Source organism: Bos mutus, unplaced genomic scaffold (genome assembly GCF_027580195.1).
Source record: "Bos mutus isolate GX-2022 unplaced genomic scaffold, NWIPB_WYAK_1.1 CTG216, whole genome shotgun sequence".
Lineage (NCBI taxonomy): Eukaryota > Metazoa > Chordata > Mammalia > Artiodactyla > Bovidae > Bos > Bos mutus.
In genome coordinates, this window is record NW_027219617.1 from 49,569 (window position 1) to 110,516 (window position 60,948).

At 37.0% G+C, this 60,948-nt stretch overlaps 4 pseudogenes; all 4 read left to right on the forward strand.

The window, feature by feature from the left end:
* Positions 1 to 1,895: 1,895 nt before the first annotated feature.
* LOC102284283 (olfactory receptor 4A47-like) lies at positions 1,896 to 3,105 on the forward strand (annotated as a pseudogene).
* A 7,422-nt stretch (positions 3,106 to 10,527) lies between these two features.
* Positions 10,528 to 11,441, forward strand: LOC102284003 (olfactory receptor 4A47-like; annotated as a pseudogene).
* A 34,902-nt stretch (positions 11,442 to 46,343) lies between these two features.
* LOC102283728 (olfactory receptor 4A47-like) lies at positions 46,344 to 47,275 on the forward strand (annotated as a pseudogene).
* Positions 47,276 to 53,584: 6,309 nt separating this feature from the next.
* Positions 53,585 to 54,488, forward strand: LOC102283442 (olfactory receptor 4A47-like; annotated as a pseudogene).
* Positions 54,489 to 60,948: the final 6,460 nt, after the last annotated feature.

A 60,948-nucleotide genomic window follows, 5' to 3' on the forward strand; every position in this document is an offset into this window, starting at 1 on the left:
TCTCAAGTCAACTGGTCTGGCCATACAGACATACCAAAATGAGAAAGGCTAAATAACTGGATGGTATTTTTCTATTTGACATTGATATAAAAAAAAAGGTTACATTAGATAAAGTTCCCTGGGAAAAGTTTAGTTGCTATATTCCTATGTAAACATAAAGATCACATGTCTTTTTGATAAATTATCCTAACCTGGTAAACTGTGTTTTTTGTGTGCACTTTAGAGTTTATTTTAAAACTCTATAATGCAAATAAAAACAGTCACCTGAAAAATGAGAAGACTTCAAGGATAAAATGGACAGACAACTGAATAAAATAAATGATTTTCTCAAGCAATAATGCAGATTTCACTGTCTGATCTCATACTGGATGAAATCAGAATTCCAGGTCTTTGTGAATAACTTAAAATTTCTTCCTTCAGATTCTAAACAAGCCTCCACAAGTTAAGACTAATAGTAAACAATGGGAACCAGGTTTCACAATTGTGTGACATTCTTTATTATGTAAGACAGTAAATCATATTGAAATAACTCAAAATTACATTCTAGTTCTAGTTTTACCACTAAAACTAAAAATGTGTGATCTTGGGGAAATGAATGAAATGTTCTCAGCCTTAGTATCTTCAAATATAATATGAGGATTCCTGTTCTTGTTACCATAAATATTAGATGTGATCCATTAAACTGTGGTTATGTGATTGGAATCTACTGTGGGAGTTTTGAGCAATGAAGGAATATAATCAGAACAAGATGAAAGAGAATCATATGGGTTAATAACAAGTTGTTATAGGCCAGAATAGAAGTAGGCATACCTGGCAGGAGGCTGCTGCAGTGGTCAGGGAGGAAATGGGGTAGGGATGATTAAACTTGCTGAGCAGATACAAACATTGATCTGGAATTGTTTGATCATTTACCCTGTGTTCAACTTGGTTAACACAAGTAGAGACAGCAGAATTTCTTAAAGGTATGAATAAGTCATAGAAGACTAGTAGAGGAGTGAAGAAGACTGTAAGCTTTATTGTCTGAGCAATGGCATTGAAGGTGGTATGTTGAATGAGATGGGGAACAACTTTTATATTGTGAAAAACTCTTAATTTTGTTTTATAAATACTAAATTGTTATCCAAATTCAAATGTCCAAAACTGGAGGTATTGCATATACAAACGTTAAAATTAGAGTAGGAATAGAGGCTCAAGACAAAATTGGAACTGCTTCAGTATTCATTTGACAGGAAAATGTGGAATATCCAAATAAGACCTTCAGAAAGAAGCCTCAGTGTGTTCTGAGACAGCCCAGGGGAACTTATATTCATAGCTCCATTACTCTTACTGAATGTGGACATTAGTTTAAGTTTGTCTCAAGTATTACACCTTTGTAAGTTTATATATGGTTTACATATTCATGGAATTCCCTTCTCATTTTCCCTTAGGATTCTGTCAATATGCTTATAATGTCACTTTTTACATTTGTCTGGGCTTCCCAGGTGACAGTGGTAAGGAATCCCCCTACCAATTCAGGAGATGCAAGAGACATGAGTTAGATTCCTGGGGCAGGAAGTTCCCCTGGAGTAGGAAATGACACCCCACTCCAATATTCTTGCATGGAAAAATACCATGAACAAGGGAGCCTGGCAGGCTGCAGTCCATGGGGATGCAAACAGTCAGACATGACTGAGCAGATACAAACATTGATCTGGAATTGTTTGATCATTTACCCTGTGTTCAACTTGGTTAACACAATGTCTATGATACACTGGGATCATATAGATACTCCATACTACCAATTTTAAATAAATGGATACATAAAAGATGAAATTTACACTGAATTTAAAAGTTTTCCCCTTTGTGTTTTAGGTAAACTGATTCTAATACATGAACTGAGCTCTTATACAGACTTGATGAAACCAAGGAACACTGTAACAGAATGTGTCCTCTTGGGGCTGAATGAATGTGTCCAGGGTCAGAAAATACTATTTGTAGTCTTCTTGCTCATCTACATTGTGACTATTGTGGACAACCTACTCATTGTCCTGACTGTGGTGTTCAGTTCAATTCTAAATTCCCCTATGTGCTTCTTTCATGGCTACTTATCATTTATGCTGGTGCTACAGCTGCTAAGTAGCTTCAGTAGTGTCCGACTCTGTGTGACCCCATAGACGGCAGCCCACCAGGTCTCCCCATCCCTGGGATTCTCCAGGCAAGAACACTGGAATGGGTTGCCATTTCCTTCTCCAATGCATGAAAGTGAAGAGTGAAAATGAAGTCGCTCAGTTGTGTCTGACTCTTAGCAACCCCATGGACTGCAGCCTACCAGGCTCCTCCATCCATAGGATTTTCCAGGCAAAAGTACTGGAGTGGGGTGCCATTGCCTTCTCCGACTTATCATTTATAGATGATGTTTACTCTACTATTGTCACCCCAAAAATGATTATAAACTTACTTTATGAGAAGAAAACCATTTCCTTCCAAACTTGCATGACCCAGCTTTTTATAGAGTACTTACTTGGTGATATGGAGGTTTTACTCCTGGTGGTCATGGCCTATGACTGCTTTGTGGCCATCTGCAAACCCGTGCATTATTTGACCATCATGAATCAGCAAATGTGTGTTATGCTTCTTCTCCTGGCCTGAGTTGGTGGGTTTTTACATGCTGTAGTTCAACTTCTCTTTGTTTACAGCCTTCCCTTCTGTGGCCCCAATGTCATTGACCACTTCATCTGTGACATGTACCCCTTGTTGAAACTTGCCTTCACTGACCCCTACATTATTGGCCTCACAGTATTTGCCAATGATAGGGTGATCTGTGTGGTTATCTTCATGCTCTTACTCATCTCCTATGGGGTCATTCTGCACTTCCTGAAGAATCTTAGTCAGGAAGGGAGGTGCAAAGCCTTGTCCACTGGTGCTTCCCATATCACTGTGGTGGTCCTCTTTTTTGTGCCCTGCATTTTTCTGTATGTTAGACCTCCTTCCACTTTACCCATTGATAAATTATTGACTGTATTCTGTACCATTATCACTTCTATGCTGAATCCTCTAATCTATAATCTGAGAAATGGAGAGATAAAAAGTGCCATGAAAAAGCAGTGGATCAGAAAAAGACAATGAGGCAGTGCAATATGTATCACCTATTTTCAGTGAAAAATTGCTGTTTCCACATAACATATGTATGCTTATTTAACTATAGTAAATTTCCCTCAGATTTAATGAAGTGGGCAGATTAAAAACATTTATTATATGAATACTTTCAATGATAAAAATATACTTTAAGTTTTTCATATTTTATAAGTATATATATTTAGAAAACTTTTGCAATTTCTTAGGAAAATATACAGAGCTTTTATACCAGGGTCCAGCCCTGGTTGGATCCAGGGATTCCCTCAGGATGATGGCGTTGGCAATTAGAATAGCAAAGCAAAGAGATTTTAGAGGCTCATTATAACTGGTTTACATGGAAAATCAATATAACCCGTGACACCAGATTTGCTCTGACCACGGAGGCCGCAGGTGCTCTCTTGAATCGCTGAAGTTGCCCCACCTTGGGCACCTTCTCGAGTGGGTCTTATAAGCCCAGGCAAGTAAGTGGTCTCAGAGGACCTCCGCACTCCAATTATTTTGGCCTGAAGGAAGATCAGAAGAGAAAAGGAGGAAAAGGAAACAAGAAAGAATGATACGAGGAGACCAAGCTTTGAGAAAGGCCCCTAGTTTTATTTTCAAAGGGAGCTTATATACCTTAAATTGTGCATAGAGGATAATAGGGGGTGGAAAATCATGCAAAGTCAGCAGTCTTTGATCCTTATCAAGACCAGGCTTTCTTTTCTGCAAACTTATCGTATACAAATGGTTTAGGTGATTTACATCATCTTCTGGCCAGAAGGCCTGTTAACATTTTATGACTCTGATAAAGGTTTGTCAACCATAAGACTTATTTTCTATAAGAGTAATTATTTAAAAGTTTGATGCCATCCTCCAAAGGTGTTAGATAAAGTTGCATTCCTATAGGGCATAGGTGCAGTGGGCTTTCAACAAAGGAAAGAATTTATTAGCTTAAGGGTCTAAAGTTGTTAGCACCAAGGCCACCACTTATTTTTTCTATGTACCAACTATATTAATTAATACACTTTCAAGGATACAATACAGGGGATGTGGAAACTTTGCAGCAAGCATTGGCTCAACAATGAAATCTTCTACTAGTTCTATTCTAACAATTTCTAACTCCCAAGAAGCTCTATACTATTTGAATATCTTAAGCTTCCCCTGCCTCTCAGGGTTGGGAGACTGTAAACAATCCTATGGGTAGCTGTAGGAGTCCGGGTAAACCTGTCAGGCAAGTTAGAGAGCCATCTGAGGGGTTTGGATTGAAACACTCCTATTATGCCCAAGAGGCTAATTAGCTAGAGCTCTAAGTTGATTTCCTTCAGAGAAAGGTGGTTGGGGATAGCCCCCCGTTAATGTCAGAGGAGTTGGTGAAAGTCGTAAAATAGTAAAACAGACAGATTCTGGTTTGGGGGTAGATGCTCAGGCAGGTCCAGGGGGTGCCTCTTGAGTTCTGACTTGCCTTTGCATATCAGGCCTCTCCGCATGACCTTTGTCATGGGTGGGAACTCCCATGCTGCCTCCAGGCACTTTTAAATGTGAAATTATCTCTGTTAGACTATATATGTATGGTCTATGTAATGACTTATCCTATGATAATGCAGGGTTTTTCATGTTTCTATCTTAAATAATTCATTTTTTCAGAGTTAATATGACTCATTATAGATTTCAGACAAAGGAAATATGAAATAAGAAGTAGAAAATTGATTCACTCCTCTTTAAACAGGGACAGCCAATATTAATGTTTGAAGTTTAGCTTATTTTTGTATCTATCAGATATTTTATCACATTATTTTGTTCATATTGCTTAGCATATTAATGTAGAAGAATAGTGGTTTTTCAGAGTTACAGTATTAATCATAAAGATACTATGTGAAAATAAATTGTGTGAACAAGGTAGACATGCATAAAATAACTAAATTGTACTTATTTTCCCAAATGGGAAGTCATATTATCTCCAGCTTTGTTAGTGTTATATTTTCATAAAGATAATCACTTCCTCTTCCAGGTAGTTTAGAACATCAGATTGGACCTCTGCTATTTTTCAGTATCCCCTTACTCTTGTTCATTTACAGTGTTTCATAGCCTTCTATAGAGACCAGTCTCTGTCTTTCATGAGTAAATTTAGTGTAATCCATAATCCATGCATTTCACATATGTACTACAGAACTTGAGCATTATCCTTGTTAAAAAAAAAAAAAAAAAAAGATACTGCATGTATGCCATTCTGATCTCTCTTATTGGTGAAATACAGATTATTAAGTAATAAAGAGGCCAGAATATATTGTTTTATTGGGCAAAGATATCATTCATAAAATCCTCTCTCTGTCTCTGTGTCTGAATTAGGCTTGAAACTAAGTATTATCTGCCCTTAATGTGTTTGGAAACATGTGATTGAAGAAACATTATCTTGCTTCCCTTATTTAGTCAAATTCATGAGAGGCATAAGTGTATGTGACAAAGGATGTTTTTTACTAGTAAATCACACTGCATGAGGAAATTTCATCTCTATTTAATACTTCAAGATTTCTTGTTGTTCAGGTGCAAAATTGTGTCTGACTCTTTGCAAGCCCATGGGCTGCAGAACTCTGAACTTCTCTGTCCTTCACTATCTCCCAGAGTTTGCTCAACCTCATGTCTGTTGAATCAGTGATGCCAACCAAATATCTCATCTTCTGGCACCCCCTTCTTCTCCTGGCCTCAGTCTTTCCCAACATCAGGGTCTTTTCCAAAGAGTTGGCTCTTTGCATCAGGTGGCCAAAGTATTGGTGCTTCAGTTTCAGCATCAATACTTCCAATAAATATTCAGGATTACTTTCCTTTAGGATGGACTATTTGGATCTCCTTGCGGTCCAAGGGACTCTAAAGAGTCTTCTCTAACACCACAGTTCAAAAGCATCAGTTCTTCAGTGCTTAGCTTTCTTTATAGTCAAACTCTCACATCCATACATGACTACTGGAAAAACCATAGCTTTGACTAGATGGAACTTTGTTGACAAAGTAATATCTCTGCTTTTTAATATGCTGTCTAGGTTGGTCGTAACTTTTCTTCCAAGGAATAAGCATCTTTTAATTTCATGGTTGCAGTCACCATCTTCAGACCCCATCAAAAAAAGTCTGATTGTTTCCATTGTTTCCTCAACTGTTTGCCATGAATTGATGGGACCAGAAGCCATGATGTTAGGTTTCTGAATGTTAAGTTTTAAGCCAACTTTTTCACTCACATCTTTCACTTTCATTGAGCGATTTCACTTTCACTTTTCACTTTCATGCATTGGAGAAGGAAATGGAAACCCCTCCAGTGTTCTTGCCTGGAGAATCCCAGGGACAGGGGAGCCTGGTGGGCTGCCGTCTATGGGGTTGTAGAGAATCGGACGCGACTGAAGTGACTTAGTGGCAGCAGCAGCAGCAGCAAGAGGCTCTTTAGTTCTTCTTTGCTTTCTGTCATAAGGGTAGTGTCATCTGAATATCTGAGGTTATTGATATTTCTCCAGGCAATCTTGATTCCACTCTCAAAAGTCTTCTCCAGCACCACAATTTGAAAGCATAAATTCTTCAGTTTTCAGCCTTCTTTATGGTCTAACTGTCACATCCATATGTAAGTACTGGAAAAAACATAGCTTTCACTGTAATGAGTTTGTCAGCAAAGTGATGCTTCTGCTTTTTAATATGCTGTCTATGTATGTCATAGCTTTCCTTCCAAGGAGCAAGCATCTTTTAATTTTAGGGCTGCAGTCACAGACCACAGTGATTTTGGAGCCCAAGTAAATAAAGTATCTCTGTTTCTATTGTTACCTCATCTATTTGCCTTGAAGTGATGGGACTGGATGCCCTGATCTTAGTATTTTGAATGTTGAGTTTTAAGCCCACTTTCTCATTCTCCTCTTTCACCTTTATCAAGAGGTGGTTTAGTTCCTCTTCATTTTCTGCCATCATCTTTAAGTCTTCTCAAGCACAATGAAAGTGAAAGTGAAAGTGAAGTCGCTCAGTCCTGTCCGACTCTTTGCGACTCCATGGACTGTAGCCCACCACGCTCCTCCGTCCATGGGATTCTCCAGGCAAGAATACTTGAGTGCGTTGCCATTTCCTTCTCAAGGGGATCTTCCCAACCCAGGGATCGAATCCAGGTCTCCCGCTTGTGGGCAGACGCTTTAACCTCTGAGCCACCAGGGAAGTCAAGCACAATACTACTCACCAAATAACATCAAACATTTGCATTTATCAAAATTTATTAACTTTTCAACTTTTGGTTGTTTTTATAAAATGAAAGTTTGAATCTCCTTCCAAATTTCTAAGTTAACCCTTTATAATGTGTTGTTATTTGGAAGGTAGAGCCCTCAAGGATGGGATTAATGACCTTATGAATGAAATGCTATAGTCAGTTGATGCTTCTGCCATGTGAAGACCATCAACTATAAAACAGACCCTCATCATAAATGGAATCTGTGGACTACTCTCTCTTGAATTTCTGAATATAACTGAAAAACAAATCCTTAATTTTTAAGCCACCTAACTATCCTTAGAATTCTTTAATAGCAGCCCAAACACAGCAAGCAGAAATTTAGTTAATTATAAAATTTTTATAGTATTTTTCAAGTCATGATTTAAGAAACTTTGTTAATTGTCTATGTTCATTGTTCTATGCTCCATGAAATCAGGGGAATTAATTGTATTTGCATTCTCTGTTCCTAGAAACAATGAAAGTACTTTTAGAATGTCTTTTAAGTATTTACTTTGAAGAAGATGGTATGCTTTAATATTTTGTTTTCCAATCTAGGAAAAGATGTGCATTGTGAAGAATTGATTGATGACTCAATAAAAATTTGTCATTGTCTCTGTAGAGTGTACATAAACCTCACTTTTTGTCTTCAAAGAAGATTCTCTTATTTTCATTTGATTCACATTCTGTATGAGCTTCTCAGAGGGTGTTCGGTGTTTTTTGCTGGCATGTTTTACAGCTTAGTCCTCAAAGCCACAAGTATATATCTGTATCCAAATGTGCACAGGTCTGTATCCAACACTATACAAGTTTGTGTTCCACCACAGACTCAGATCTATAGCTAACTTCATTTGAATCTGTGTGACCACATGGGGGGACTCCCTAGTGGCTCAGACAGTAAAGAATTCACTTGCAATGCAGGAGACCTGGTTTCAGTCCCTGGGTCAAGAGGATCCCCTGGAGAAGTGAATGGCAACCCACTCCAGTACTCTTGCCTGGAGAATCCCATGGACAGAGGAGCCTGGCAGGCTACAGTTCAGGGGGTCACCACTTGCACAATTTAGTGGAAAGTCTTAGTGAATTTAATTAAGCAAAAGTCAACCTTGGACACACTCCATTTCTAAGACTCAGTGATAAATAGGGTTTGAAATCATAAAAGTCCTCTTTGCCTCTGTTGAAAAAAATAGGTTATTTCTTTTAAGAGCTGATATAAGTTTCAGGAGATCCTTTGTCAGGCTGAAAGCATTGCATTAAAAAAATGGCAAGGAAAAAACAGAATTTTTCTCAAAATCCAAAGTCAACTAGTCTGGCTGTACTGATATGACAAAGTGAGAAGGGCTAAACAATTCAATAGTATTTTTCTATTTTGAAGTTAAAAAGAAATTACCAGAGACAAATTTTCCTGGAAAATATCTTGTTCTCTTTATATAAATATAAGATTCATGTTAATTACTGCTAAATGTACACTGTGGGATTTCTTTTAAACAATCTATAGTGAAGATCACATTGTTCTAAATAAACAGAAGAATCCATGGAAGAAATGAAGAGACAGCTAAATTAAATCAAACATACCTTCAGATAATATTGCAACCTTTAGGCCTCCATCATCATATTGGATTAAAGCAAAACAAAATCAGGTATTTATAAGTGATTTTAAAACTTTCCTTCTGATTGTGAACATGTTTCCCCCAATGTAAGACTAATATTAAATGGTGGGAATTATGATTCACAATTGCGGACTTAGCAATAAATTAAATCATTTTGAAACACATCAAATTTAGGTTCCAATTATATTACTATTACTTAAAAATTTGGGCCCTTAGAAAATTACAAGCTATTCTTTGCTATAGCATCTTCAACTGGAAAAAGGTGAAGGTGATTACAGTACTTGTTACTATAAATATTAATTGTTATGTATTAAATTATGATAGCATGGTTGGAATAAGTGTTTTGAGCTGTTCAGTGGTAATCAGAACAAGATTTAAAGAGTATAATTTGAGCTGTTTCTGGAGAATAAATTTCTGGTGTCCAAAAGAAAGTTGAGAGACTTGGCAGGAAGCTACTTCCCTGGGCCAGGAAGAAAATGATCAAAAATATGTTATACATTTTGAAAGTAGAGACAACAGTATTCCATACACTTGTATGCATACTCAATCATTTCAGTCATGTTTGACTCTTTGCAACCCTATGGACTATAGCCTGCCAGGCTCTTCTGTTTGTAAGATTCTCCAGGCAAGAATACTAAAGTGGGTTGACATACTCTCCTTCAGGGGATCTTCCTGGCTCAGGGATTGAAGGTGCATCTCCTGTGTTCTGCATTGAAGATAGATTTTTTACTGTTGAGCCAATTGGGGAAGCACAGTATTCCATAGATATCAGGAAATAATATAATAGAAAAAAAGGAATGAATAACAAGATGTATTTTATTTATTTATTTATTTATTTTGGTGAGCAATTACATTGAAGATGGTGCAATTTAACGATATGGGGAACACCTTTTATATTGTGGAAATTTTTATTTTATTTTTTGTTATATGTACTGAATTGATATCCAACTATAGATGTCTAAAAGTGGAGGTGTTGTTTATGTTAAAGTGAGGGTAGAGATAAAATAGACAAAATTGAACTGACTCGCTATTCATTGATCAGGAGAAGGAGGAATCTTTCCCTTGACACTCTAAGAAAGAAATTCCAGGCCGTTCTGAGACAATACAGGGCAGTGACCTTCTATTCTTAGTTTGATTTACTAACAGGGAGTATGTTAGTCTAAGTGGATCTAAAGTGCTACACTTTTATGACATTATAAATGATATGCATTTTCCTGGAATTTCCATCCTATTTTTTCCTGTACTTTCCTTTTTTCTTTAAAATTCAGCTAAATCATTGCTTCTTCTGGGAAGCCTTCTCTGATTTTAGTCTGATTAATATATTCCTACTCTGTGATATTTAGCATTATGTGAATATCCTTCTCATGGCACCTATTTGTTGGTCTGGAATTTTCTGATCCTTCATTTTGTGTGATATCACTGAGGGAAGGGAACTGTGACTTTTGCAACTTGGGTATATTTCTATGAACTACTGGACAAAAATCAATCTGTCTGCACATTTTTTAATTGAATGGACAAATAGAAAACTTATGGTGAATTTAAATGTGTCCCCCTTGTTTTCTAGGTAAGCTGCTTCTAATATGTGAGGTCAGCTATTGTCCAGACTAGATGGAACCAAGGAACAATGTAACTTATTTTACCTCCCGGGCCTCACAAGGAACTCAAAGGAGCAGAAAGTCCTTTTCTGTTATATTCTTGCTGTTCTACATTTTGACTGTGGTGGGCAACCTGTTCATTGTTTTGATATGATGGTCAGTAGGACACTGAATTCTCTGATGTACTTTTTCCTTACTTTCTTATCAATTATGGATGTAGATTATTCCTCTCCTATTGTGCCCAGATTAATTTCAGACTTGTTATTTGCGGAAAATACCATATCTTTTGAATCATGCATGATCCAGCTGTTCATAGAGCACTTTTTTGGTTGATCAGAGGTCTTCCTTCTGTTAACAATGGCCTATGACTGCTATGTGGCCCTCTGTAAGCCCTTGCATTTCTTGGTGATCATGAGGCAAAGGGTGTGTGTTGCGATTCTGGTGGTGTCCTGTGTTGGAGACTTTTTGCACTCAATTATTCAAATTAGCACTATTTCTGGGCTCCCATTCTGTTGCCCCAATATCATTGATCACTTTACGTGTGATAGGTACCCCTTATTGAAACTGGTCTGTACTGACACCTGTGTCATTGGCATCTTAGTTGTGGCTAATGGAGGACTGATCTGCAGTACTGTATTCTTACTCTTACTCATCTCCTATGGAGTCATCCTGCACTCTCTGAAGAACACGAGTCAGGAAGAGAGGCAGAAAGCACTACAGACCTGTGGTTCCCACATTACTGTGGCTGCCTGTTTCTTTGTCCCCTGTATTTTCATATATGTAAGACCTGCCACAACCTTCCATATTGACAAATCATTGACTGTGTTTTATACAATCAAAACCCCCATGTTAAAACCATTAATCCTAAGGAATTCTGAGATGACTAATGCTATGAATCAGCTCTGGAGAAAAACAAAATCAGATTAAGTATTAAATAAGTGCATTATTCATCAGGAAAGTAGTAATTTAGTATTAGGACCAATCTTCCACAATATAAAAATCTTCATAAATCTGATTCAAATTTTCTTTTAATTGCAAGCAATTAAGATAAATATAATTAAAGAATGAACTGCATGTCCATTCTACCAATGACAGTCTTCCCATTAGAATGTAAGCTGTATGATGGGTGGTTCATCATTGCATCTAGAATGGTGGAATTTATTGACAGTATGGAATCAATAAATAATATGGAATGAATAAATAATATGTTTTATAGAGTAAAGCTGCTTTTTAAATAGTTTCTGTGTTTACCTGTATTTTCTTATCATTGTTTTAAGTCAGAGTCTTGTCTTTAATCTTTGTTCTTCTTATTGTTCAATTTAAAATGTTGAAGGCCACAATTATATTATACATACTGTGTATATCATAATATACATATTAAACTATCTATTTATCAATTTTGTTTGCCTTAGTTATGAAATTTTAATGTAATATTTTAATTTTAAAATAAAAATTTGAAGTATGATATATAATAAGTAATATTAAAGTTGAACCCATGCAAAATGGAATAGTGCAGAATAAGGCCCTTATATATGTCATACCACAGCCTTCCAGTCCTTTCAGATGTTGTCACTGTATTCTTTTCTTAAATATCTTTGAGAAATAATATTTAAAATGCAAGCATGTTTTCATATGTGTGTGTGTGTGTCTTTGTGTAGAACTTTCAATTTTACTTAGCCTCCTGAAGATCTTTATATACTAACCTATAAAGATCTAACTCATTCTAGATTCATCATATTGCATAACTTTTATAAAGACTGAAATTTAGGTATCCAGGCCTCTTAAAGTTTTTCCCATATTTTTTATGATGTATAATGCTACAATGAAGTCTTTTTGAAAATTTTTAGGTCAGTCTAAGAAATGGAATTTTTTATTCATTTGGTACATGTATTTAAATGTTGATGTTCATAGTTATTGCCAAAATGCTATCCATGAGCTTGTACCAAATCCACACTCCCCTAGTTCTGAAAAATACATTTGAATACATTCTGAACAATCAGAGTTTGTTTGTGGTATCTGATATCTGAGTAAAGAAATTATATTTGTGGTATCTGATATCTGAGTAAAGAAATTATATTTCACTTATCTACTTTATTTATAAATATTCAAGTTAATTGAATTTGGGTATCTATTTAGGTGTTTAAATTGATCTATATTCCTTTTACATGAATTGCTTATTAGTGAATTTTTCATATTTTGATTGCTGATATTTTCCATATTGATTTTTATGACTTAATTACATATTATAGAAATTATCCCATTTATCATGTATGTAGAATTATTGAATTTCCAGATTGTGATTTGTTTTTGATGTACTTGTTCAGTGCAGAATATTTGGTCATGTAGAAATACTTTTACATTTACATAGATAAATCTATCAGTATTTCCTTTGGATTTTACACCTTGCTTAGAATTTTCCTATTTTGATGATGCTAAAATATTGTTCCTTATTTTTCAACATTTAATTCTTTGTCTTTTTGTTATTTCATATCTTTTAAAATCATCTATTTTGTTGTAAGAAGTAAAGTAGGCATTGAATGTGTGCTCAGTGGTTCACTGAGCACTTTTCATTTCAGACTTTTTGCAATCTCATGGACTGTACCTAGCCAGGATCCTCTGTCCATGGAATTTTCCAGACAAGAATACTAGAGTGGATTGCCATTTCCTACTCCAGGGGGTCTTCCCAGACCAGAGGTCAAACTTGAACCTGAATCTTCTGTGTCTCCTGCATTGGCAGGTGGACTCTTTAACATTGAACCACCTGGGAAGCCCCCTGGTGGATACTACTTTTTTTTTTTTTTTTTTAGGTTCTTTTGAATCTTTTATTTTGTATTGGGGTACAACAAATTAACAATGTTATGATAGTTTCAGCTGAATAGCCAAGATACTCAGCCATACATATACACGTATTATATTTTAACTATTTTTTGATGACCATTTTTGTACATGCATAATTATTTTTCTCCATGGCTTTGATATTCCAGTTTTATATTCCAAAAGATAGCATGTAGTTGAATCCAATTTAGGCCTCTATCATCATCCATTGATCTCTTTATTCTTGTGCCACGTATCATATGATGTAATTGCATTTAATTTAAAATACACTTTGATACCTGATAGGCCTAGGATTCCTTCATTATTATTCCTTATCAAAGTGACATCTACTCTTGCATATTTATATTTTAAAATTAAAATTCAATAAGCGAATCTAAGAAAAACTAAATTTAGTTAGTATTGTCCATGAGATTTGCTTTAAAAATTTTATATCTTTTCTTGGAGAACTGAGAATTCTTATCCACAAACTGGATATGTCTTTCTACTTGTTTTCTATAATGTTCATACAGATCTAGTATGTTTCCTTATAAATTTAGGTTTCTTGCTGATATTATAAATAGCATCTTTAATCATATTTTTGGAGTGTCTGTTATTTCAATACAGGAACTTTTTTGTTTTCCATTTTTACAGAGTATTATTATATAATTTCACAATGCATTGTTTGTCCTTTGAATCTACTTTCTGCAATTTTTTACCAAATGCATTCAGTTCTGTAGTGACTGTCACAATCAACATAGTCACAATCTGGGCATATATACTTTTAAAGTTTTCTGTGCAACAGACTGAAGGTCATAGGCCTTAATCACATACTGCACACTGAGACTGTAACTGTTCTGTGGAAAGATGGCCCCCATACAGTTTATGTTTTCTAAAAGTCCTAATTTATGTCTAACTTTGTTATTAGTCTTCACAGTCCTGTGGGCCGTCACTTCTATTTTACAAATTTTAAACAAAAACAGACTCAGGTAACTTGTCCAAGATGCTCCTAGTGTAACCAGGATTTAAATGTTCAGCCCATTTGATTTTAACCACTCTGTATACTGCCTCAAATCAGACATGAATCAGCCCTAGCACAATTTGGAATTTTCTCTAAAACCAAAATGTTGATTTAATTTTCATTTGTTATCAGGACAAATCCTGTGAACAATGAGTATTTTGGTTTTCTGTTCACAATCAAGATTCAGAGTTCCTTATGTAATACAATATTCATATTCATCTTCAAATTTGCAACAATTTGAAAGGTAATATTTTTCTGAATGACTGAGTTGAATTGGATTTCCTACAAGCATGGAACAAGTTTGCCTAATGGAAACAATCAATGTCCAGTGATGCTGCATTTATCATACTTTCTTTGTTCTTCATGATGGAATCAATGGCTGAAGGACAAGAGAGAAAGCATCAGAGAACAGAACATGAATCAAATGAAGATCTCATGCAGGTAACCCAGGAAGTGTATTTAAGCACTAGTTTCTGAAGTAGGCTTTACACTTTGCAAGAGTTCACTGGCGATGTGAGAATTCGGTCATTTAAAATGTTTTTATGTGGTTGTCTTAATCAGCTATTTTAGGGATCCTTTGCAACTAATAAAATATGTGGAGATTTATTTAATACTGTAAAACTCATTTAGATATTTTCATATCATAAAGATTCAGAATAAATTTACCTTCTCTAAAATCAAATATTCTTATAAATTCATTTTTAGTTTATCTATCTGTGGATATTTCAATGGGCAGTTATTTCTAAGTTTCATGATAGGTTTAACTGTTATGTCCTCTAAGCAGTATTTATTACTCTCTTAAAAATTAGAGGATGATGTAGCATGTTTAGAACTTGAGTGGTCTTCACAACTTCAAGATAATATTGTAGTAAGCACAGTGTTACTTCAATTCCTACATTTTCTGTTCACAAGTGAGTTTCAGCATCCTATCATATATTTGTTGGCCATTTAAATGTATTCTCCAATTGTTTATATTTTTCTTTAATATTCAATTTATATAATTTGTTTGTTTTTTTCTCTTTATTTTATTTTATATTTTTTACTTTACAATATTGTATTGGTTTTGCCATACATCAACATGCATCCGCCACAGGTGTACACATGTTCCCGGTCCTGAACCCCCCTCCCACATCCCTCCTCATACCATCTCTCTGGGTCATCCCAGTGCACCAGCCCCAAGCTTCCTGTATCCTGCATCGAACCTGGACTGGCGATTCATTTCCTATATGATATTATACATGTTTTAATGCTATTCTCCCAAATCATCCCCCTCTCCCTCTCCCACAGAGTCCATAAGACTGTTCTATACATCAGTGTCTCTTTCGCTGTCTTGCATACAGGGTTGTTGTTACCATCTTTCTAAATTCCATATATATGTGTTAGTATACTGTATTGGTATTTTTCTTTCTGGCTTACTTCACTCTGTATAATAGGCTCCAGTTTCATCCACCTCATTAGAACTGATTCAAATGTATTCTTTTTTAATGGCTGAGTAATACTCCATTGTGTATATGTACCACAGCTCTCTTATACATTCATCTGCTGATGCACATCTAGGTTGCTTCCATGTCCTGGCTATTATAGACAGTGCTGTAATAAACATTGGGGTACATGTGTCTCTTTCCCTTCTGGTTTCCTCAGTGTGTATGCCCAGCAGTGGGATTGCTGGGTCGTAGCAGTTCTATTTCTAGTTTTTAAGGAATCTCCACACTGTTCTCCATAGTGGCTGTACTAGTTTGCATTCCCACCAACAGTGTAAGAGGGTTCCGTTTTCTCCACATCCTCTCCAGCATTTATTGCTTGTAGACGTATGGATCTCAGCCATTCTGACTGGCATGAAATGGTACTTCATTGTGGTTTTGATTTGCATTTCTCTGATAATGAGTGATGTTGAGCATCTTTTCATGTGTTTGTTAGCCATCTGTATGTCTTCTTTGGAGAAATGTCTATTTAGTTATTTGGCCCATTTTTTGATTGGGTCATTTATTTTTCTGGAATTGAGCTGCAGGAATTGCTTGTATATTTTTGAGATTATTTGTTTGTCAGTTGCTTCATTTGCTATTATTTTCTCCCATTCTGAAGGCTGTCTTTTCACCTTGCTTATAGTTTCTTTTGTTGTGCAGAAGCTTTTAAGTTTAATTAGGTCCCATTTGTTTATTTTTGCTTTTATTTCCGATATTCTGGGAGGTGGGTCATAGAGGATCCTGTTGTGATGTATGTTGGAGAGTGTTTTGCATATGTTCTCCTCTAGGAGTTTTATAGTTTCTGGTCTTATGTTTAGATCTTTAATCCATTTTGAATTTATTTTTGTGTATGGTGTTAGATAGTGTTCTAGTTTCATTCTTTTACAAGTGGTTGACCAGATTTCCCAGCACCACTTGTTAAAGAGATTGTCTTTAATCCATTGTATATTCTTGCCTCCTTTGTCAAAGATAAGGTGTCCATATGTGCGTGGATTTATCTCTGGGCTTTCTATTTTGTTCCATTGATCTATATTTCTGTCTTTGTGTCAGTACCATACTGTCTTGATGACTGTGGCTTTGTAGTACAGCCTGAAGTCAGGCAGATTGATTCCTCCAGTTCCATTCTTCTTTCTCAAGATCGCTTTGGCTATTTGAGGTTTTTTGTATTTCCATACAAATTATGAAATTATTTGTTCTAGCTCTGTGAAGAATACCGTTGGTAGCTTGATAGGGATTGCATTGAATCTATAAATTGCTTTGGGTAGTATACTCATTTTCACTACATTGATTCTTCCAATCCATGAACATGGTATATTTCTCCATCTATTAGTGTCCTCTTTGATTTCTTTCACCAGTGTTTTACAGTTTTCTAAAATGTAGTGGTTATTTAGAAATAGGCCCTGTGGGAAATGAGTAGATCATGAAGGTGAAGCTATCATGCATGAGATTAAAGTTGTTGAAAAGAGACCAACCCCAGTGAGCTCATGAGACCTTTCTGCCACGTGAGGGCAGAGCAAAAAGATGGCTGTCTATGAACCAGGAAGGGGACTTCACCAGGTATGAAGTCTGCTGCAGCTTAGTCTTGGATCTGGGCCTCTGAAACTGTGAAAAATAAATATTTGTTGTTTAAACTACCCATTTCATGTTATTCTGTAAAAGCAGCAGTTAATTTTCAAATTTGTGTATTTGTTTCAAATGATAAGATCAGAGTCTTTGTTGATTATCCATGTTCACTGATCAATAAGCTCTGTGAACTGAGGAAACATTACTTGTGTTTGTGTTTTCTGTTTTTTGAAATATGTATGGGATGTAGTGTCCACACCTAAACTTTACCAGTTATAAGTACCCTTGAATTTATGACCTACCAGGGTGAGAATTTTTATTGATAAAATTTAATTGATATATATTTATATATATTTGCTACAAATATTAACTCTTTTTTGACATGGGCTACAAAGATTCATTTTGTTATTACAATTTCTTGTTCTTCAAATAAATATGTCATAATTTAATATTCTTTTACCCTTTGATTACTTGTGTATTTTTATTTCCTTTCACTGACTTTCTAAATTTTAACCTATTTTCTAAAAAAATATGTTGTCAAAATACTTTATTTTTTAATCCATCTAGAATTTATTCTTGCTTGTAATGAGGAAATATCTAAGCCTATTTTCCTTAAACAGATAAAATCATCCACCAACATTATTGGAGAAAGAAATGGCAACCCACTTCAGTATTCTTGCCTGGAGAATACCATGAACAAAGGAGCCTAGCAGGCTACAGCTTATAGGGTTGCAAAGTGTTAGACATGACCGAAGCAAATGAGCACACATGCACACACCATTATTATTTAATTCAATAGTAATTTGAAAAATATGTATTTAGTATGTCAGGTCTCACACCAGCCAAAAGGTTCAATTTTGGTGTCGTTTCTCTTTATCTTTCTCCTTTTTTCCTCCTCCTCTCTCTCCTCCTTTTGTGTTGTATTCCCCTAGCACTGACATATTTCAGTGGTCAAAGACTTTTAAGGTATATTTATTCCTGGCAAGGTTAGTGTCTCCTAATTATTTATCTTCTTCAGAAACTTTTGCAGTTCCTAGATATTTCCATTTAATTATAAATTTTAGCATCCTTTGTCAAATTTTAATGCTTCTCATAAAAATATATTTAGAATGTTGTGATTCCACATATTTATCTTGATGAAAATGACGTTTCAAGATCTTGTTTTTCTATTCTGAATAAGACATATATTGCATATTTTCCCATGAATATGCTTGGCATAACATATATGATAAGTAAAGTTTACTGAGCACATAATATATGCTAAACATAAAAAAAAAGAAAAACAAACAAACAAACAAAAAAAACGACAACCTTCCAAACTTTCCCAGTAGAGTCTCCCAGGTGCACTGGAACTTAGTCTTCAGTAGGCAACACCACTATTCTATTCAGCTAATGCTTTTAGGTGATGGATAACATGATCACATCAGTGAATTCTATGGGGGTGAGTGATTTGCTTTATTTATTTACCATAAAAATCTGTGTCCTGGTTGCTTCTGCCAAGTCGCTTTAGTCGTGTCCGATCTGTGCGACCCCATAGATGGCAGCCCACCAGGCTCTCCTGCCCCTGGGATTCTCCAGGCAAGAACAATGGAGTGGGTTGCCATTTCCTTCTCCAATGCGTGGAAGTGAAAAGTGAAAGTGAAGTCGCTCAGTCGTGTTCGACTCTTAGCGACCCCATGGACTGCAGCCTACCAGGCTCCTCTATCCATGGAATTTTCCAGGCAAGAATACTGGAGTGGGGTGCCATTGCCTTAGAGATGATGATTAGTCAAGTACCATGATAAAGGACCACAGATCCTATTCCATGAATAACAAAGTCAACTGATGCATTACAGGTAGAAAAGATGTATATTTACTGCAAGTATATGATGACAAGATGCTTCTTTTCAAGTTGAGGAGTTTCAAAGGAGTAAGCTTCTACAGGATTTTGACTGATTTCTCTAGAGAACTGTGCCCTATGAAGGGGTCAGTGATGGACTTTACTAATGGAATTTTGGACATTCAGCACAGATATAGTGCCAGATCTAGATTGGTGAAAGGTAAATCTTATTACACACTGGGCCTATGTAGAACATTCATCTCTCCTACAAGGACCACAGAAGTGGATAAAAGGACCAACACATATATAAGACAGGTCATCTTGTCAACCAGATTTTTGAAGGTTTTCTCTTGGGTGGATTCTCTCTGATAGAAACTGTGTATGATAAACAGACACCTTTGCTTTTGGTCCATTCTGTGTGACCCATCCACATACTACTTCTCTAGATTGCTCTTTCATCTGTTCTTCCACTTTCCCCTTTCCTTCAATAGTTTATCAAACCTGTTTTCACTGTCCATGAGTCAGTGTAAACCCATAACTTAGGCCATTTCTCTCCCCATGTGAAATGGAAGAGCATAAGTACAGCTCAAAATTAGGTTTACAGGTAGGATTTTTATAGTGGATGATAATATTCAGCTGTCTTTGCAAGGAAATATTTATGTTGCATTTAAGTCTTCAAGTTCTAGCCATCCATGTCAGATACTTACACATTTATATAAAAGACTGAGGTGATGGATAGTCTGTGAGGAAATACAGAAAGTTTGGCCACTTGAAACTATTTCTAGATTTACAGCTGAGCCATGTTTAATTATGTATTCTGTGGTCACACATAGACTCTTGAAGTATCCACAGTTGTTATTGTTGTTCTCTCACAAAGTCATGTCCTACTCTTTGTGAACCCATGGACTGCAGCCCACCATGCTTCCCTATCCCTCATTATATCCCAGAGGAGTTTGCTCAACTTCATGCCCATTGAGTCAGTGATGATATCTAAAGATTTCATCCTCTGCTGCCCTGATCTTTTGCCTTCATCTTTCCCAGCTTCAGGGTGTTTTCCAATGAGTTGGCTCTTTGCATAAGGTAGCCAAAGTACTGGAGCTTCAGTTTCAGCATTAGTCTTTCCAATGAATATTTGGGATTGATTTCCATTAAGATTGACTGATTTGATCTCTTTCTGTCCAGGTGACTCTCATGAGTCTTCTTTAGCACCACAATTCGAAAGCATCAATTCTTTGGGGCTCAGTTTTCTTTATGGACCAGCTCTCACATCTGTACAGTTTTGTCATAGCTTTCCTTCCAAGGAACAAGCGTCTTTAATTTCATGGCTTCTGTCATTGTCCACAGTGATTTTGAGCCTAAGAAAATGAAGTATGTTACTGTTTCCACTGTGAAGGTAATCCTCATTTACCCTCAGTGAAAGAACCAATGCCTTTTAAAGACAAAGGAAAAACCCCAACAGGTAAGTTCTTGAGACATTTGACAAGCGATACTCATTTAAAATTCATGTGGTATATTTAAACATAGTTAAGGTCTAAAATAGCATACATTTTCATTGAAGGAAGTCTGAATTGATAAAATTAAATTAACAGAACACAAAAATTACTAAAATATACAAAATGTATTTGGCTTATGATTAAAACTTGAAAGATGTTCATTGCCCAGTTTGCCAAATAAAAAGGAAAAACATGTAATATATCACAAATAAACTAGTGGACTGATAATCTTGGTTAATGGGCTATTATATTTTAATGGATATGTTAATTTTTACAATCACTTTTGGATCTTTAAATTAGATAATTTAAATTTATGCATCATACCAAGTTGTTTAAAGTAGAAAGAAACATACCTATTCTGTTCTGATAACTTGATATGAATCTTTATCTGTGGCTCTTTTAAAATTATGACAACAACCTTGTTTGTACCTATGTGTTAAGACACCCATGTTCAAGAATGTACCTTGCTTACCATAAAAGTATAATTGCAACCCTGGTGGTTCAGATGGTAAAGAGTCTACCTGCAATGCAGGAGATCTGGGTTCAATCCCTGGGTTAGGAAGATCCCTTGGAGAAAGAAATGGCAACCCCTTCCAGTATTCTTGTCTGGAACATCTCATTTTCTTAAGTGGGGCTTCCCTGGTGTCTCACACAAGTAAATAGTCCACCTGAAATGCAGGAGATGGATTCAATCCCTGAGTTGGGAAGATGCACTGGAGGAGGGCATGGCAACCCACTCTGGTATTCTTTCCTGGGGAATCCATGAACAGAGGAGCCTGGAGGGCCACAGTTTCATAGGGTCGCACATAGTCAGATATGACTGAAGGGACTGAGCACATGCACAGTAAGTAATACTTAAATTATATATATATATATTTATAATAGGGAAATGTTAGCTGACTGGATTAAGTTGAAAATCTAGCTGTACGATCTTTCAACTTTTATAGTATCAAAATTGTGATGCCTTAAAAGATAGAGACTAGATTACATACCTATGGCAAAACCAATACAATATTGTAAAGTAATTAGCCTCCAATTAAAATAAATAAATTTAAATTAAAAATATAAAATATTCAACTAGTAGGTAATTTATTCTGGTATAATCTGACATTGATAATTATTGAGTGGATCTTGCAGAAAATAAGATGTGAATAAAATAGTTGGATTTTGCTGTTGTTCAGTTGCCAAACAATGTCCAACTCTCTGCAACCACATCGACTCCAGCACACCAGGACTCCCTGCTCACCATCTCCTGGAGTTTACTCAAGTTCATGTCCATTGAATTGGTGATACCATCGAACTATCTCAAACTCTGTCATCCTCCTCTCCTTCTGAGATGTTTACTCTTGCCATCTCCAGTAGCTGGATACAGACTACCTAGTGCCCTCATGGTCTTTGACAGATGGGCCTTATCAATCTATAGCTTCAACAGTGATTGGATCTTTAATCAAACAGTAGCAATAATGTGAATACAGTATACAGAATGTTCATTACATCTGACTTCTAAACAAGTGCAAATTTTCTGGTACCTGTCTTTCCAACCCCCATCTCTCACCAAAATTATGTGGATGGAATCATCTTGGCTACATGTGAGGTTTAATGATTCTTTAATTCCACAGCAATGAATGGTTAGAAAGTTTGGGTCTATATCTATCACAATATGATTATTTTCTTTTGTTTATCATCATTCTTACCATCAGACAAAGGATCTCTGAGGAAACAATTGCTATTTTTTTTTCTTTCTGAATTCTGTTTTCTTTGCTTTATTAGAATGTACTCTGTTTTCCTTCTTTTCTTTCATTTTGTACTTTTTAAATCTTTCATTCTGCTTGCTATAGGTCAAAATACATTCTATCACAGATAAATATTATACTCATATATAATAAAATAATTCCTAAGGCAGACAATCTTATCCTATGCCCAAATAGGGATCCATGAGTTATAGGCATAATATTCTTTTCTATCCTTGACTAGATGTATAACAATTATCAAAATGACAAAATTTGTTGCAGTGTTCATGTGAAGCATCCCAAAACGTTAATTATCAACATTATTTATTGACCTTTAAGAGATGCCAATGAGAATTTTAGGTAATGTACTTGCAATACTGAAAAAAACTCCAAGAAGCAAGCACTATCCATTTCCCCATTTTAATAATGAAGAAACTGAGAAAATTTATTTAGTTGCCCAAGGTCCCCTAGAAAGCAAGTGGTGATGTTGGGATTCCAACACAGACAGTACAGCTCTGGAGCAACCATTATTTGACACTGTGCTCTGCTCTCTCTGAGGAAGTTTTGGATTTTAAATAGGAACACACTGAATGAGAAACTTGTAGATATTATTTAATCTATGTAGCTCATCTTGTTCCTTTATTCTTTGTTTACTTTCTTCCCTTATGATTTGATAGCTGTCTTTTTAAAAAAGAAATTATTGATTTATTTGTGTTGGGTCTTAGTTGTGGCACATGGGATCTCCTTCACCTCATGCAATATCTTTTATTGTGAGGTGCATAGCTCTCTTAGTTGTGGCTCACTTGCTCCATGGCATGTGGGATTTAGTTTCCAGACCAGGGGTCAAAACCATGTCTCCTACATTATAAGGCAGATTCTTAACCACTGGACCACCAGGGAAGTCCCTGATGACAATCTTTTTGGGTGACTTTGTCTTTCCTTTTATGAGTGTATATACCTATTGAGATTTTTTTGGTGTGGTTACCATGAAGTTTATATGTGGTACCATATATACACCTGATTACTTTAAATTGCTGATCTCTTAAGTTGAAACACATTTTAATAAGCCTAAATTTTTCATCCTCTTTCTCCATGTTTACTTTTCCTTTTGACTTCATATTTGTATCTTTTATTTTGCATTTCCTTCAACTAAGGAGCCTTTTGATAAGGGTAAGAGAAGAGAGTGAAAAGCCTTGCTTTAAATTCAACATAAAAAACAAACAAACAAACAAAAAACTAAGATCATGGCATCTAGTCCCATCACTTCATGGCAAACAGGGAAAACGGGAAAGCATGACAGATAATTTCATTTCATTCATTCCTGGACTCCAAAATCACTGCAGATGGTGACTGCAGCCATGAAACTAGAAGAAGCTTGCTCCTTGGAAGGAAAGCTGTGACAAACCTAGAAAGTGTATGAAAAAGCAGAGCCATCACTTTTCTAACAAAGGTTCTTTTTTTATTATTTATTTTATTTCTTAACTTTAGAATATTGTATTGGTTTTCCGTATATCAACATGAATCCGCCACAGGTATACACGTGTTCCCCATCCAGTCCAGGTTCAATGCATGATACTAACAAAGGTTCTTAAGAATCAAAGCTATGTTTGTTTGTTTTTTTCCCAAAAGTCACGTATGGATGTGAGAGTTGGACCTTAAAGAGGGATGAGTGCCGAAAAATTGATGCTTTTGAACTGTGGTGGTGGAGAAGACTCTTGAGAGTCCCTTGGACAGCAGTGAGACCAAAACAGTCCCTCCTAAAGGAAGTCAACCCTGAATACTCATTGGAAATACTGATGCTGAAACTGAAGCTCCAATACTTTGGCCACCTGATGTGAAGAGCTGACTCATTGGAAAAGATCCTGATGCTGGGAAAGATTGAGGGCAGGAGGAGAAGGGGATGACAGAGGATGAGATGGTTGGATGGCATCATTGACTCAATGGAAATGAGTCTGAGCTCAATTCTGGGATAAAGTGAAGGACAGAGAAGCCTGGCGTGCTGCAGTTCATGGGGTAACAAAGTTGGACCTGACTTAGCAACTGAAAAACAACACCCCTTAACTACTTCAGTTTAGTTCAGTTCAGTCACTCAGTCGTGTCCAACTCTTTGTGACCCCATGGAATGCAGCACAACAGGCCTCCCTGTCCATTACCAGCTCCTGGAGTTTATCCAAACTCATGTCCATTGAGTCAGTGATGGGATCCAATCATCTCATCCTCTGTTGTCCCCTTCTCCTCCTACCTTCAATCTTTCCCAGAATCAGTTTTTTGTTTTTTGTTTTTTTTTTCAAATGAGTCAGTTCTTCATATCAGGTGACCAAAGTATTGGAGTTTCAGCTTCAACATCAGTCCTTCCAGTGAATATTCAGGACTCATTTCCTTTAGAATGGGCTGGTTGGATCTCTTTGTAGCCCAAGAGACTTTCAAAAGTCTTCTCCAACACCACAGTTCAAAAGCATCAATTCTTCAGCACTCAGCTTTCTTTATAGTCTAACTCTCACATCCATACATGACTACTGGAAAAACCATAGCCTTGACTAGATGGACCTTTGTTGGCAAAATAATGTCTCTGCTTTTTAATATGCTGTTGGTCATAACTTTCCTCCCAAGGAGTAAGCAATCGTTTAATTTCATGGCTGCAGTCACCATCTGCAGTGACTTTGGAGCCCAAAAATATAAAGTCAGCCACTGTTTCCGATTTTTCCCAATCTATTTGCCATGAAGTGATGGGACCAGATGCCATGATCTTATTTTTTCCTGAATGCTGAGCTTTAAGCCAACTTTTTCACTCTCCTCTTTCACTTTCATCAATAAGTGCCGGGGACCAGCCCCGGCTGATCCAGGGTATTCGAAGGAGAGACGGCGTAGGCGAAGATCAGGAGACAATTGCTTAATTAAATGTTAATTAAGGATATAAAGAGTAATAGAATGAGGATAGCTCAGTAAAATTCAGTGAAGAGGCTGAAATAAGGATAGCTCAGTGAGGAAATTCAGTGGAGAAAAGAGGCTGAAATAAGGATAGCTCAGTGAGGAAATTTAGTGCAGAAAAGAGGCTAAATAATTCAGCCAGAAGGTAAGAGAAAGAACGACATGGTGAGACCAAGTTTCGGTGAACAAGGCCCGCACTTTATTTTCCAAAGTAGTTTTTATACCTTAAGTTATGCATAGAAGATAATGGGGGAAGGGGTAGAGTCATGCAGCAAGCCAGGCTTTCTTCCTGCAAACTTATCATATGCAAAAGTTTAGGTGATTTGCATCATCTTCTGGCCCGGAGGCCTTTTCCTCTAAAGGTGATTATTCTAAAGTCAGGCGCCAGCCTCCAAAAAGCATTAGATAAAGTTGCATTCCTACAGAGCAAAGGTGTGGTGGGCTATAACAAGAAAAAGAATTAATTCAAGGGTCCCAGGTTACAAACATTAAAGCTACTATTTACACCAATTATATTAATCAATACACTGCCAGGGACACAGCAGGTAAGGGATATGGAGACTTAGCAGCAAACATTGGCCCAACAAGTGAGAATCCCCTTCACCAATACAATTTCTAATCAATCTTTTAACTGCTCAAAGGAATCTGTATTTAGACAGTTTAGAACATCTCATGCCTCTCACAGTTTGGAGGCTCTGAGCAATCACATGTGGCCAGAAAAACCTATTCAGGCAGGCTAGAGGACTTCCAAGGGAGTTTGTAGGTTGAAACACTGTCACACCCAGGAATTATTAACTGGAGCTGTAAGCTAACTCTTTTTTCAGAGAGGTAGTGGGGGACAGCCCCCGGTAAAATCAGAGGTGTAGGTGAAAGCACAAAGCAGAAAGTAGGCAGACTCTGGTTTTGGGGGTAGATTGCTCGAGAATTTCCAGGGAGACTCCTGAGGCTTGATCCCGCCTTTGCGTATGTCAAGCCTCCTTCCTCATGACCTTTGCCATGGGCGGAGCTCGCTCCCCACATCTTCCCCTTTTTTATTTCTTAAAACAGCCAGAGGCAGCTCAGTCGCGAGCTTTTGAATGTTCTGCCGAAGAATCCTGACAATACAAGGAAGAATGATTATGAGAAGCAAAATTAGAACTAAAGATATTAGACAGAATGTTTTTTCCAGAAGTAAAGTTAGAGAAGGTGTGAAATAAGTCATTAGCTGCTCCAGCGGTGGTAAAATCCAGTCGACAGTATTCCAGGGTCTGTATTTGATTATGAAATTTCCCTAAGTCCAGGCCAATGTCAGAGCTGTTGCAAACACCTGAGATATGTTTTTTGATTTTTTCCCATTCATAATCTGTCTCGTTTACCTTTAAAGATGTCACGCATATCTACCGGTAATCAGCGTGGCAAGACAGAACCATTTTCACTTTTAAAGGCTGTAACTCAGTCCCAATATGCATTATTGCCTCTTTTAAGGCGTCTACTCTCATCTCTAATTTCCTATCTATAGCTTCCTGTGTTGCTAGAGTTAAAGAAACATTTTTAGACATGGTATCAACATATTGGGCAGTATGCACTTGTTGAGTCAATGATATTGCTGCAGCAGTAACAGAAGTAATTGCTGCTATTAAAGCTGATATTCCTAAAATAAATAAAGCCCACAAATCGTCACGATCACATTAAATCTTGTAGTTGTTGTAACACAGCAAGACTATAGTTATATCAATAAGTGGTTACATCATAAGATAAGGTGGACCTTGTAACACTACAAAGGAGCAAACATTATACTGAGGGTTTAAACAAGATGAGAGCACGCATTGTTCACAAGTCACTACATTGGGTCCACCAGTGAAAGTCACATGTACATTAAGTTTTCCAGAATCATTGGTAAAGAGAAAAACATAAGGAGAGGGTAGACAAGCCAAAACAGAATAAGTAGAATTATTTTCTGGTTGGAGTTCGCACTGCAGCAGCCCTGTCGGTCCCACCGGGATCTCGATGTTTATCTTGCCTCCCCTTCTGGCGGGCTTCTCTTTTGTGATCGAAGCAATGGGGAAACTGGATGTCTGGGGGTCTGCAACATGGCGAATTAGTCTGTCCCGGATGTAAATTGAACAATCTGCATCCTGTAGAAAAATACAAGCACATCCTCGACAGCTAATTAATAATGCTGTCAGGACCCTTCCATTGTCCTGAGAGGAGGTCCTTCCATTTGACTAATGGTTTTGCATTTAATTGCTCCAGGCATCAATGACGAAGCATTGCAGTAGTTCCAGCCAGATCTGTATTTAGAATATTTATTACGAAAAGAGCAAGTTGCAAGATTTGATGGGGAGAACTATACTTAAACTCCCCTTCTTTTAGTTTTTGAATTTGGATTTTTAATGTTTGATGTGCTCTTTCAACAATGGCCTGTCCCTGGGGATTATAAGAGATGCCTGTATTATGTTTAATTTGAAACTTTATACAAAATTCCTGAAAAGACTTAGACGCAGGAGCATTGTCAGTTTTCAAAGCTTTTGGTAGGCCCAAATATGAAAAACAAGTAAAGAGATGTTGTATTACATCTTTAACTGCTTCCCCTGTACGAGCAGTTGCAATAATAACATGAGAAAAGGTGTCTACAGTTAAAGAACAAAGGACAGTTTTCCAAATGAAGAGACATGAGTTAGATCCATTTGCCAGAGTACGTTAGGTTTGAGACCGCGAGTATTAACTCCCATAGGTAGACTATTATAAACAGTGGGGCAATATAAGCAAGAACGCACAATTTCTCGAGCAGTCTCTCTGGGAATTTGGAATTGATATCTTAAAGCAGTAGCGTATTGATGAAGTGAGTGAGAGGCTCTGGCCTCCTCAATCACAGAAGCCACTGTATTTCTGGTTAATAAGTTAGCCAAATCATTAAAGGCATTTTAAAGGCCGGGCAATCCGGAATGAGCCCGAATGTTTCCAATGAAAAATATTTTATTTGTCTTCCAAATTTGTTGCTGTAATTTACTTAACAAATGAAATATGGTAGTTTTACTTTCAGGCAAAACCGCAGTTTCAATGTGTGGAACCAACCTGACAATATACTGAGAATCAGAATAAAGGTTAAATTCCTCATCTGCAAACATAGCAAAAGCCTTTATGACTGTTGTTATTTCAGCGCTTTAAGCTGAAGTTTTCTGTGTTTCTAAAACTTTTTGGTGATTTTTAGTAACTATGGAGGCTTTACCATTTGCTGACCCGTCAGTAAAGGCTATCTGAGCATTTGGACTAGGAGATTGTTTACATCTGACAGGAAAAATAACTGGATGTCTGGATATAAAATTCAGCAAAACATGTGAGGGTAAATGATGCAAAATTTTGACCAAAATAGTTTCCTATAGCAATCTGCCAATTTTTATCAAACATTAGAAGAGCAACAAGTTGTTCCTTATTATATGGAATTACAATTTCTGATGGCTCTTTACCAAATAATTCAATGTTCCGCTTTTTTCCTTTAATATCAAAGTAGCTATCAATCCCGGATAAGAAGCCACTACATTTTTAGTTTGAGCGGGAAGATGGACCCACTCTAGGGGGCCGTTTTGTTATAAAACCAATTTTTTGTCTGGTTATCCCAGTTACACCTATGGGGGGGTTTTATGGCAAAGGAATTGTCAAGCAGTTGTCAATTTAATTTTTAAATTTTTTAAAATTTACATTTTAACAACATAAATTTAGAGATATGTTAATTTAGGTCTAATGTTTAGTTTAGGTCTCTATAAATTTAAATAATAAATGTATAACCTCCTTATCTCATTTTAGTATACAGATATACCTAAATGTAAAATGTATTTATATATGGCAACAAGTATAAACTTATTGACATACAATATATATAAATCAATATACTTGAATTAATCTTATAATTAACATATTAATTCATATATATTACAGCAATACAACACGCACACAGCCAATACCAACCAACACAAACCAATGTACTGTAATAATACATGTCACACATATATAATATAATTATACAGCATACAGAACATATATCACAGCACATCAATCCATACCAATTAATATCAGCCACACACATTATATTACTGCAATATACATTTAATTATACAGTATATATATAATACATATATTGATTTATATACAAATTAAGTAAGTATAGATCTATAAATAGAATTAGGCATACCTTTATTATGTTTTATTTATACCCATACCTAATTAGGCAAACTGTAGTTAGGCAAATATATTTATATTACGTATTTATAACAATATATAAAGTATTGTTAATTGTACCACCTGTTGATAACTAAGAAATTGAGAAAACCCTTCTCTGAGTATCTCCTATTTGAGACAGCACGTCCCTCCCCCATAGGGTAAAGGGGAGCGTAGGAACTACATACAGTTGGAAAGTTCCACAGGTATCCTCAAACTGCCAATCTAACATTTTTGAACTTTTAACTACTGTGGGGGCTTGAGGGCAAATGAAACAAAATTTGACCCCTGAAATCTATCAGGGCAACTTGACAATCATCACTATTTTGTAAAAGACTTGCAGTTGATCCTTATTGAGTGAAATTATTATATTTGCTACTTCTTTTCTAAAAAGTTCCACACTTCTTTTTTCCTCCTTTTATAATTAATTGTGCCACCAAGCTGGGATAAGATAAAACTATTTTTCTTGGGATCACTGGTAGATGGAACCAATGGGCCTTTTTGTCACAAGCACCCTGTAGGTGTATGTTTTGTTGGAAGAATAATTTAATCTCATCTTTTGGTAATATTAATCCTAATTAACTGATCATTTAAAGTCTCATACACTTCAACAAGAGCTAACTCTGTCTCATTAGTCAACTTTCTCTTAGAACTGGAATTAGGATCAATTTTTAAGCAATCAAATAAAGGCTTTAAATCTGCAGTAGTCAGTTTTAAATGAGGGCGTATCCAATTAATGTCCCCTAATAATTTTTGGAAATCATTTAAAGTTAGTAAACAATCTCTCCGCAGCTTCAAAGGGGCATTATCAGTTTTTAAAACTTTTGGCAGACCTAAATATGAGAAGCAAGTAAAGAGGTGTTGCACAACATGTTTATAAGCTTCTCCAGTTATCGTTTTGTAACCTAAATCTGGTCTATAGCTTTTTAGATGACAAGCAACCATCTAATATTTGCTTGAATACTTCCAGCAACGGGGAACTCACTACTCTTCAAGGTTTTAAACTCTCCCTCACCTTTTTCTCTACAGCATTCCCAACCCGCATATCACTTTCTCTAATCTCAACTCATTTTCAGTAGTATGTGTTGGCCAGGACCTGGGTCAGTCTTTCCCAGCAATGTTAAGAGACATCTGTTTCTGTGTCTAATAGCCCTGACAGTTTATTTTCTTGAATTAAAAGATCTTTTAAAGGCCATGGAGCTGTAATTCCCTGCACCCAAAAAGCTAGATCACTAAATCTAAATGCTCTGTGGCTCTTAGCTTGAGAAGTCAAGGTTTTTCTTGTCTGATAGTAAGGTAAAAGCAAAAACTGTGTTATTCTTTGACCTTTATTAATTTGCACAGTTTTGGTAGGCAGCGAGATCAAAACTTTTAATTTCTCCAATATAATCAGAATCTACTACACCATACACCACCCAAATTCCTTGAAAAGAAAGCGAGCTATACCCTAGCACAAGTCCTACAATGCCCTCAGGCAGGGGGCCAGCCACTCCCATTGGAATCGGAGCAACCGCAAGTCAGGGGTTAAAATTGTTGCTAAATCCCCTTACCGGTCCGCTTTTTTCTTAGCCTGGGTGAGACCCCCCCTGAGGGGGTTTTCTCCAAAGAGCGCGCTCTGCATATTGTGCACGCAGTCTGTTTTAAAATCTCCACCGTTCAAAAAACTTTTTATCTTCCTCAGGCTTAGGCAACACTTTGAGAGGCTTTGGGGGCAAAGTGGGGATCTCTTGGGCCCTGGAAGGCGCAAACGGAGGCGGCAGCAATGGCCTTAAATCAGAAAGTGGTGGATAAGTTTTTTTTTTTTTTAAGATTTGCGGGGGGTGGGGGGAGGGGGAGCTCGCCAGGGCACCTGGTCACAGCGTCTCTTACAGTCTCTTCCTCTCTTCCTGCTTTTCTCACTTTTTTCTCCCCCTTCATTTTTCGCTACCCTTCTCTTTCCTTCGTTTCTTTCCCTTTACCCTCTTTCTCTCTTTTTCTTCCCTCCTCCCTTCTTTTTCTCTCTGTATCTCTTTTTCTAACTTCCTTTCTTCCTTTCTCAATCTTGCTCGTTCCCTGATTCCTTCCTTCTCTGTTCTCTCTCCTTTTCACTCTTTAGCTTTTTCTCTATCTTTAGATCTTTCTCTATTTTTTTTTTTTTTTTTTTTTTTTTTTTTTTTTTTTTTATTTTTTTCTCTTTTTATTTATTTATTTATTTTTGCTTGGGTGAGGCCCCCTGAGGGGGTTTTCTTCAGGAGCTTGGCTCTGTATATTGTGTATTTTTTAAAAGCTCCTGTGTTTAAAAGAAATCTTTTTTATCTTTTTCAGCTTTAGGCAATGCTCTGGGAGACTTTGGATGTAAACTGGGGAATTTTTAGGCCCTGGGAGATGCAAGCGGAGGTGGAGTAGTCGCCTTAAATCAGAAATTGTTGGATAAATTTTTAAAGGTTTGTGTAGAGGGGGAGGGGGCTCGCCAGGGCACCCGGCCGCAGCGTCCTGTAAGCCCTCTCCTTCCTCCGGAGGTAGAGCACAGTCTCCCTCCTTTTTTTCGTCAATGGCAGAAAATATGATCTGCGCAGAAGGTGGAGACCCACTACCATCCACCGCTATAGCCTCTCACATAGACTATCCCACAGCCTCATGACGAGGGTCCAGAACATTTTTAATCATATTTATAGGATACGTTTTTAGTTGTTTTTTTACCTTCACCCAAGTATCTAAATTAACAGTAGTCTCTTTAACAGTTTCAAGATTACTTGTATAAAGAGTTGCCATTCTTAGTTTCGTGTTACCCACATCAGAAAATTAAGTATAATAGAAGATAAAGCTTTTAGCTTTTAAAAGATCAGGCTCTTCTTTGGCCTTTTAACTTCAGAAACCGTTTTCTCTCTCTAAGTCTAACTCTTTTAACACTTTCAACACTTCCCACTCCTCTCGCCCTGTCTATCCTACAGGGGGGTCCGCGGCACCCTGAGTGGGGTCCTAGCCGTCCCGAACACTGGAAGAACAATAGGGCTGGTGACCCAGATTGTTCCGGGGGAGGAACAGTAGGCTGATGGCCCAAACTGTTCCAAGGGAGGAGCAGTAGGGCTGGTCACCCAAACTGCTCCGTGGGGGAACAAGAGGGCTGGTGACCCAGTTGTTCCAAGAACGGGGAGCAATAGGGCTGATGGCTCTGATTGCTTTGGGGAGCTTACCTTCGAAAATCCCTGTCTTGGGCGCCACCTGCCGGGGACCAGCCCCAGCTGGTCTCTCCTTCGAATACCCTGGATCAGCCGGGGCTGGTCCCCGGCAAATAAGCTGTTTATTTCCTCTTCACTTTCTGCCATAAGGGTGGTGTCATCTGCATATCGGAGGTTATTGATATTTCTCCTGGCAATCTTGATTCCAGCTTGTGCTTCATCCTGCCCAGAGTTTCTCATGATGTACTCTGCATATAAGTTAAATAAGCAAGGTGACAATATACAGCCTTGATGCACTCCTTCCTCTATTTAGAACCAGTCTGTCCCATGTCTGGTTCTCACTGTTATTTCCTGACCTGCATACAGATTTCTCAAGAGGCAGGTCAGGTGGTCTGATTACTTACTGTGTATATATTGCTAGATGGTTTTACTACTTTCTTCTGCTAACTTCCCTACTAGCTTTATAAGTTTCTTTTTTTTTTTTTTCTTTTTTACTACTACCTGTAATCTATTTTTGCCTTTTCCAATGATATCTTTCTGTTCTTGATTTTTATATTTATAGTTATGACCCTTCCTTTTTGTTTATAGAAGTTCCTTTAATATTTGTGTGTGTGTGTAAAGCCAGTTATGTGGTGCTGAACATCTTGAGCTTTTCTTTGTCTATAAAACTTTTGCTCTCACTTGTTGCTTTTCCCATGCTTTGTTAAATATTCTTTCTTTATTAAATGAAGAAAGAATACTTTCTTCACTATAATTACAAAACTTCTTAACATCATCTTTGGTTTAATCCTGGTTGGGGCTCTCTATGCTGTCTAGATATTCTTGTCTGTCTCTTTTTCCAGGTTAGGGAAAAGGTTAGCTACATGTCTTCAGCTATGTTCTTTGCCCTTTCCTCTCTCTGTCTTCCTTGTGGGACCTCTATAATGTGAATGTTATAATGCTTGATGCTGCCCAGAGGTCTCTTAAACTGTCCTCATTTTTAAAATTATTTTTTCTATTCAGCATTATTGATTCAAATTACTCTGTGTTTCAGCTCACTGGTCCACACTTCTGTATCATATGATCTACTGTTGATTCTTTGTAGTGTGTGTGTGTGTGTGTGTGTGTGTGTTTCAATTATTTTATTCCTCATCTCTGTTTGGTTAAGCTTTATATCAGCCAATTCTGTGAAAACTTGCAACTTCTTCCTCTGTTCACTTAATCTTCCAAATTCTTTGGAAATTTTTATGATCATTACCTTAAATTCTATCAGGTAAAGTTCTTATCTCCACTTTCTTTAGCTCTTCTTTGGGGGTTTTTGTTGTGTTTGCTCATTTGGAACATGTCATTCAGTCACCTAATTTTGCCTAATTTTAATTTTATTTCTGCATAATCAGTGCTTTCGTTTTTTTTTTTTAGTCTTGAAGAAGTGGCCTTATGTGGAAAATGTTCCATAAGCACACTCCCCTGTGGTCACCAGAAGTATATGCTCCCCCAGTGTCCATTATGTGGCTTCACAATCCACTATTGTTGTGGGCTCAGTACTGTGGGAACACTGCATGGGTGGTACCAGTTCCCACTGTTTGAATAGACATGCCTTGTCCAGTGTTTTTCCACTGCTGGTGGATAAACCAGACACTGGCACTGTTGGTTGCTTAACCAAGAAATCCCAGTCCTAGTGCAGACCCATGGTGGGTAGTGTAGATGGGAAGGAAACTGGCCATGGAGCCTCAGTTTTGTTCTTACCAACTTCTGGGCAGAGTCCAGTTCCACTTAGGCTGGCTCAGGGCCTCAGTGTGTACTGGACTGGACCCTGTATCATACTGGTAGCAAAGCTGAGCCAAGTTGTACTGGTGTGGTGCTGGTATGCTGGAGGGTAGACTGGCTCTGACCAGGCTGGATGCAGAATCATGGTGCTCCTGAAGCAAGTGTATGCTGTTGTTGAATAGGGCTGTGGCCCAGAGAATGGAACCCAAGGCCTACTCAGGCCTGGTCCCGAGGTGGCTACCAGCCCACTGCTGAGCTGAACCACGTCCTGAAGTCTCTAGCTTTAGAACAGGGATTGCAGAGCTGGTGTTAGCTCCCAGATAGTGCCCAGGGGATCCTGGGGCTGCTGCTATCTCACTGGTGAGTGGGCTGCATTGGGACATAACTAGCTGATGAGCCATTCTGGTCCTAGGACTGGTGTCCATGTGGCAATGTTCAGGGCTATGAACCAATGGGTCCTGGGGCTAGTGCCAACCCATTAGTGGATGGAGCTGGGTCCTGTTACTAGTTTTGGTGCAAAAGTGGGTGGAGACTAGGTCCAAGTTGCCTTGGGACTGGTATCACTACTCCTCTTGGTGTGGGAGTCTGGTCCTGGGGTTGGTGCTGACCAACCGATGGAGAGGCCTGAGTCATAGGTCAGGTGGATGCTAAAGGGATCTACAGTAGCCAGCCTGATTGCGAATGGGGCTGTGCTTTTCCCAGTTAGCTGTTTGACCTGGGGATTCCCAAGATTTGTGCTACCTTGTCTTGGGTAGTGCTGAATGCCACTACTGAAAAGCTAGAAGGAGGATTCCAATATGGTCCTTGCCAGCATCAGTGCCCTTGTCATAGGATAGCTGTCCGAAATGGCTGATGTCCCTGAGGTGAGTTGTAATTTCTTCCTCACTCTCTGGCATGCTCTCCAAGATCAACAGGTGTGTCTGACTCAGTCTTCTTTCAAATGACTCTTCTGTCTTGGGTCTTATACTGTGTGTGACCTTTAGACCTAGAGCCTCAATTTCTCAAGGCCTCTGGCTCACCCCAAGAGATATCCCACTGACATCAAAAGCCAAACATTTGGGGGGCTCATATTCTTAGTACAGAATCCCTGGTCTCAGTAGCTTGATGTGAAGCTCACATCCCATTGCTCCTTTGGGAGAACCTCTGTAACTGGATGATCTTCTTGTGTGATTGTTGCCTACCCATAGTATGGGACTAGACTATACCCTGTATCCACTATTCCTCCCTGTTTGTCGTGGTTTCTTCCTTATATTTTTAGTAATAGAGGATCTTTTCTATTGGTCTTCAGGTCATTCTCATCAATACCCTTTCTGTAAATAGTTGTAATTTTGGTGTTCCCATGTGCAGACATGAGCTCATTGTCCTTCTACAGTACTATTTTGGCCATGACACCCTGTATCTCCTTATGGTTGTCTACAGGCCAATGTGTATGTGTGTGAGCACAGTTGCTTAATTGTGTCTGACTCTGCAATCCCATGGACTGTAGCTGGCCCATGCCTTTATACTCCAGTAGCAAATTCTTTTGATTATCATAGCTTTAAATTGTATTTTATAAAGAGGAAGTATGAGTTTTACATTTTTGGAATCACTTGAAATTCAATATAAAATTTTAGTTGGAATTTTATACTCTTGCAAAAAATGGTTTTTTTTCTTCATATTTTGAGACAGATTGTGCTGAATATGTAGATTATTTTAGGTAATGTGCATATGTGCTAAGTCATTTCAGATGTGTCTGACTCTCTGCAACCCCATTGACTCTAGCCCACCAGGCTCCTCTCTCCATGGGATTCTCTAAGCAAGAATACTGGAGTGGGTTGCCATGCCCTCCTCCAGTGAATCTTACAGATCCAGGGATCAAATCATGTCCTTTATGCCTCCTACATTGGCAGGTGGGTTCTTTACCACTAGAAAAAGCTGGGGAAACATATTTTAGGCATTATTGACATATTAATAATATTAAATATTCCAGCTCATGAATGTCTTGCCATATATGTACTTCTTCTCAAATATCTTTCAGCAGTGTTTTGTACTTTTCAGTGTATGAGACTTTTTGCTTCCTTGCTTAAGTTTATTTAAATATGTTATTCTTTTTCATGCTATTGCAAGGAGAATTTTATTCTTAATTTCCTTTTTGTGTTGCTCATTGCACAAAAAAATCAACATCTTTTCATAGTAAAAAGAAACTCTCAAAGATGGTAGGAATGTACCTGAATGTAATAAAAGTGATGTATGACATATCCACTGGACATCAGTGGAGAAATAACTCCAGAAAGAATGAAGGGATGGAGCCAAACAAAAACAACATGCGGTTGTGGATGTGACTGGTGATAGAAGCAAGGTCTGATGTTGTAAATAGCAATATTGCATAGGAATCTGGAATGTCAGGTACATGAATCAAGGCAAATTGGAAGCAGTCAAACAGGAGATGGCAAGAGTGAACGTCGAAATTCTAGGAATCAGCGAACGAAAATGGACTGGAATGGGTGAATTTAACTCAGATGACCATTATATCTACTACTGTGGGCAGGAATCCCTTAGAAGAAACGGAGTAGCCATCATGGTCAACAAGAGTCCGAAAAGCAGTACTTGGATGCAATCTCAAAAACTACAAAATGATCTCTGTTCGTTTCCAAGGCAAACCATTCAATATCATGATAATTCAAGTCTATGCCCCAACCAGTAATGCTGAAGAAGCTGAAGCTGAATGATTTTATGAAGACCTACAAGACCTTTTAGAACAAACACCCAAAAAAGATGTCCTTTTTTTTTTTAAATTTTATTTTATTTTTAAATTTTACATAATTGTATTAGTTTTGCCAAATATGAAAATGAATCTGCCACAGGTATACATGTGTTCCCCATCCTGAACCCTCCTCCCTCCTCTCTCCCCATACTATCCTTCTGGGTCGTCCCAGTGCACTAGCTCCAAGCATCCAGTATCGTGCATCAAACCTGGACTGGCATCTCGTTTCATACATGATATTTTACATGTTTCAGTGCCATTCTCCCAAATCTTCCCACCCTCTCCCTCTCCCACAGAGTCCATAAGACTGTTCTATACATCAGTGTCTCTTTTGCTGTCTCGTACACAGGGTTATTGTTACCATCTTTCTAAATTCCATATATAAGCGTTAGTACACTGTATTGGTGTTTTTCCTTCTGGCTTACTTCACTCTGTATAATAGGCTCCAGTTTCATCCACCTCATTAGAACTGATTCAAATGTATTCTTTTTAATGGCTGAGTAAAACTCCATTGTGTATATGTACCACTGCTTTCTTTTCCATTCATCTGCTGATGGACATCTAGGTTGCTTCCACATCTTGGCTATTATAAACAGTGCTGCGATGAACATTGGGGTACACGTGTCTCTTTCCCTTCTGGTTTCCTCAGTGTGTATGCCCAGCAGTGGGATTGCTGGATCATAAGGCAGTTCTATTTCCAGTTTTTCAAGGAATCTCCACACTGTTCTCCATAGTGGCTGTACTAGTTTGCATTCCCACCAACAGTGTAAGAGGGTTCCCTTTTCTCCACAACCTCTCCAGCATTTATTATTTGTAGACTTTTGGATCACAGCCTCTGACTGGTGTGAAATGGTACCTCATAGTGGTTTTGATTTGCATTTCTCTGATAATGAGTGATGTTGAGCATCTTTTCATGTGTTTGTGAGCCATCTGTATGTCTTCTTTGGAGAAATGTCTATTTAGTTCTTTGGCCCATTGTTTGATTGGGTCATTTATTTTTCTGGAGTTGTAGGAGTTGCTTGTATATTTTTGAGATTAGTTATTTGTCAGTTGCTTCATTTGCTATTATTTTCTCCCATTCTGAAGGCTGTCTTTTCACCTTGCTAATAGTTTCCTTTGATGTGCAGAAGCTTTTAAGGTTAATTAGGTCCCATTTGTTTATTTTTGATTTTATTTCCGATCTTCTGGGAGGTGGGTCATAGAGGATCCTGCTGTGATGTATGTTGGAGGGTGTTTTGCCTATGTTCTCCTCTAGGAGTTTTATAGTTTCTGGTCTTACATTTAGAGATTTAATCCATTTTGAGTTTATTTTTGTGTATGGTGTTAGAAAGTGTTCTAGTTTCATTCTTTTACAAGTGGTTGACCAGTTTTCCCAGCACCACTTGTTAAAGAGATTGTCTTTAATCCATTGTATATTCTTGCCTCCTTTTTCAAAGATAAGGTGTCCATATGTGCGTGGATTTATCTCTGGGCTTTCTATTTTGTTCCATTGATCTATATTTCTGTCTTTGTGCCAGTACCATACTGTCTTGATGACTGTGGCTTTGTAGTAGAGCCTGAAGTCAGGTAGGTTGATTCCTCCAGTTCCATTCTTCTTTGTCAAGATAGCTTTGGCTATTCAAGGGGTTTTTTGTATTTCTATACGAATTGTGAAAGTATTTGTTCTAGCTCTGCGAAGAATACTGTTGGTAGCTTGATAGGGATTGCATTGAATCTATAAATTGCTTTGGGTAGTATTCTCATTTTCACTGTATTGATTCTTCCCATCCATGAACATGGTATATTTCTCCATATATTAGTGTCCTCTTTGATTTCTTTCACCAGTGTTTTATAGTTTTCTATATATAGGTCTTTAGTTTCTTTAGGTAGATATATTTATAAGTATTTTAATCTTTCCGTTGCAATGGTGAAGGAATTGTTTCCTTAATTTCTCTTTATGTTTTCTCATTATTAGTGTATAGGAATGCAAGGGATTTCTGTGTGTTGATTTTATATCCTGCAACTTTACTATAGTCATTGATTAGTTCTAGTAATTTTCTGGTGGAGTCTTTAGGGTTTTCTATGTAGAGGATCATGTCATCTGCAAACAGTGAGAGTTTTACTTCTTCTTTTCCAACTTAGATTCCTTTTATTTCTTTTTCTGCTCTGATTGCTGTGGCCAAAACTTCCAAAACTATGTTGAATAGTAATGGTGAAAGTGGGCACCCTTGTCTTGTTCCTGACTTTAGAGGAAATGCTTTCAATTTTTCACCATTGAGGATAATGTTTGCTGTGGGTTTGTCATATATAGCTTTTATTATGTTGAGGTATGTTCCTTCTATTCCTGCTTTCTGGAGAGTTTTATCATAAATGGGTGTTGAATTTTGTCAAAGGCTTTCTCTGCATCTATTGAGATAATCATATGGGTTTTATTTTTCAATTTTCAGTGATTTATTTGCAGATATTGAAGAATTCTTGCATCCCTGGGATAAAGCCCATTGGTCATGGTGTATGATCTTTTTAATGTGTTGTTGGATTCTGATTGCTAGAATTTTGTTTAGGATTTTTGCATCTATGTTCATCAGCGATATTGGCCTGTAGTTTTCTTTTTTTTTTTGTGGGATCTTTGTCAGGTTTTGGTATTAGGGTGATAGTGGCCTCATAGAAAGAGTTTGGAAGTTTACCTTCCTCTGCAATTTTCTGGAAGAGTTTGAGCAGGATAGGTGTTAGCTCTTCTCTAAATTTTTGGTAGAATTCAGCTGTCAAGCCGTCTGGACCTGGGCTTTTGTTTGCTGGAAGATTTTTGATTAGAGTTTCAATTTCCATGCTTGTGATGGGTCTGTTAAGATTTTCTATTTCTTCCTGGTCGAGTTTTGGAAAGTTGTACTTTTCTAAGAATTTGTCCATTTCTTCCATGTTGTCCATTTTATTGGCATATAATTGTTGATAGCAGTGTCTTATGATCTTTTGTATTTCTGTGTTGTCTGTTGTGATCTCTCCATTTTCATTTCTAATTTTATTGATTTGATTTTTCTCCCTTTGTTTCTTGATGAGTCTGGCTAATAGTTTGTCAATTTTACTTATCCTTTCAAAGAACCAGCTTTTGACTTTGTTGATTTTTGCTATGGTCTCTTTTGTTTCTTTTGCATTTACTTCTGCTCTAATTTTTAAGATTTCTTTCCTTCTACTAACCCTGGGGTTCTTCATTTCTTCCTCAACACAGAGATGTCCTTTTCATTATAGGGGACTGGAATGCAAAAATAGGAAGTCAAGAAACATCTGGAGTAACAGGCAAATTTGGCCTTGGAGTACGGAATGAAGCAGGGGAAAGGCTAATAGAGATTTGCTAAGAGAATGCACTGTTATAGCAAACACCCTGTTCCAACAAGACAAGAGAAGACTCTACACATGGACATCACCAGATGGTCAATGCCGAAATCAGATTGATTATATTCTTTGCAGCCAAAGATAGAGAAGCTCTATACAGTCAAAAAAAAAAAAAAAGACCAGGAGCTGACTGTGGCTCAGATCATGAACTCCTTATTGCCAAATTCAGACTGAAATTGAAGAAAGTAGGGCAAACCACTAGACCATACAGGTATGACCTAAATCAAATCCCTTATGATTATACAGTGGAAGTGAGAAATAGATTTAAGGGCCTAGATCTGATAGACAGAGTGCCTGATGAACTATGGAATGAGGTTCGTGACACTGTACAGGAGACAGGGATCAAGACCATCCACACGGAAAAGAAATGCAACAAGGAAAATGGCTGTCTGGGGAGGCCTTACCAATAGCTGTGAAAAGAAGAGAAGCGAAAAGCAAAGGAGAAAAGGAAAGATATAAGCATCTGAATTCAGAGTTCCAAAGAATAGCAAGAAGAGATAAGAAAGCCTTCCTCAGCCATCAATGCAAAGAAATAGAGGAAAACAACAGAATGGGAAAGACTAGAGATCTCTTCAATAAAATTAAATATACCAAGGGAACATTTATGCAAAGATGGGCTCGATAAAGGACAGAAATGGTATGGACCTAACAGAAGCAGAAGATATTAAGAAGAGGTGGCAAGAATACACAGAAGAACTGTACAAAAAAGAGCTTCATGACCAAGATAATCACAATGGTGTGATCATTCATCAGGAGCCAGACATCCTGGAATGTGAAGTCAAGAGGGCCTTAGAAAGCATCACTATGAACAAAGCTAGTGGAGGTGATGGAATTTCATTTGAGCTATTTCAAATCCTGAAAGATGATGCTGTGAAAGTGTTGCACTCAATATGCCAGCAAATTTGGAAAACTCAGCAGTGGCCACAGGACTGGAAAAGGTCAGTTTTCATTCCAGTTCCGAACAAAGGCAATGTCAAAGAATACTCAAACTACCACACAATTTCACTCATCTCACACGCTAGTAAAGTAATGCTCAAAATTTTCCAAACCACACTTCAGCAATACATGAACTGTGAACTTCCAGATGCTCACGCTGGTTTTAGAAAAGGTAGAGGAACCAGAGATCAAATTGCCAACATCTGCTGTATCATTGAAAAAGCAAGAGAGTTCCAGAAAAACATCTCTTTCTGCTTTATTGACTATGCCAAAGCCTTTGACTGTGTGGATCACAATAAACTGTGGAAAATTATGAAAGAGATGGGAACACCAGACCACCTGACCTGCCTCTTGAGAAACCTATATGGAGGTCAGGAAGCAACAGTTAGAACTGGACATGGAACAACAGACTGGTTCCAAATAGGAAAAGGAGTATGTGAAGGCTGTATATTGTCACCCTGCTTATTTAACTTATATGCAGAGTACATCATGAGAAACGCTGGACTGGAAGAAGCACAAGCTGTAATCAAGATCGCCAGGAAAAATATCAATAACCTCAGATATACAGATGACATCACTCTTATTGCAGAAAGTGAAAAGGAACTAAAAAGCCTCTTGATGAAAGTGAAAGAGGAGAATGAAAAAGTTGGCTTAAAGCTCAACATTCAGAAAACTAAGATAATGGCATCTGGTCCCATCAATTCATGGAAAATACATGGGGATACAGTGGAAAGAGTGTGAGACTATTTTGGGGGGCTCCAGAATCACTGCAGATGGTGATTGTAGCCATGAAATTAAAAGCCACATACTCCTTGGAAGGAAAGTTATGACCAACCTAGATAGCATATTGAAAAGCAGAGATATTATTTTGCCAACAAAGGTCTGTCTAGTCAAGACTATGGTTTTTCCAGTTATCATGTATGGATGTGAGAGTTAGACTGTGAAGAAAGCTGAGCACCAAAGAATTGATGCTTTTGAAATGTGGTGTTGGAGAAGACTCTTGAGAGTCCCTTGGACTGCAAGGACATCCAACCAGTTCATCCTAAAAGAGATCAGTCCTGGGTATTCATTTGAAGGACTGATGCTGAAGCTGAAAGTCCAATACTTTGGCCACCTCATGTGAAGTGTTGACTCATTGGAAAATACCCTGATGCTGGGAGGGATTGAGGGCAGGATGAGCAGGGGACAACAGAGGGTGAGATGGCTGGATGGCATCACTGACTCGATGGGCATGAGTTTGAGTGTACCCCAAGAGTTGGTGATGGACAGGGAGGCCTGGCATGCTGTAATTCATGGGGTCACAAGGAGTCGACATGACTGACTGAACTGAACTGAACTGAACTGAACTGATGACATACCCACAGCTCAGATCACAATTAACATTAAATGATTAAAAACTTTGTCTTTAAAATCTGGACCAAGATGTGAGTGCAACATTCTCACCACTACTTTGTAACATGTGCTTAGTTGCTCAGTCCTGTCCAATTCTTTTTGACCCTTTGGATGGTAGCCCACCAGGTTCCTCTATCCAGGGGATTTTTCAGGCAAGAAATATTGGAGAGGGTTTCATTTCCTTCTCCAGGGGATCTTCCTGACCCAGGGAATGAACCCATGTCTTCTGTGTCTCTTGTGTTGCAGACAGAATCTTTTCCCATTGAACCACAGGGAAAACCCCTTCTTTTGTAACATGGCACTGAAATAAAAATTCTCGTTAAATTTTTACATTTTTCTACTTACAGACCAGGTCATCTCTGAAGTTTGATAATTTTAGTTAATTTTGCTGTCTTTAACAATGCTTCTGATGGCAGCCAATCCCTATCTTTTCAATCTCAGCTTCAACATGACCTTTTAGGAAAGGTCTTTGCTGATTACATTACCCACAGTAGAATCCTCCCTCTTGTTTCTGTTGCAGTACTCTATTTCTTGTCTTATATGCACTAAATAAGACTAGAACTTCTTTATTAAAGTGTCTCCTATATTGTCCTACTACATCTTGGGGCTGGTACACTGGGATGGCCCAGAGGGATGGTACGGGGAGGGAGGAGGGAGGAGAGTTCAGGATGGGGAACATGTGTATACCTGTGGCGGATTCATGTTGATATACGGAAAAACCAATACAGTATTGTAAAGCTAAAAAAAAATAAATAAATAAGGAAAGGACAAAAAAATAATAATTTAAAAAAAAAAAAAAAAGAATTTAAGATCCATGCAGGAAGGAAATTTTACATGCTATTTTCTCCTGTTTTATTAATTGCTGTGTCTTTACCCATAGCATAGTTTGTTTAAAATGTAGGTGTTCTACATTATTGGAGAAGGCAATGGCACCCCACTCCAGTACTCTTGCCTGGAAAATCCCATGGATGGAGGAGCCTGGTAAGCTGCAGTCCATGAGGTCGCTAAGAGTCAGACACGACTGAGCGACTTCACTTTCACTTTTCACTTTCATGCATTAGAGAAGGAAATGGCACCCCACTCCAGTGTTCTTGCCTGGAGAATCCCAGGGACGGGGGAGCCTGGTGGGCTGCTGTCTATGGGGTTGCACAGGGTCTGACATGACTAAAGTGACTTAGCAGCAGCAGCAGCAGCATTCTACATTAAAAGAAAGCTAATAATGGGATAAAATTAGTTATTATACCTGATTCAGTGATACAATTTTTATATACTTGATCAAACATCGAGGCAGTATAAATTGAGCTCTCAATAAAAAGAGAAAATTTTTTCTATAGCAAGAAGGGAAATACATGATGAATTAATCTTCACTGAAACAAAATGGTTGGGTCGATATTTTGTTGTTGACTGGCAATAATCTTAATATGGTTCTCAAACTTTTATTTTTCTTTCCATGTTTCATGTTTCTGACCCTAATTAATTATGTGATGTAGTCCAATAGTATCTTTACATATAGATGCATTTATAAAATTTAGTGGAAAATCCCAGTGAATTTAATTAAGAATCAGTCTTGGACACATTCCTAATTTAAGACAATGATAAATGTGGCTAGAAGGGATAAAAAGTCCAGTGTTCTTTGATCGTATTGAGGAAAAAAAGTCAATAGTCTTTGAAGAACTGATACAAATTTCTCAGGAAGATCCTAGACTTTAAGCAATATGTAAAAACAACAACAGCAGCAGCAACACAAGGAAGTCTCTCAAAATTGCAAGTCAACTAGTCTGGCTCCACTAACATGGTAGAATCAGATGGGGCTAAAGAATTAAGTGGTATTTTAAAAAAATTTTTTTTTTGAAGTTAATACGAAAACTAGTTACTTAAGACAAATTTCCTTGGAAATGGCTAGCTTCTATCTTTCTATGTAAAGCTAGGGTTTGCTTATCTTTTGGATCAATTTCCTTAATATGGTAAATTTTTGTTATTTTGTGTGCACTGTGGAATTTCTTTTAAACTATTTCTAATGCAGATAAAAATAGCATTTCAAATAATCTGAAAACTCCATGGGATAAATGACTGGATGAATAAAAAGAAAATGTTTCTTCATGTAATAATGCAGGCTTTCAATCTATGTTGTCATACTGGATACAAGAATTCCAGGATTTTATGAGTAACTTAAAAAGTCTTTCTTCAGATTATGAAAAAGCTTTCACAAGGTAAGAGTAGTAGTGAACAGTGGGAACCAGGTTCACCATTGTGTGACTTTTTTTACAATGTAAGAAACTAAACCATTTTGAAATATATCAAACTTAGGTTTCGATTCTAGTTTTATCACTTAAAAATGTGTGCCCTTGAGAAAATTAATGAGATATTATGAACCTCATTTTCATCAGTTATGGAAAGGTAATAAGTAATTACAGTACTGTTATTATAAATACTAATTATGATATATTAAATTATAAAAGCATGATTGGAATCTACTAAAACTATTTTGAGCAGTGGAGTGATATAATCAGAACAAGATGTAAAGAGTAATTTGAGCTGTTTCAGGAAATCAAGTTGTGGGAGGGCAGAATAAAAGTGGAAAGACATGGCAGAAAGCTAGTGCTGTGGGCTAGAAAGGAAATGGGGAGATAGGAAATGATCAAATTTGTGAAATGATATGAAAGTAGAGACAACAGGATTTGTTAAAGGAAGAAAGTTTTAATATGAATGCAAAAGTGGAGTGATGAGCACTGTGAGATATTTTGAAGGAGGTACCAAAAATGAGGAAAACCTTCAAAAAGTTTTGTTATATATACTAAATAGATATCCAAAGTTGGAGATATTGCTCATACATGTGTCAACTAAAGGGTGGAGGTAGAGGCTGGAGACACAACATTGGATAACATCAGCATTTATAGGGCAGGAAATGGAGACATCGAAGTACAGACACACAGAAAGACTTCTCAGTAAATTCTAACGCAATCCAGGACAGTGACCCTCTCTTCATAGACTCATCTACTCACAGGGAATATGCATATCAGTTTAACTAGTCTCAAGTATTATCCATATTGACTTTATGAATGGTATTTTAGAAATTTACATACAATTATCTTCCAATCCTTTCCTGTCCTTTAGCTTTCCCTTTAAAACTCAATAAGGCACTGCTATTCCTGGTAAGAATTCTCTGATTCCGGTTTAATTGTGATATTCTTACACTGTGATACTTAGCACTGTGTCAGTATTCTTATAGCACTTAAGAAACTGATCTGGAATTTTCTGATACTTATCATTGAGTGTAGGGAACTTAATCAACCAGGGTATTACAATGTTGTCTATGACCTACTGTACACAAATAGATATTCCATACACCTCTTTCATTTGAATGTATAAATAGAAAGCAAAATTTAAGTCTGTTTTAAAAGCTTTCCCACTTGTTTTCTAGGTAAACTGCTTCATAATATGTAAACTCAACTCCTGTCCAGAGTAGATGGAAACAAGGAACAATGTAACTTGCTTTGTCCTCCTGGGCCTCACACAGAATCCAAAGGAGCAGAAAGTCCTTTTTATTATGTTCTTGCTCTTCTACATTTTGACAGTGATGGGCAACCTGATCATTACTGTGACTGTAACTTTCAGTAATACCCTGAACTCACCAATGCATTTTTTTTTCTTGGTTGCTTATCATTTATGGATGTCACTTATTCCTCTTGTATTACAACCAGGTTGATATCAGACTTGTTCTTTGTGGAAAATATAATATCCTTTGAATACTGCATGATTCAGCTGTTTATACAGCACATTTTTGGTGGGTGAGAGGTCTTTCTTCTTTTAGCAATGGCCTATGACCTCTTTGTGGCCATCTGTAAGCCCTTGCATTATTTGGTGTCCATGAGACAGAGGGTGTGTGTTGTTCTGCTGGTGCTGTCCTGCACAGGAGGTTTTGTGCACTCAGTAATTCAACTTAGCACTATTTACAGGCTCCCATTCTGTGGCCCCAATGTCATTGATCACTTTAGGTGTGACATGTACCCCTTATTGAAACTCATCTGTACTGACACCTACGTCATTGGCTACTTAGCTGTGGCCAATGGAGGACTGATTTGCTTTATTGTGTTTCTGCTCTTACTTGTCTCCTATGGAGTCATCTTGCCCACTCTGAAGAACCTGAGTCAGGAATGGAGGAGGAAAGCCCTCTAGACATGTGGTTCCCTCATCACAGTGGTTGTCTGCTTTTTTGTTCCCTGTATTTTCATATATGCAAGACCCTTTACCACCTTCTCTATTGACAAATCACTAAGTGTGTTTTATAAAATCATAACCCCTATTTTGAATCCATTAATCTACAGTCTAAGAAATTCTGAGATGACAAATGATATGAAGACGCTCTGGAGAAAAAAAGGTAGATCAAGTATTAAATAAATGCATTATTCATCATGAAAAATTAACATTACAGCCAGTCCTTAGAATGTAAGTCTTCATGAATCTGATGTAAATTTTCTTTTTTTCTCAAACAATTAAGTTAATTATAATTAAAGAATGAACTATATGTTCATGCTCTCTGTGACAGTTTCCCTACTCAAATGTAAACTATATGATGGATGGCTTATCACTGGACCTAGAAAATCATATTAAGTAGTCAGTAAAGAACTTGTAATTAATTAGATAATAAAATTTTATAGAATTGCACTAATTTTTAAGTAATTTTTGTATTTACTTTCATATTCTTAGTTTGATTTTATATCAGAATCTTGTATCTTTTCTTATTATTCTGATTAAAATATTTATATGTAGGCTGTTCTCTGTATTCAGTTTCATTTGCTTTACTGATGAAATTTTAATGTCACATTTTAAGTTTTAAAATAAAAATTTAAAGTATGATGTATAATAAGAAACTTTAGAATTCATGAAAATGGAATAGTGCAAAATGAAATCCTATACTTGCCACACCAGAGTCTTCCATTCCTTTCAGATCTAGTCACTATACTACTCTAGTCACTCCTGAGATTCTTCAACAAATAATACTACAAATGGAAACATGATTTCATATATGTGTGTGTTCATGTCTCTGTGTATAAATTTTCTATTTTACTTCTGAGCCTCCAGAAGATCTTTACATAACAGACGATGTAGAGTTAACTCATTTTACTTTCATTGCATTGCTTAAATTCTTCATAAAAAAACACTAAAATCTAGGTATCCAGTCATCTTTAGGTTTTTCCCATCTTTTTCTATGATGTATGACTCTACAATGAAATCTTTTTGAGATTTTGTAAGTATGAATCCTAGAAGTGGAATTGTTAGTTCATTTGGCATATTTATTCAAAATGCTGATGCTCATAGTTATTGCCAAAATGTCATTCACGTGCTTATACCAAACCCACCACTCCCCTAATTCTGGAAAATACATTTTACCACATTCTGAACAACCAAGGCTTGATAAACGGGTGTATCTGACATCTGATTGGCTTCCCAAGTGGCTCAGTGATAAAGGATCTGCCTTTCAAAGCAGGAGATGCAGGAGACATGGGTTTGATTCTTGGGCTGGGAAGATCCCCTGGAGAAGGAAATGGCAACCCACTCCAGTACTCTTGCCTGGAAAAATACCATGAACAGAGGAGCCTGGCAGACTGCAACACATGGGGTTGCAAAGAGTAGGACATGACTGAGCACACATGCAAACACGCACATCTGATTAAAGGAGTTATGGTTCACTTGTATACTTTAATCATAAATATGTAAATATAATTGAATTTTGGCATCTCTTTAACTGTTTAAAGTTATTTCTTTTTTCATCAATTGCTTATTAATGAATATTATATATTTTATTTAATTGCTGATATTTTCATACTGATTTTTACAATTTAATTATATATTAAAGAAATTATACCTTTTACCATGTATTTTAATTATTGCATTTCTATCTTGTGATTATTCTTGATGTATTTATACTGTGCAGAATATTTTGGTCCTCTAGAAATATGTTCACATTTGCATAGTCAAATCTATCAATATTTTCTTTGGATTTTATGCCTTGTTTAGAAATAATTTTCCTATTTCAATTTTACCAAAATATTTTCCCACAGTTCTCAATACAATTTGTGAAGTCTTATTGTTTTATGTTTTTCATTTCAATTTTTGAACCATCTATGCATTAATTTTACATAAGGAGTTAAATAGTGACCAAGTTTTAATTATTTTGTTGATGGCTATTTTTATCAATGCATAATTATTTTCCCAATGTCTTTGATATCCCAACTTTATAGTCTAAAATAGAGTATGTGTTTGGATTCAATTCAAATTACTATTATTATCCATGAATCTCTATTCATGTGATATTTAACATGATGTAATTGTATTTGATTTAAAATATACTTTGATACTGAATTAGGTTAAGACTTCTCCATTACTATTCTTTAACAAAACTATGTCTACTCTTGCTTGTTTATATTTTAAAATTGAATTTCAATAAGCTAATCTAAGGAAAACTAAATTTAGTTAGTGTTTTCTATGAGAATTGCTTTACAAAACATTTTTGTCTTGAGATATTCTTACATATTGAGAATATCTTACATAAAAAATTGAGAATTCTTACATAGTGGATCTGTCTTTTCACTTAAGTCTCCTTTGATGTTCATATAAATCTAGTTTGTTTCACTGTAAATATAGTCATTTTTATTTTTAGATGATATTATAAATAGTATTGACCTTAATTACATATTCTAAGCTTACTCCTTGGAAGAAAAGTTATGACCAACCTAGATAGCATATTGAAAAGCAGAGACATTACTTTGCCAACAAAGGTCAATTTAGTCAAGGCTATGGTTTTTCCAGTGGTCGTGTATGGATGTGAGAGTTGGACTGTGAAGAAAGCTGAGCACTGAGGAATTGATGCTTTTGAACTGTGGTATTGGAGAAGACTCTTGAAAGTCCCTTGGACTGCAAGGAGATCCAGCCAGTCCATTCTGAAGGAGATCAGCCCTGGGATTTCTTTGGAAGGAATGATGCTAAAGCTGAAACTCCAGTACTTTGGCCACCTCATGTGAAGAGTTGACTCATTGGAAAAGACTCTGATGCTGGGATGGATTGGGGGCAGGAGGAATAGGGGACGACAGAGGATGAGATGGCTGGATGGCATCACCGACTCGATGGATGTGAGTTTGAATGAACTCTAGAAGTTGGTGATGGACAGGGAGGCCTGGCGTGCTGCGATTCATGGGGTCACAAAGAGTCAGACACGACTGAGCGACTGAACTGAACTAAAGTGTCTGTTATTTCAATGTTGGAAATATTTTTATTTTTCATCTTTCAGTTCAGCTCAGTTCAGTCACTCAGTTTTGTCCAACTGTTTGCAACCCCATGAATCACAGCATGCCAGGCCTCCCTGTCTACCACCAAGTCCCGGAGTTTACCCAAGCTCATCTTTACATAGTACGTGATTTTACAGTACATCATTCATCATTTTAGTTATATCTTGAATATTTTGGCAAATTACATACAGTTGTATAATCACAATCGTTTATCAATATGCAGAATCTTTCTTCATCATGAATATACCCTACATTCATGGACATGACACATTGCCTTCTGTGCCTGTTACAAATCCAATGGTAAGTGGAGCAGTGTCCTAGACAATATATCTGGGCCTAGGGGTTCTCATCTGGTTTTGGTCAACAGATGGACAGAGAGGAGCCCACATTATCCCAGGTTGGTGCCCTGGTGGATGAGGATGGTCCTGGTGCTGGCTAACTGGTGTCTGTTCTTGGGTCTCATCTCAGCTAGGGGTTCAAGGAGTTCTATGGTAGCTAGCCTGTTGGTACATGGCTATTTTCTTGCCCAGCTAGCTGCTTGGTCTGGAGCTTGCTAAGGGTTTGTTTTGTCTGACTGCTGGCTGGGCCTGGCCCCCACCACTAAGAAGACAGAGGGAGGGTTTCTGTATGGTGTTTACCATTAACAGTGATCTTTTTATGGGCTATCTCCCCCAAACTGGTGCTGCCAACATCTATATCCCCAGTATGAATCCCAACTTCCTTTTACCCCTCTGGGAAGGTCTTCAAGTACACCTGACTCAGTCTCCATTCAAATAGCTATTTCTGAAAGAGGTCTTGTCTGTGTGTGACCTTTAAATCTGGAGTCTTTATTTCTCAAGACCTCTGGTTCTCACCAAAGTTAACCCCACTGGCTTTCAATGTCAAATGTTTTTGGGGCTCATCTTTGTAGTGCAGGACCTCCAGTATGAGTTGCTTAATATGGGGCTCAGACCACTTTGCTCCTTTGGGGAGCCTCTTCAACTGGATTATCCTCTCATTTTTGTATTTCCTACCCAAGATATGGGAGTTGCCTATACACTATATTTGTCACTCCTACCTAACCTGCAATGGCCCTTTTATATCTTAATTAATAGTGGAAATTTTCTGCCACTCATCAAGTCGTTCTCAAAAATGGTCACTCTGTAAATAGTCGGAATTTCAGTGTTCCCAGGGGAGGACATGAACCCAGGGTCTTTCTATTATACCGCCTTTGCTACTCCACCCTAAATATCTGTCTTTTATTGGTAGTATCTTTGCATAGGGTCTTCTCTGGTGGCTCAGATAGCAAAGAATCTGTTTGCAATGTGGGAGACCTGGTGTCAATCCCTGATGTGGAAAGATCCCCTGGAGGAGGGCATGCCAACCCACTCCAGTATTCTTGCCAGAGAATCCCCATGGACAGAGGAGTCCATTGGGTCACAAAGAAGACAGATACAGCTGCACAGCACACATCTTTACATACAGATGTATTTTTAAAATTTAATGGAAAGTCCCAGTGAATTTAATTAAGAAATAATCAATATCGGATACATTCCACTTCTAATACATAATGTTAAGTATGGTTAGAAGGGATAAAAGTGATCTTTGTCTCTTTTGGGAAAATAGATGATGTTCTTTTAGGAACTGATGTAAAAGTTTCAGGAGGTCATTTGTTAGGCTTAAAATATTGCACTAAAATATGTAAAGGACAGCAGAAGAATTTTTCTCAAAATCTTAAGTCAACTAGTTTGGCTGTACCAATGTGACAAAATGAGAAGTGTTAAGCAATTCACGGATTTTTTTCTATCTTGAAGTTATGAAAAAATTTACTAGAAACAAATTTTCCTGGAAATACCTTGTTGTTCTTCCTATATAAACCTAGAATTTGCATAGTTTTCTGACAAATTATCTTAACATGGTAAACTTTTATTTTTTGGGTACCATGGAATTTCTTTTAAACAATCTAAAGTGCAAATAAAACATTCTTCTGAATAAATGGGAGAATCCATGGAAGAAATGGACAGCTGAATGAAATCAAGCATATCCTCAGGTAATATTGCAACCTTTTGCCCTCTTTTGTCATATTGGATTAAAGAAAAAGGTCAAGATCTTTAGGAATGATTTAAAAACTTTTCCTTCTGGTTTTGAATACATTCCAACAAGGTAAGACTAACAGTAAATGTTGGGAAACATGGTTCACAATTATGGACTTTTTTATGCAAGAATTTAAGCTGTTTTGAAAGGTATCAAACTTAGTTTCCAATTCTTGTTTTATCACGTAGAAATGTGTACCCTTAGGAAAATTAAAGGAGTATTCTTAGCCTTAGCTTCATCAACTGGGAAAATGTGATTATGGGTTTGTTACTGTAAATATTAATTGTTATCTATTACATTTGATAGAATAAGAATTTTGAGCAGGTGAGTGATATAACTGGAACAAGATATAAGAATGTAATTTGAGTTGCTTCAAGAGAACAAATTGGTGTACAACCCTCTCCACTCTCCCCCTCCTCAAATGGAGAAAAGTAGCGGGAGGTTACTGCTCTGGACCAGGAAAAATGAGGGGAAGGGAATGATCACATTAGTGACATATTTGGAAAGTATAGTCAACTATATTTCATACAGTTATCAGTAAATAATATGAAAGCAAAAAGAGAATGATAACACTGTGCAAAGCTTTGTCTGAACAATTACATTGAATAGTGATGCCTTTTAGCAAGATGGGGGACATCTTTTATATTGTAGAAAATTTTGCATTATATGTACTAAATTGATGTCTAACTGTAAATATTCAAAATTGGAAGTGCTGCTTATATTAAAATGAGGCTAGAGATAGGGGCTGGAGACACAAATTTGGACTGCCTCAGTATTCATTGTTTAGAAGGAATATCACTACAAACTCTAAGAAAGAAGTCTCAGGAAGTTTTGAGAAAATTCTGGGCAGTCACTTTATATTCATAGTTTGATCTATTCACAAGGAATATGTTAACTTAAGTGGGTCTCTAGTGTTATACTTTTGTGACTTTATAAATGATATACTTTTCCTGGAATTCCTTCCCCATCTTTTTTTGTTATTTAACTTTACCTTTAAAACTCAGCTAAGTCATTTCTGGGAAGATTTCTCTGATTCTAGTCTGATTGATATATTTGTCCTCTGTGATATTTAGCATTTTGAGAGTATCTGTATCTTGGCGCCTATTATGTATGTCTGCAACTTTCTGATTCCTCATTTTGTGTCATATCATTGAATCTAAGGAACTATGAGTGATTCAACTGGACATCACAATGTCTATGACCCACTGGGCACAAGCAGATTCTGTATGCATATTTTCTAATTGAAAGGATAAACAGAAGACAGGATTTTAGTACATTTAAAACTTTTCCCCTTTGTTTTGTAGGTAAACTGCTTCTAATATGTGAGGTCAACTCCTGTCCAGAATAGATGGAACCAAGAAATAATGTAACTTACTTTGTCCTCCTGGGCCTCACACATAATCCAAAGGAGCAGAAAATCCTTTTTGTTATGTTCTTGGTTTTCTACATTTTGACAGTGGTGGGCAACCTGCTCATTATTGTGACTATAACTGTCAGTAAGACCCTGAACTCACTGCTGTATTTTTTTCTTGCCAGCTTATCATTTATGGATGCCTCTTCTATAACCCCCAGACTGATTTCAGACTTACTCTTTGGGGAAAATATCACAGCCTTTGAATCTTGTATGACTCAGATGTTTATAGATCATTTCTGCTGGTCATGGCCTGTGACCGCTATGTGGCCATCTGCAAGCCCTTGCATTATTTGGTGATCATGAGGAAGAAGGTGTGTGTTGTGATGCTGGTGGTGTCCTGGGTTGGAAGCTTTCTGCACTCAGTAATTCAACTTAGCACTGTTTATGTCCCATTCTGTGGCCCCAATGTCATTGATCACTTTACATGTGACATGTACCCCTTATTGAAACTCATCTGTACTGACACCTATGTCATCGGCATTGTAGTGCTGGCCAATGGAGGTCTGATCTGCTTTATCATCTTTCTGCTCTTACTTGTCCTCTATGGAGTCATCCTGCACTCTCTGAAGAACCTGAGTCAGGAAGGGAGGCAGAAAGTCCCCCAGACCTGTGGTTCCCACATCACTGTGGTTGTCTTCTTTATTCCCTTTGTATTTTCATATATTTAAGACCAGTGACAACCTTCCTCATTGACAAATTGTTGAATGTGTTTTATACAGTCATAACCCCCATGCTGAACCCATTAATCTACAGTCTAAGAAATTCTGAGATGATTAATGCTATGAAGAAACTCTGGAGAAAAATAGTAGATCAAATCAAATTAGTTCATTACCCATAATGAATTCAGTAACTTAGCAAGAGGGCCAATTTTCCAGAAAGTAAAAGTCTTTGTAAATCTGATTAAATTTTTCCTCCTCTCTCAAGGAATTAAGTTAATTATAAATAAGGAATGAACTACACATTCATCCTTTCATTGACAATTTCTTTGCTCATATGTAAACTGTATAACATCTTGTGTACCACTGTGTCTAAATAGGTGGGACATTTAAAATAGAAAGGTGTTTCCATTTACAATAGAGAACAATGAAAATTATGTAGCAAATGAGTTAATTAAAATGTTATGTGGTTACACTATTTTTAAATTTATATCCAATTTTGCTTTTATTGCTTTCTCATTGTTAGTTTTTTTCACATCAGAGTTTTGTATATTTTTATTGTACTTGCTAAAAATTTAATTCTGTATAGATCATCATCTATTCAATGTCATTTTCTTTACACATATAACTAAATATGATAATTTAATTTTTAAATAATTTAAATATGATGAGTATTTTAAGAAGTTTTAAAAATAGAGGGATGGTATGGGGAGGGAGGAGGGAGGAGGGTTCGGGATGGGGAACACATGTATACCTGTGGCAGATTCATTTTGATATTTGGCAAAACTAATACAATTATGTAAAGTTTAAAAATAAAATAAAATTAGAAAAAAAAAAATAGAAGCCAAGCAAATTGTAATAGCGTAGGATACACCTCTTGCAAACTTCACACCCAATAACTCTCAGTTTCCCCAGTTTCAGTCACTGTACATGGTTTCTAAGATTCTTCAAATAATAATTTTGCAAATACATGCATATTTTCATATATGAATGTGTTCACTTAGCTCTGTATAAATTTTGTACTTATCTTCTCAGCCTCTGGAAGATATTCAATATAGACATGCCAGTCTATATAGATGTAAGTTATTCTAGTTTCACGATCCTGCTTAACTTCTTTATACTGGATCGTGTCTGACTTTTTGTGACCCTCTGGACTATAGAGTCCATGGAATTCTCTAAGCCAGAATACTGGAGCGGGTAGACATTCCCTTCTCCAGGGGATTTTCCCAACCCAAGGATCAAACCCAGGTCTCCCACATTGCAGGTAAATTCTTTACCAGCTGAGGAACCAGGGAAGCCCAACTTCTTTATAAAGATACACTAAAATTTAGGTATTAAGTCCTCTTCAGGTTTTTCAATACAGGCTTTCTGATATTTTGTAAGTATGAATTGTACAAGTGGGCTTGTTGATTTAATTGGTATATCTGTCTACAATGTTTATGTTTGTGCATGCAGGCTGCTGGCTCAGTCATGTCTGACTCTCTGATACTCTAAGGACTATAGTCCACCAGGCTCCTCTATGCATGGGACTGGAAGAATAAGACAAGCAAGAACAGAGGAGTGGGTGGCCACTTGCTTTCCCAGGGGATCTTCCTGACCCAGGGGTGGAACCCATGTCTCTTATGCCTCCAGCATTGGCAGGCAGGTTCTTTACCACTAGCGCCATCAATTATGTTGGTAGTTATTGCTAAAATGCTATCCATGAAATTTTATCACACTCATTACTCCTCTAATTCTGAAAAATTGTTTGATCACACTCTTAAAAATCACTGCTTGAAAAACATTTGTGGTATTTGAAAATCAGATAAAAAATTGCATTTCATTTACATACTTTAATTATAAAAATATATGTAACTGAATTTGGACATCTATTCACGTGTTTAAAGTGGTTTGTATGCATTTTCTTGTACTGCTTATGAATGAATATCTCATTTTATTTCCATTACTGATATTTTCCAAATTGATCTTAATGATTTAATTATACACTAAGGAAATTAGCAACAATAGACTGGTTCCAAATCATGAAAGGAGTGCATCAGGGGTGTATATTGTCACTCTACTTATTTAAATTATATGAAGAGAAAATCATGCAAAATGCCAGGCTGGATGAAGAACAAACTGGAATCAAGATTGCCAGAAGAAATATCAATAAGCTCAGATACATAGATAACACCACCCTTATGGCAGAAAGTGAAGAAGAACAAAAGAGCCTCTTAATGAAAGTGAAAGAGAAGAGTGAAAAAGTTGGCTTAAAACTCAACATTCAAAAATCTAAGATCATGGCATCTGGTCCCATCACTTCATGGCAAATAAACGGGCAAACAGTGGAAACAGTGAGATGCTATATTTTCTAGGGCTCCAAAATCACTGAAGATGGTGACTGCAGCCATGAAATTAAAAAACGCTTGTTCCTTGGAAGGAAAGCTATGACCAACCTAGATGGCATATTAAAAAGCAGAGACATTACTTTGCCAACAAAGGTCCGTCTAGTCAAAGCTATGGTTTTTCCAGTCATCATGTATGGATGTGAGAGTTGGACTATAAAGAAAGCTGAGTGCCAAAGAATTGATGCTTTTGAACTGTGCTGTTGGAGAAGACTCTTGAGAGTCCCTTGGACTGCAAGGACATCCAACCAGTCCATCCTAAAGGAAATCAGTCCTGAATATTCATTAGAAGGACTGATGCTGAAGTTGAAACTCCAATACTTTGGCCACCTGATGCAAATAACTGACTCATTTGAAAAGACCCTGATGCTGGGAAAGATTGAAGGCAGAAGGAGAAGGGGATGATGGAGGATTAAATGGCGGATGACATCACTGCCTCAATGGACATGAGTTTGAGCAAGCTCTGTGAGTTGGTGATGGAGCTTGGGAGATGGGAGGCCTGGTGTGCTGCAGTCAATGGGGTCGCAGAGTCAGACACAATTGAGCAACTGAACTGATCTGAAGTGATGGAAATTATCCCATTCACCATGTATGTGGAATTGTTAATATTAGTATTTCAGTTTTTGATTTGTTTTTGATGTATTTATGCTGTGCAGGATGTTTTTGGCCATATAAAAATATTTTTACATTTGTCTAATTAAATCTATCAGTATATCCTTTCAATTTTATGTCTTGCTTAGAATTTTCCTAATTCAATGTCACTAAAATGTTGTTCCACATTTTTCAACCTAATTTTTACATTGTTTTGTTGTTTTATATTTTACATTTAAATTTTAAAACCCTTTACACATTATTTTTATGTCAGAATTTAGTTGGGGACTAAATTTTAGTTACTTTCATAGATTGTTATTTTTATGGATGCATGATTATTTTTCCCCAATGGTTTGATTTTCCAACTCTGTATTCCTACATATAGCACATGTTTGGATCCAATTCACTCCTCTATTATTGTCCTTTGATATCTTTATCCATGTGCCATTTAACATGAAGTGTAATGGCATTCAATTTAAAATACACTCTGATGCCTGATAAACATAGGACACCTTCATTACCATTCCATATCAGACTTCTGTTTATATTTGCTTATTTAAAGTTTAAAAATAAATTTAAATAACCTAGTTTGGGAAAACATATTTGTAGTTGATGTTTTACATAAGACTTGCTTCAGAAGGTTTTTGTGTCTTTAGAGAATTGAGAGGTCTTATCCAGAAACTGGATAGGTCTTCCCACTTAACTTGTTTTTGTATTCATATAAATCTAGTAATTTTCTTTAATTAGTTGTGTTTTTCAAGTGTTTGTTGCTTCCGTGCAGGAAATGTTTTGTTTTCCATTTTATATAATATGCATAATCTTTCCAATACATCATTCATTCTTTTCAGTCTATATTGTGCAAGTGACAAAATATGTACAGTTGTGTAATCACCATAATTAATAACCAGAACGTTTTATCATAGTAAATATTTCCTCATCCACCTTTGGAGTCACATTCTTCCTTCACTTCTAGGTTCTGATAGACAATAATCCATCTCTGTATCTATATTTTTATCTCATTCAGAATTTTATATAAATAGAATCACATATTATGTATTTTTTAATTTTCCTCCATGCTTTATTGAGGTATAATTGATAAATTAAAATATTATATAGAATATGTACAATTGATGATTTGATATACATTGTGAAATGACCACAATAAACCTTACTTAACACAACTATCATCTCACATAATCACCATATTTGTTTTTCTTTTGGTAAGACCCCATAAAACCTACTCTCAGTGAATTTTAAGTGTATACTGTCTTCAATTGCTCAGTCATGTGCAACTGTTTGCAACGCTATGGACTGTAGCCCATCAGAATCCTCCATCGATAGGATGTTCCAGGCAAGAATACTGGAGTGGGTTGCCACTTTCTACTCCAGGAGATCTTCCTGACCTAAGGACCCAACTGATGTCTCGGGTCTCATGCAGATTCCTTTACCTCTGTGCTACTTGGGAAGCCACAAGTATACATTATTATACTATTAACTATAGCCAATATGCTATATATTAATCCCAGGTCTTATTCATCTTGTAGCTGCAATTTTATAACCTTTCAGAAACATCTTCCTATTTACACCACTCTTCAGCCCTGGCATACTTTCTGCTTCCATTATTTGACTTTTTTAGATTACACATGTAAGATAATACAGTATTTGTCTTTCTGTATCTGGTTTATTTTTCTTATGTCCTCCAGATTCACACATACCTCCAAAGACCAAATTTCTTTCTTTTTCATGAGTCAGTAATATTCCATTGCTTCAGTCAGTCAGATCAGTCAGTCAGTCATATCTGACTCTTTGCAACTCCATAGACTGTAGCATATCAGGCTTCCCTGTTAATCACCAAATCCCAGAGTTTACTCAAATTCATGTCCATTGAGTTGGTGATTCCATTCAACCATCTCACCCTTAGTCATCTTCTTCTCCTCCTGCCTTCAATCTTCCCCAACATCAGGGTCTTTTCAAATGAACCAGTTCTTCAGATAAGGTGACCAAAGTATTGGAATTTCCACTTCAACATCAATCCTTCCAATGAATATTCAGGACTCATTTCCTTTAAGATTCACTGGTTGGATCTCCTTGCAGTACAAGGGACTCTCAAGAGTTTTCTCCAGCACCACAGTTCAAAAGCATCTATTCTTTGATGCTCAGCTTTCTGTATGGTCCAACTCTCACATCCATGCATGACTACTGGAAAACCATAACCTTGACTAGATGGACCTTTGTTGGCAAAGTAATGTCTCTGCATTGTTTATTATATTCTATTTCTTTGTCCATCTACTTAGGTTGTTTTTGATCTTGCTTTTTGAATAGTGCTTCAAATAATATGGGTATGTAGATAAATCACAGTTTCTGATTTTGTTCTTCTGCATATGTTCACTTTTCCCAACACATTGAAAAGAATTTCCTTTCGCTATACTCTATACTTGGACCCATATTTTAAAATAAGTTAGCTATATACGGATGGGTTTATTTCTGAGCTTTCTATTCTGTCCATTGATTTATGTGTATGTTTTTGTGTCAGCCCCTTACTGTTTTTACTAGTAAAGTTTTGGAATGTATTTTGGGATCAGGAAGTGTGATGTCTCTAGCTTCACTCTGCTTTCTCCTGAATGGGGTCTTATGAATTTTTTTTTTTTTTTAAGATTTAGCAATCATTTGATGAAACTGAACAAGTCTAGCATCTCTGTTCTCTTTTTAGTATAATTTTATTTACTTATTTAATTTTGCTGTACTTGGTCTTCATTGATGCATGGGCTTTTCTTTTGTGTTGAGTTGGGGATACTCTCTAGTTGAAGTGCTGGCTTCTCATTGCAGTCACATCTCTTGTTGCAAGATATAGGCTCTAGGGCATACAAGCTTCGGTAGCTGTGGCACATGAGCTCAGTATTTGCAGCTCCCAGGCTCAAAAGCACAGGCTCAATACTGTGGCACATGGGCTTGGTTGCTCCATGGCATGTTGGATCCTCCAGGCTCAGGGATGGAACCATGTCTTCTGCATTGGTAGGTGGATTCTTTACCACTGAGCCATCAAGGAAGCCCAGGCTTTTATGAATTTTATTATTATTTTTGTATTCCTAGTAAATATTGCATTGGTATCAATTATACTTCAGTTAAATAATTTCAAACAAAAAGCCATTTAGATTTTGATAGGGATTGTATTGAATCTGTGATTTGATTTGTCTGCCATGTCCATTTTAACAATATTTTTTCTTCCAATTTATGAACATGGGGTAACTTTTCATTTATTTGCACCTGCAATTTCTTTCACTTATGTCATATTTTTCAGTGTATAAATTGTTCATTTTCTTGGTTAAATTTATTCCTAAGAATTTATTCTTTCTGATGCCATTGTAAATGATTTTTTTCTTTTGTATAGTTCATTGTTTCTAAATGTAATTAAAACTAATTAATGTCAGTTGATTTTTATCCTACAATTTTCTTGAATTTCTTTTATTAGGTGCAGTTTTTTGGCATTTTCTATATGTAAGATCATGTCTACCATGCAGTCTTTAAATATGACTTCTTGCTTTTAGTATCATGCATTTGAGGTTTATGTGTATGAATGGGACTATCAATTTTGTTGTTGCTGTTGCTAAGTTGCTTCAGTCGTGTCCAACTCTGTGCGACCCCATAGACAGCAGCCCACCAGGCTCCC